Source organism: Hippocampus bargibanti, unplaced genomic scaffold (assembly GCF_051943395.1).
Source record: "Hippocampus bargibanti isolate YZ-2025 unplaced genomic scaffold, ASM5194339v1 Contig00087_ERROPOS6900000+, whole genome shotgun sequence".
Taxonomy (NCBI): Eukaryota; Metazoa; Chordata; class Actinopteri; order Syngnathiformes; family Syngnathidae; genus Hippocampus; species Hippocampus bargibanti.
This window is the reverse complement of record NW_028296999.1, coordinates 105,416-176,214: the sequence shown is the minus strand read 5'-3', so window position 1 is coordinate 176,214 and position 70,799 is coordinate 105,416. Positions and strand designations below refer to the sequence as shown.

The 70,799-nt window shown below is 44.5% G+C and overlaps 4 non-coding genes and 3 pseudogenes across 4 annotated transcripts; all 7 read left to right on the top strand.

Moving 5' to 3' along the window:
- The first annotated feature begins 44,625 nt into the window (after positions 1-44,625).
- LOC148881272 (5S ribosomal RNA) lies at positions 44,626-44,744 on the top strand. Its single transcript, XR_016114042.1, has one exon. It is a non-coding gene; the product is annotated as a 5S ribosomal RNA (ribosomal RNA).
- A 1,145-nt stretch (positions 44,745-45,889) lies between these two features.
- LOC148881271 (5S ribosomal RNA) lies at positions 45,890-46,008 on the top strand (annotated as a pseudogene).
- A 1,219-nt stretch (positions 46,009-47,227) lies between these two features.
- On the top strand, positions 47,228-47,336 carry LOC148881270 (5S ribosomal RNA; annotated as a pseudogene).
- A 1,221-nt stretch (positions 47,337-48,557) lies between these two features.
- On the top strand, positions 48,558-48,676 carry LOC148881269 (5S ribosomal RNA; annotated as a pseudogene).
- Positions 48,677-49,901: 1,225 nt separating this feature from the next.
- Positions 49,902-50,020, top strand: LOC148881268 (5S ribosomal RNA). The gene has a single exon (XR_016114038.1). It is a non-coding gene; the product is annotated as a 5S ribosomal RNA (ribosomal RNA).
- A 1,149-nt stretch (positions 50,021-51,169) lies between these two features.
- On the top strand, positions 51,170-51,288 carry LOC148881267 (5S ribosomal RNA). Its single transcript, XR_016114041.1, has one exon. It is a non-coding gene; the product is annotated as a 5S ribosomal RNA (ribosomal RNA).
- Positions 51,289-52,440: 1,152 nt separating this feature from the next.
- On the top strand, positions 52,441-52,559 carry LOC148881266 (5S ribosomal RNA). The gene has a single exon (XR_016114040.1). It is a non-coding gene; the product is annotated as a 5S ribosomal RNA (ribosomal RNA).
- Positions 52,560-70,799: the final 18,240 nt, after the last annotated feature.

Below are 70,799 nucleotides of genomic sequence, written 5' to 3'. Positions count from 1 at the left end.
TTACTTTCTGGGTTTACTTGTTAGGGATACTTGTCAGGGTTAAGGTTACTTTCTGAGTTTACTTGTTAGGGTTAGGGTTACTTGTCAGGGTTAAGGTTATTGCTGGGGTTACTTGTTAGGGTTACTTGTTATGGCTAGGGTTACGTTCTGGGTTTACTTGTTAGGGTTACTTGTTAGGGCTATGGTTACTTTCTGGGTTTACTTGTTAGGGTTACTTGTTAGGGCTAGCTTTACTTTCTGGGTTTACTTGTTAGGGATACTTGTCAGGGTTAAGGTTACTTTCTGAGTTTACTTGTTAGGGTTAGGGTTACTTGTCAGGGTTAATGTTACTTTCTGTGTTTACTTGTTAGGGTTACTTGTTAGGGCTAGGGTTACTTTCTGGGTTTACTTGTTAGGGTTACTTGCTGGGGTTACTTGTTAGGGATACTTGTTAGCGTTAGGGATACTTGCTGGGGTTACTTGTTAGGGACACTTGTTAGGTTTACTTGTTAGGGTTAGTGTTACTTACTCGGTTACTTGTCGGGTTAAGGTTACTTTCTGGGGTTACTTGTTAGGGTTAGTTGTTAGGGTTAGGGTTACTTGTCACGGTTAGTGTTATTTCCTGGGGTCAATTGTTACGGTTACTTGTTAGGGTTCGGGTTACTTTTTGGGGTTACTTGTTAGGGTTACTTGTTAGGACTAGGGTTACTTTCTGGGTTTACTTCTTAGGGTTACTTGTTAGGGCCAGGGTTACTTTCTGGGTTTACTTGTTAGGGTTACTTGTTAGGGCTAGGGTTACTTTCTGGGTTTACTTGTTAGGGTTACTTTCTGGGGTTACTTTTTAGGGTTTACTTGTTAGGTTATTAGGGTTACTTGTTTAGGGTTAGGGTTACTTTCTAGGGTTACCTTTTTAGGGTTACTTGTTAGGGTTATGGTTACTTTCTGGGGTTACTTGTTAGGTTTACTTGTTATGGATTGTCAGGGTTACTTGTTAGTTACTTCTTAGGGTTAAGGTTTACTTGTTAGGGTTACTTGTTAGGGCTAGCTTTACTTTGGATTGGACTTGGGGTTACTTGTTATTGGATTTGCCTTTATTAGTTACTTGCAGGGAGAAATTTACTTTTCACTTGCAGCAAAGTTATGAAAGAAATGAAAGTAGTTAAGCAAACTTTCAGGAGGTTACTTGAAAGGCAGTTACTCTGTCGGGGTTAAGTCTTACTTTCTGGGTTTACTTGTTAGGGTTACTTGTCAGGGTTAAGGTTACTTTACTGGGGTTACTTGTTAGAATTAGGGTTACTTGTCTGGGTTAGGGTTACTTGTCTGGGGGTTACTTTTTAGGGTTACTTGTCAGGGTTAGGGTTACTTTCTGGGGTTACCTTTTAGGGTTACTTGTTAGGGCTAGGGTTACTTTCTAGGTTTACTTGTTAGGGTTACTTGTTTGGGTTACTTGTTAGGATGGCTTTCTTTCTGGTTTACTTGTTAGGGTTACTTGTTAGGGCTAGGGTTACTTCTGGGTTTACTTGTTAGGGTTACTTGTTAGGGCTTGGGTTACTTTCTGGGTTTACTTGTTAGGGTTACTTGTTATGGCTAGGGTTACTTTCTGGGTTTACTTCTTAGGGTTACTTGTTAGGGCTAGGGTTACTTTCTGGGGTTACTTTTTAGGGTTCCTTGTTAGGGTTAGTGTTACTTGTTAGGATTAGGGTTACTTGTCAGGGTTAGGGTTACTTTCTGGGGTTACCTTTTAGGGTTACTTGTTATGGCTAGGGTTACTTTTTGGGTTTACTTGTTAGGGTTACTTGTTAGGGCTATAGTTACTTTCTGGGTTTACTTGTTAGGGTTACTTGTTAGGGCTAGGGTTACTTCTGGGTTTACTTGTTAGGGTTACTTGTTAGGGCTAGGGTTACTTTCTGGGGTTACTTTTTAGGGTTCCTTGTTAGGGTTAGGGTTGTTTGTTAGGATTAGGGTTATTGGCCGGGTTAGGGTTACTTTCTGGGGTTACCTTTTAGCAGAAGCGCACCAAAAGCTAGGAGCTTTTCTCTCTTGTCGACAACCATTATAGCTGCAGCTATTTAAAACAATAAACCTCCGGAGTGAAATTAAAAAATCTCTCAATTTCCCATTTAACTTCCGGCCCTCGCGCCCAGTGAATTCCAAAAATCCACCCCTTGTGAATATTATAATTAGAATTATTCTGGTCTTACAGTATGATACCCAGGGCGCGGCAAACCATACATATCTCGACCAGTATTAGCATCGATCAGTCGCCTGTAGACTATCTACACTCGGGCCCAGGATTGGAGACCCGCTTGGACGAACCACCCGATCTAATACCAGAATCAAGATGGAATCAGAACCAGGTGATATCCAGATCCCGCGTCACAAGCCCTTCACAATACGTGGATTACACCCATAGAAATCCTTCGGGCCACAAAGGATTCGACATTCATTCACCCAACATAGCATGTATGGTAAATTACCCTAACAGTTACTTTCTGGGGTTACCTGTTAGGGTTAAGGTTACTTTCTCGGGTTACTTGTCAGGGTGATGGTTCTTTGTTAGGGTTAGGGTTACTTGCTGGGGTTACTTGTTAGGGATACTTGTTAGCGTTAGGGATAATTGCTGGGGTTACTTGTTAGGGACATTTGTTAGGTTTACTTGTTAGAGTTAGTGTTACTCGGTTACTTGTCGGGTTAAGGTTACTTTCTGGGGTTACTTGTTAGGGTTAGGGTTACTTGTCACGGTTAGGGTTACTTCCTGGGGTCACTCCTTAGGGTTACTTGTCAGGGTTAGGGTTACTTTCTAGGGTTACTTGTTAGGGTTACTTGTCAGGGTAGGGTTACTTTCTAGGGTTACTTGTTAGGGTTAGGGTTAGGGTTACTTGTCACGGTTAGGGTTATTTCCTGGAGTCAATTGTTAGGGTTACTTGTTAGGGTTAGGGTTACTTTTTGGGTTACTTATTAGGATTACTTGTCAGGGTTAGTGTTACTTGTTAGGGTTAGGGTTATTTGTTAGGGTTAGGGTTACTTTCTGGGGTTACTTGTTAGGGTTACTTCTCATAGTTAGGGTTAGTTGTTAGGATTAAGGTTACTTGCTGGGTTTACTTGTTAGGGTTACTTGTTAGGTTTAGGGTTACTTTCTGGGGTTACTTGTTATGGTTACTTTTTGGGGTACTTGTTAGGGTTACTTGTCGGGGTTAAGGTTACTTTCTGGGGTTAGTTGTTAGGGTTACTTATTAGGGTTAGGGTTACTTGTTAGGGTTAGGGTTACTTGCTGGGGTTACTTGTTATGTTTACTTTTTGGGGTACTTGTTAGGGTTACTTGTCAGGGTTAAGGTTACTTTCTGGGGTTAGTTGTTAGGGTTACTTGTTAGGGTTAGGGTTACTTGTTAGGGTTACTTGTAAGGGTTAGGGTTACTTGTCAGGGTTAGGGTTACTTTCTGTGGTTACTTTTTAGGGTTAATTTTTAGGGTTACATGTTAGGGTTAGGCTTACTTGTCAGGTTTAAGGTTACTTGCTGGGGTTACTTGTTAGGGTTAGGGTCACTTGTTAGGGTTTGGGTTACTTGTCAGGGTTAAGGTTACTTGCTGGGGTTACTTGTTAGGGTTACTTATCAGGGTGAGGCTTACTTGTTAGGGTTAGGGTTACTTGCTATGGTTATGGTTACTTTATGGGGTTATTTGTTATGGTTACTTATCAGGGTTATTGTTACTTGTTATGGTTAGGGTTAGGGTTACTTTCTTTATTTACTTGTTAGGGTTACTTGTTAGGTTTAAGGTCACTTTCTGGGTTTACTTGTTAGGGTTACTTTCTTGGGTTACTTTTTAGGGTTACTTGTTAGGGTTACTTGTCAGGGTTAAGGTTACTTGCTGGGGTTACTTGTTAGGGTTACTCGTTAGTGTTATGGTTACTTTCTGGGGTCACTCGTTAGGGTTATTTGTTCGGGTTACTTGTTAGGGGTAGCGTTACTTTCTGGGGTTACTTGTTAGGGTTAAGTTTACTTGTTAGGGCTAGGGTTACTTTCTGGGGTTACTTGTTAGTGTTAAGTTTACTTGTTAGGGTTACTTGTCAGGGTGAAGGTTACTTGTTAGGCTTACTTGTCAGGGTTAATGTTATTTTCTGGGGTTACTTGTTAGGTACAATTGTTAGGGTTAGAGTTACTTGTTAGGGTTATGTTGTTAGGGTTAATGTTACTTTCTGGGGTTACTTGTTATGGTTATTTGTCAGGGTTATGGTTACTTGTTATGGTTAGGATTACTTGTTAGGGTTAGGGTTACTTGTTAGGGTTAGGGTTACTTTCTGGGGTGACTTGTCAGGGTTAAGGTTACTTTCTGGGGTTACTTGTGAGGGTTACTTGTCAGGGTTAAGGTTACTTTCTGGGTTTACTTTTTAGGGTTACTTGTCAGGGTTAGGGTTACTTGTTAGTGTTAGGGTTACTTGGCAGGGCTAAGGTTACTTTCTGGGTTTACTTGTTAGGGTTAATTGTTAGGGTTAGGGTTACTTTCTGGGGTTACTTGTCAGGGTTAAGGTTACTTTCTGGGGTTACTTGTGAGGGTTACTTTTTAGGGTTAAGTTTGCTTTCTGGGGTTACTTGTGAGGGTTACCTGTTGTCACGTTCCGGCGGCGACAGTGGCAGCTGGCGAGCAGGAACGTGTGGTATTGGCGGTGGATCGTTAAGCAGGACAGAGGCGTGGGTACCGGCAATGGATTTATTAACATAAAGCGCGGGTCCGAAAATACGCGGACCCGGTAAAAACTCGTGAAACAAACTCAAAATGACAACTGACAATGTTAGTGGTTGAGTGGCGGCAATCCACCCAACCACACTAACCAAGAAAATAAAATGGCACACGGGGGTGCAAAATAACCTACGACGCGGTGCAAACAACAAACGCGATCGTGGCTAAAATCATTCCTCGGGCGAAGCAAATAATGTACTGGTAACAAGTTCCACGTACTGGCTTGGCACAAGGCGAAGTATCTTCCGACGCTGGGTGAATGCCAGCGTCGGGTTTAAATGTCCACAGTTAATGAGGAGGAAATTGACAGCAGCTGGCGAGCGGCGGGAACGGAGGCCCCGCCCCGCTGTCAACTGGCTCATGACAGTACCCCCCCCTCAACGGACGCCTCCTGGCGGCCCACCTGGTTTCGACGGGTGAGCCTCGTGGAAGTCCCTCAGGAGCGACGGATCCAGAATCCAGGTTCGCGGAACCCATTGGCGGTCCTCCGGTCCGTAACCCTCCCAGTCGACCAGGTACTGGATGCCCTTTCCCCTGCGGCGTGAATCCAGGATCTCCCGCACTGCGTATGCCGGTCCTCCGTCCACAATCCGCGGGGGGGGGGGGGGGGGGGGGGGGGGGTTGGGCAAGAGGGGGGGCCAAGGGGCTGGACTCCACCGGTTTGATGAGGGATACATGGAAAACCGGGTGGATCTTCATGGAGGCGGGCAGCCGAAGTCGGACCGCGACCGGGTTAATGATGGCCTCCAAAGTGAAGGGGCCCGCGAAACGCGGACCCAATTTGGGGGTTGTCCCGGCCAGCCGTAGGTCCCTTGTGGACAACCAGACCTTCTGGCCCACCTGGTAGGCTGGCGCGGAATGGCGACGGCGATCCGCGACCCTCTGGTTCCGGACTGCCGTGCGTGCTAGGGCTGCCCTGGTCTCCCTCCATACCCGATGGGCCCGCCGAAGATGGTGTTGTATCGACGGGACCTCCACCTCCCCTTCCTGTGTGGGAAAGAGCGGCGGCTGGTAGCCATAAGCCGACATAAACGGTGACCGACCTGTGGCTGAGGAGACCAGGGTGTTGTGGGCATATTCCACCCACGGAAGATGGATGGACCAGGCCGAGGGACGATGAAGGCATACGCAGCGCAGGGCCGCCTCCAGGTCCTGGTTCTTCCGCTCGGTCTGGCCGTTGGACTGTGGATGGTAACCGGAGGACAGGCTGGCCGACGCCCCCATGGACCTGCAGAAACGCTTCCAGACCCGGGATACGAACTGGGGCCCTCGGTCCGACACGATGTCAGTGGGGATCCCGTGGAGACGGACGACGTGTTTGACCAATAGTGTCGCCGTCTCAATGGCGGACGGCAACTTGGTCAACGGCACGAAGTGTGCCGACTTGGAAAACCGGTCCACTATCGTGAGAATGACCGTCTTACCACGGGATGGGGGGAGGCCGGTGATGAAATCCACTGATATGTGGGACCAAGGGCGTGGGGGAACAGGTAGGGGGCGGAGCAGTCCTGCCGGAGGCTGATGGGAGACCTTGCCACAGGCACACTCCGGGCAGGCCTTAACAAAGTCCGCCACATCGTCGCGGAGCCGCGGCCACCAGAATCGCTGGGAGACGAGGTGCTCGGTGCGGCTCACCCCTGGGTGACACGCCACCTTGGATGCGTGCCCCCACTGGAGCACCTCCGAGCGCAGCGACTGGGGAACGAACAGTCTGCCTGTGGGACACTTACGGGAGTCGGGGTACCTTTTAATGATTCCATGACCCTCCGTTCGACCTCCCACTGGAGCGCCCCCATGATCTGGCGGCCGGGCAGGATGGGTTCCGCAAGGTCTTCCTTGTCTGCTGGCTCGTGGATCCGCGAGAGGGCGTCGGGCTTGGTGTTTTTAGTTCCTGGACAGTAGGTTAGGGTGAAGGAAAAGCGTGTTAAGAAGAGCGCCCACCGTGCCTGGCGTGCGTTCAGCCTCTTGGCGGCCCGGATGACCGCCAAGTTTTTATGGTCCGTAAGCACGGTGAACGGCTCCTTCGCCCCTTCGAGCCAGTGCCTCCACTCCTGAAGAGCCAATACGACGGCGAGCAGCTCCCTGTTGCCCACGTCGTAGTTGGCTTCGGCGGAGCTGAGGCGGCGGGAGAAGAAGGCGCAGGGGTGGAGCTGCTGGTCGACTGAGGAGCGTTGGGAGAGTACTGCCCCAACACCTGAGTCCGAGGCGTCTACCTCCACAATGAACGCGGCGTTGGGGTCTGGATGGCGGAGAACTGGGGGGTGAGAGAAAGCCTCTCTCAGCAGCCGGAACGCGGCGTCCGCTTCTCTCGTCCACCTGAACGGGGTCTTAGTGGAGGTGAGTTGGGTGAGAGGGAGGGCTTTCCGGCTGTAGTCCCGGATGAAGCGGCGGTAGAAGTTGGCGAACCCCAGGAAGCGTTGTAACTGCTTGCGAGAGGTGGGTGTGGGCCATTCTACTACCGCTTTGGTCTTGGCTGGGTCAGCCCGGATCTGCCCCCGCTCCACGATGAAGCCCAGGAAGGATAAGGAGGAGGTGTGGAATTCACATTTCTCGGCTTTGACGTATAGTCGATTCTGCAGCAGCCGCTGCAGAACTAGCCGGACGTGCTGGCGATGTGCCTCAAGGGACTCTGAAAAAATTAAAATGTCGTCCAAATACACAAAACAGAAAATATTCAGAAAATCCCTCAAGACATCATTAATAAGGTTCTGGAACACAGCGGGTGCATTGGTGAGACCAAACGGCATCACCAAGTACTCGAAAAGTCCCAGAGGTGTCTTAAATGCGGTCTTCCATTCATCCCCCTCTTTGACCCGAACAAGATGATAAGCGCTCCGGAGGTCCAGTCTAGTGAAGATGGTCGCGGCCTGGAGGGACGCGAAGGCGGAGTCAATCAGTGGGAGCGGGTATTTGTTCTTTATAGTTATTTCGTTGAGTCCCCGATAGTCCACGCACGGACGCAACGATTTATCCTTTTTAGTGATAAAAAAGAACCCCGCTCCCAAAGGTGACCGTGATGGCCGAATGAGCCCGGCCGCGAGCGAAGAGTCAATGTAGTCCCGGAGAGCCTGTTGTTCGGGTTGGGAGACGTTGTACAGACGAGAACTGGGAAACGGAGCGTTGGGCTGAATGTCAATGGCGCAATCATAGGGACGGTGCGGTGGTAACGACAGGGCGCGGTCCTTGCTGAACGCCTGTCGTAGGTCGTGGTAACAAGGCGGCACCCCCTCTAGGCTAATCTCCTCCCTAGGGTAGCTGTGAGATGGTGCCGACCCACCCGCGGCCGACCGAAGGCAGTGAGCGTAACAGAGGGGGCTCCACCCCTGAATAGTAGGTCCGTCCCACGAAATGGCCGGATTGTGGGTCCCCAGCCAAGGTAACCCGAGCACGATGGGAACAGAGCGTGAACGCATCACGAAAAACCGCCGGTTTTCCACGTGATTGCCCGAGAGTACGAGTCGAAGCGGCACGGTTTCTTGCGTAACCTCGGCGAGTAACCGACCGTCGAGATCGAGTATGCTCCGACTCGCCCCCAGCTGAACAACCCGACACCCCAACGCCGACACGACGCGCGGGTCTATAAAACAGCCGTCGGCCCCCGAGTCCACTAAGGCCCGAACGGACATTGTCCTGGTGGGACCGTGTATAACGGCATCCAGCTCCAGTCTCCGCGACGTGAACCCCCCCGCGGACCTTAAGGGAACCCGTTGCTTGTGTGGACGGGGTAACTTACAGTCACTGGGGGTCTTTCCGGGAAGCCCCCAACTGGGACAGTCCGGGGCTCGATGACCCAACTTGCCGCAGAGCTGGCATGCCGGGCCGGTGTTGCGTCGCTCCGGCGCCCGCGCAACGGCCCTTTCGCCCCCCATCTCCATCGGCTCCACGGCCGCGTGCCCCCCACGCGGAAAGGTCCGGGCACCCCCTCGGGTCCCTGCAGGCGGCTCGAGATTAGCCTGGGCAGCCCGCTCCCGGGCCCTGTCTCGCATCCGGTTGTCCAGCTGCAGCGTGAGGGAGATCAGCTCGCGAAGGCTGGAGCACTCGTCGCGGGTAGCCAGCTCGTCCTTCAACGCCGCGCTGAGCCCGCGCCGAAACATCCCTCGCAGCGCACGGTCGTCGTACCCGCTGGCGGCAGCCAGGACGCGGAAGGCGACGGAATATTCCGCCGCCGATCGGCTACCCTGCTGGCAGATCCACAGCTGGGACTCCGCTGCCTGCCCACTCACCGGGTGATGGAAAACCTGCCGTAACTCGGCGACGAAGTCCGTGAAGGAGGCTCGGAGCTCCGGTCGAGATTCCCAGACGGCCAACGCCCAAGCGGCTGCGGGTCCGGCGAGCAGGCTGGTGACGTAAGCCACTTTGGCCGCGTCCGTGGTGTATACGGAGGGTTGCTGGTCGAAAACTATGGAGCACTGCAGCAGGAATTGCGCACAGCGCCCGGGCTCTCCTCCGTAACGGGCGGGATGTGGGATGTTGGGTTCGCGGCTCAAAGTTTGGGAAGGGACGGCCCCCGCGGCGAACGCGCCGCTGGTCTCAAGTCTATCTACCCGTTGGGCTAACCGGGTGATGTCGCGGCGGATCTCCGCGATGGCGGGCACCACTTGACCGAGCTGCTCCGCCTGCTGAGCGAGGACGGAGAAGATTCGGTTACTGTCCGCAGGATCCATGTTGGTCGGAAGATTCTGTCACGTTCCGGCGGCGACAGTGGCAGCTGGCGAGCAGGAACGTGTGGTATTGGCGGTGGATCGTTAAGCAGGACAGAGGCGTGGGTACCGGCAATGGATTTATTAACATAAAGCGCGGGTCCGAAAATACGCGGACCCGGTAAAAACTCGTGAAACAAACTCAAAATGACAACTGACAATGTTAGTGGGTGAGTGGCGGCAATCCACCCAACCACACTAACCAAGAAAATAAAATGGCACACGGGGGTGCAAAATAACCTACGACGCGGTGCAAACAACAAACGCGATCGTGGCTAAAATCATTCCTCGGGCGAAGCAAATAATGTACTGGTAACAAGTTCCACGTACTGGCTTGGCACAAGGCGAAGTATCTTCCGACGCTGGGTGAATGCCAGCGTCGGGTTTAAATGTCCACAGTTAATGAGGAGGAAATTGACAGCAGCTGGCGAGCGGCGGGAACGGAGGCCCCGCCCCGCTGTCAACTGGCTCATGACACCTGTCAGGGTTAAGGTTACTTTCTGGGTTTACTTGTTAGGGTTACTTGTCAGGGTTACTTGTTAGGGTTACTTGTTTACTTGGTTACTTGTTAGGTACAATTGTTAGGGTTAGGGTTACTTGTCAGGGTTAAGGTTACTTGCTGGGGTTACTTGTTAGGGTTACTTATCAGGGTGAGGCTTACTTGTTAGGGTTAGGGTTACTTGCTATGGTCATGGTTACTTTATGGGGTTATTTGTTATGGTTACTTATCAGGGTTATTGTTACTTGTTATGGTTAGGGTTAGGGTTACTTTCTTTATTTACTTGTTAGGGTTACTTGTTAGGTTTAAGGTCACTTTCTGGGGTTACTTGTTAGGGTTTCTTGTCATGGTTTGGGTCACTTGTTAGGGTTAGGGTTACTTGTTAGGGTTAGGGTTACTTGTCAGGGTTAAGGTTACTTTCTGGGTTTACTTGTTAGGGTTACTTGTTAGGGTTACTTTCTGGGGTTACTTTTTAGGGTTACTTGTTAGGGTTACTTGTCAGGGTTAAGGTTACTTTCTGATGTTACTTGTTAGTGTTAGGGTTACTTGCTGGGGTTACTTGTTAGGGTTACTTGTTAGTGTTAGGGTTACTTTCTGGGGTCACTCGTTAGGGTTATTTGTTCGGGTTACTTGTTAGGGGTAGCGTTACTTTCTGGGGTTACTTGTTAGGGTTAAGTTTACTTGTTAGGGCTAGGGTTACTTTCTGGGGTTACTTGTTAGTGTTAAGTTTACTTGTTAGGGTTACTTGTCAGGGTGAAGGTTACTTGTTAGGCTTACTTGTCAGGGTTAATGTTATTTTCTGGGGTTACTTGTTAGGTACAATTGTTAGGGTTAGAGTTACTTGTTAGGGTTAGGTTGTTAGGGTTAAGGTTACTTTCTGGGGTTACATGTTAGGGTTATGGTTACTTGTTAGGGTTGTGGTTACTTAATGGGGTTACTTGTTATGGTTACTTGTCAGGGTTATGATTACTTGTTATGGTTAGGGTTACTTGTTAGGGTTAGTTGTTAGGGTTAGGGTTACTTTTTAGGGTTAGGTTTACTTGCTGGGGTTACTTGTTAGGGTTAGGGTTACTTTCTGGGCTGACTTGTGAGGGTTACTTGTTAGGGTTAAGTTTACTTTCTGGGGTTACTTGTGAGGGTTACTTGTCAGGGTTAAGGTTTCTTTCTGGGTTTACTTGTTAGGGTTACTTGTCAGGGTTAGGGTTACTTGTTAGTGTTAGGGTTACTTGGCAGGGCAAAGGTTACTTTCTGGGTTTACTTGTTAGCGTTAATTGTTAGGTTTAGGGTTACTTTCTGGGGTTACTTGTCAGGGTTAAGTTTACTTTCTGGGGTTACTTGTGAGAGTTACCTGTCAGGGTTAAGGTTACTTTCTGGGTTTACTTGTTTGGGTTACTTGTTCGGGTTACTTGTCAGGGCTACAGTTACTTGCTGGGGTTACTTGTTAGGGTTACTTGATTGGGTTAAGGTTACTTTCTGGGATTAATTTTAGGGTTATTTGTTCGGGTTAGGGTTACTTTCTGGGGTTACTTGTAAGGGCTAGGGTTACTTTCTTGGGTGACTTTTTAGGGTTCCTTGTTAGGGTGAGGGTTACTTGTTAGGATTAGGGTTACTTCTCAGGGTTAAGGTTACTTGCTGGGGTTACTTGTTAGGGTTACTTGTTTGGCTTAGGGTTACTTGTCAGGGTTAAGGTTACTTTCTGTGTTTACTTGTTAGGGTTACTTGTTATGGCTAGGGTTACGTTCTGGGTGACTTGTCAGGGTTAAGGTTACTTTCTGGGGTTACTTGTGAGGGTTACTTGTCAGGGTTAAGGTTACTTTCTGGGGTTACTTGTTAGTGTTAGGGATACTTGCTGGGGTTACTTGTTAGGGTTGGTTGTTACGATGAGGGTTACTTGTTAGGGTTAGGGTTACTTGTCAGGGTTACGGTTACTTTCTGGGTTTACTTGTTAGGGTTACTTGTTAGGGTTACTTTCTGGGGTTACTTTTTAGGGTTACTTGTTAGGGTTACTTGTCAGGGTTAAGGTTACTTTCTGGGTTTACTTGTTAGGGTTACTTGTTAGGGTTACTTTCTGGGGTTACTTTTTAGGGTTACTTGTTAGGGTTACTTGTCAGGGTTAAGGTTACTTTCTGAGGTTACTTGTTAGTGTTAGGGTTACTTTCTGGGGTCACTCGTTAGGGTTATTTGTTCGGGTTACTTGTTAGGGGTAGCGTTACTTTCTGGGGTTACTTGTTAGGGTTAAGTTTACTTGTTAGGGCTAGGGTAACTTTCTGGGGTTACTTGTTAGTGTTAAGTTTACTTGTTAGGGTTACTTGTCAGGGTGAAGGTTACTTGTTAGGCTTACTTGTCAGGGTTAAGGTTACTTTCTGGGGTTACTTGTGAGGGTTACTTTTAAGGGTTAAGTTTACTTTCTGGGGTTACTTGTGAGAGTTACCTGTCAGGGTTAAGGTTACTTTCTGGGTTTACTTGTTAGGGTTACTTGTCAGGGTTAGGGTTACTTGTTAGGGTTACTTGTTTGGGTTACTTGTTAGGGTTACTTGTCAGGGCTACAGTTACTTGCTGGGGTTACTTGTTAGGGTTACTTGTTACGGTTAAGGTTACTTTCTGGGATTAATTTTAGGGTTACTTGTTCGGGTTAGGGTTACTTTCTGGGGTTACTTGTAAGGGCTAGGGTTACTTTCTGGGGTGACTTTTTAGGGTTCCTTGTTAGGGTGAGGGTTACTTGTTAGGATCAGGGTTACTTCTCAGGGTTAAGGTTACTTGCTGGGGTTACTTGTTAGGGTTACTTGTTTGGCTTAGGGTTACTTGTCAGGGTTAAGGTTACTTTATGTGTTTACTTGTTAGGGTTACTTGTTATGGATAGGGTTACGTTCTGGGTTACTTGTCAGGGTTAAGGTTACTTTCTGTGTTTACTTGTTAGGGTTACTTGTTATGGCTAGGGTTACGTTCTGGGTTTACTTGTTAGGGTTAAGGTTACTTTCTGGGGTTACTTGTTAGTGTTAGGGATACTTGCTGGCGTTACTTGTTAGGGTTGGTTGTTACGATTAGGGTTACTTGTTAGCGTTAGGGTTACTTGTCAGGGTTACGGTTACTTGCTGGGGTTACTTGTTAGGGTTAGGGTTACTTTCTGGGTTTACTTGTTAGGGTTAAGGTTACTTACTGGGGTTACTTGTTAGGGTTACTTGTTAGGGCTAGGGTTACTTTCTGGGTTTACTTGTTAGGGTTACTTGTTACGGTTACTTGTCAGGGTTAGGGTTACTTGCTGGGGTTACATGCTGGGGTTACTTGTTATGGTGACTTATAAGGGTTAGGGTTACTTGTTAGGGTTAGGGTCACTTGTTAGGGTGAGGGTTACTTGCTAGGGTTAGGGTTACATTCTTGGGTTACTTTTTAGGGTTACTTGTTAGGGTTAGGGTTACTTGTTAGGATTAGGGGTACTTGTCAGGGTTAGGGTTACTTTCTGGGGTTAACCTTTAGGGTTACTTGTTAGGGTTACTTGTCAGGGTTAAGGTTACTTTCTGGGGTTACTTGTTAGGGTTACTTGTTAGGGCTAGGGTTACTTTCTGGGTTTACTTGTTAGGGTTACTTGTTAGGACTAGGGTTACTTTCTGGGGTTCCTTGTTAGGGTTACTTGTTAGGGTTAGGGTTACTTTCTGGGGTTACCTTTTAGGGTTACTTGTTATGGCTAGGGTTACTTTCTGGATTTACTTGTTAGGGTTACTTGTCAGGGTGAAGGTTACTTGTTAGGCTTACTTGTCAGGGTTAATGTTATTTTCTGGGGTTACTTTTAGGTACAATTGTTAGGGTTAGAGTTACTTGTTAGGGTTACGTTGTTAGGGTTAAGGTTACTTTCTGGGGTTACATGTTAGGGTTATGGTTACTTGTTAGGGTTGTGGTTACTTTCTGGGGTTACTTGTTATGGTTACTTGTCAGGGTTATGATTACTTGTTATGGTTAGGATTACTTGTTAGGGTTAGATGTTAGGGTTAGGGTTACTTTTTAGGGTTAGGTTTACTTGCTGGGGTTACTTGTTAGGGTTAGGGTTACTTTCTGGGGTGACTTGTGAGGGTTACTTGTTAGGGTTAAGTTTACTTTCTGGGGTTACTTGTTAGGGTTACTTGTTAGGGCTAGGGTTACTTTCTGGGTTTACTTGTTAGGGTTACTTGTTAGGGTTAGTGTTACTTTATGGGGTTACTTGTTATGGTTAGGTATACTTATTAGGATAACTTTCTGGGATTACTTGTTAAGGTTACTTGTTAGGGTTAAGGTTACTTTCTGGGATTACTTTTAGGGTTACTTGTTCGGGTTACGGTTACTTTCTGGGGTTACTTGTTAGGGCTAGGGTTACTTTCTGGGGTTACTTGTTAGGGTTGGTTGTTAGGATTAGGGTTACTTGTCAGGGTTAGGGTTACTTTCTGGGGTTACCGTTTAGGGTTACTTGTTAGGGTTAGGGTTACTTGTCAGGGTTACGGTTACTTGCTGGGGTTACTTGTTAGGGTTAGGGCTACTTTCTGGGTTTACTTGTTAGGGTTAAGGTTACTTACTGTGGTTACTTGTTAGGGTTACTTGTTAAGGCTAGGGTTACTTTCTGGGTTTACTTGTTAGGGTTACTTGTTAGGGTTAAGGTTACTTTCTGGGGTTACTTGTTAGGGTTAATTGTTACGGTTACTTGTCAGGGTTAGGGTTACTTGTTGGGGTTAGGGTCACTTGTTAGGGTGAGGGTTAATTGTTAGGGTTAGGGTTACATTCTGGGGTTACTTATTAGTGTTACTTGTTAGGGTTAGGGTTACTTGTTAGGATTAGGGTTACTTGTCAGGGTTATGGTTACTTTCTGGGGTTACCTTTCAGGGTTACTTGTTAGGGTTAGGGTTACATTCTGGGGTTACTTTTAGGGTTACTTGTTAGGGTTAGGGTTACTTTCTGGGGTTTCCTTTTAGGGTTACTTGTTAGGGTTAGGGTTACTTGTTAGGATTAGGGTTACTTGTCAGGGTTAGGGTTACTTTCTGGGGTTATCTTTTAGGGTTACTTGTTAGGGTTAGGGTTACTTGTCATGGTTAAGGTTACTTTCTGGGTTTACTTGTTAGGGTTACTTGTTAGGGTTATGGTTACTTTCAGGGTTTACTTGTTAGGGTTACTTGTTAGGGTTAAGGTTACTTTCTGGGGTTACTTGTTAGGGCTAGGGTTACTTTCTGGGTTTACTTGTTAGGGTTACTTGTTAGGGCTAGGGTTACTTTCTGGGGTTACTTGTTAGGGTTACTTGTTAGGGTAAAGGTTACTTTCTGGGATTACTTTTAGGGTTACTTGTTAGGGTTAGGGTTACTTGACAGGGTTAAGGTTACTTTCTGTCTTTACTTGTTATGGTTGCTTGTTAGGGCTAGGGTTACTTTCTGGGTTTACTTGTTCGGGTTACTTGTTAGGGTTAAGGTAAATTTCTGGGGTTACTTTTTAGGGTTACTTGTTAGGGTTCGGGTTACTTGTTAGGGTTACTTGCTGGGGTTACTTGTTAGGGTTACTTGTTAGGGTTAGGGTTACTTGTTAGGATTAGGGTTACTTGTCAGGGTTAGGGTTACTTTCTGGGGTTACCTTTTAGGGTTACTTGTTAGGGTTAGGGTTACTTTCTGGGGTTACCTTTTAGGGTTACTTGTTAGGGTTAGGGTTACATTCTGGGGTTACTTTTTAGGGTCACTTGTTAGGGTTAGGGTTACTTGTTAGGATTAGGGTTACTTGTCAGGGTTAGGGTTACTTTCTGGGGTTACCTTTTAGGGTTACATGTTAGGGTTAGGGTTACTTTCTGGGGTTACTTGACAGGGTTAAGGTTACTTTCTGTCTTTACTTGTTATGGTTGCTTGTTAGGGCTAGGGTTACTTTCTGGGTTTACTTGTTCGGGTTACTTGTTAGAGTTAAGGTAAATTTCTGGGGTTACTTTTTAGGGTTACTTGTTAGGGTTCGGGTTACTTGTTAGGGTTACTTGACAGGGTTAAGGTTATTTTCTGTGGTTACTTGTTAGGGTTAGGGATAATTGTTAGGATTACACTCTGGGATTACTTGTTAAGGTTACTCGTTAGGGTTACTTGTCAGAGTTAGGGTTACTTGCTGGGGTTACTTGCTGGGATTACATGCAGGGGTTACTTGTTAGGGTGACATGTCATGGTTAGGGTTACTTGTTAGGGTTAGAGTTACTTGTTAGGGTTACTTGCTGGGGTTACTTGTTAGGGCTAGGGTTACTTGTTAGGGTTAGGGTTGCTTGTTAGGGTAAGGGTTGCTTGTTAGGGTGAGGGTTACTTTCTGGGTTTAAATATTAGGGTTACTTGTTAGGGCTAGGGTTACTTTCTGGGGTTACTTTTTAGGGTTCCTTGTTAGGGTGAGGGTTACTTGTTAGGATTAGGGTTACTTCTCAGGGTTAGGGTTACTTTCTGGGGTTACATTTTAGGGTTACTTGTTAGGGTTAGTGTTACTTGTCAGGGTTAAGGTTACTTGCTGGGGTTACTTGTTAGGGTTACTTGTTATGGCTCGGGTTACGTTCTGGGTTACTTGTCAGGGTTTAGGTTACTTTCTGTGTTTACTTGTTAGGGTTACTTGTTATGGCTAGGGTTACGTTCTGGGTTTACTTGTCAGGGTTACTTGTTAGGGTTAAGGTTACTTTCTGGGGTTACTTGTTAGTGTTAGGGATACTTGCTGGGGTTACTTCTTAGGGTTGGTTGTTAGGATTAGGGTTACTTGTCAGGGTTAGGGTTACTTTCTGGGGTTACCTTTTAGGGTTACTTGTTAGGGTTAGGGTTACTTGTCAGGGTTACGGTTACTTGCTGGGGTTACTTGTTAGGGTTAGGGTTACTTTCTAGGTTTACTTGTTAGGGTTAAGGTTACTTACTGGGGTTACTTGTTAGGGTTACTTGTTAGGGTTAAGGTTACTTTCTGGGGTTACTTGTTAGGGTTACTTGTTAGGGTTACTTGTTAGGGTTACTTGTCAGGGTGAGGGTTACTTGCTGGGGTTACATGCTGGGGTTACTTGTTATGGTGACTAGTAAGGGTTAGGGTTACTTGTTAGGGATAGGGTCAATTGTTAGGGTGAGGGTTACTTGTTAGGGTTATGGTTACATTCTGGGGATACTTGTTAGGGTTACTTGTTAGGGCTAGGGTTACTTTCTGGGTTTAAATGTTGGGGTTACTTGTTAGGGCTAGGGTTACTTTCTGGGGTTACTTTTTAGGGTTCCTTGTTAGGGTGAGGGTTACTTGTTAGGATTAGGGTTACTTCTCAGGGTTAGGGTTACTTTCTGGGGTTACATTTTAGGGTTACTTGTTAGGGTTAGGGTTACTTGTCAGGGTTAAGGTTACTTGCTGGGGTTACTTGTTAGGGTTACTTGTTATGGCTAGGGTTACGTTCTGGGTTACTTGTCAGGGTTCAGGTTACTTTCTGTGTTTACTTGTTAGGGTTACTTGTTATGGCTAGGGTTACGTTCTGGGTTTACTTGTTAGGGTTACTTGTTAGGGTTAAGGTTACTTTCTGGGGTTACTTGTTAGTGTTAGGGATACTTGCTGGGGTTACTTGTTAGGGTTGGTTGTTAGGATTAGGGTTACTTGTCAGGGTTAGGGTTACTTTCTGGGGTTACCGTTTAGGGTTACTTGTTAGGGTTAGGGTTACTTGTCAGGGTTACGGTTACTTGCTGGGGTTACTTGTTAGGGTTAGGGCTACTTTCTGGGTTTACTTGTTAGGGTTAAGGTTACTTACTGTGGTTACTTGTTAGGGTTACTTGTTAGGGCTTGGGTTACTTTCTGGGTTTACTTGTTAGGGTTACTTGTTAGGGTTAAGGTTACTTTCTGGGGTTACTTGTTAGGGTTACTTGTTACGGTTACTTGTCAGGGTTTGGGTTACTTGTTGGGGTTAGGGTCACTTGTTAGGGTGAGGGTTAATTGTTAGGGTTACATTCTGGGGTTACTTTTTAGTGTTACTTGTTAGGGTTAGGGTTACTTGTTAGGATTAGGGTTACTTGTCAGGGTTAGGATTACTTTCTGGGGTTACCTTTCAGGGTTACTTGTTAGGGTTAGGGTTACATTATGGGGTTACTTTTAGGGTTACTTGTTAGGGTTAGGGTTACTTGTTAGGATTAGGGTTACTTGTCAGGGTTAGGGTTACTTTCTGGGGTTACCTTTTAGGGTTACTTGTTAGGGTTAGGGTTACTTTCTGGGGTTACCTTTTAGGGTTACTTGTTAGGGTTAGGGTTACATTTTGGGGTTACTTTTTAGGGTTACTTGTTAGGGTTAGGGTTACTTGTTAGGATTAGGGTTACTTGTCATGGTTAAGGTTACTTTCTGGGTTTACTTGTTAGGGTTACTTGTTAGGGTTATGGTTACTTTCAGGGTTTACTTGTTAGGGTTACTTGTTAGGGTTACTTGTTAGGGTTAGGGTTACTTGTCAGGGTTAAGGTTACTTGCTGGGGTTATTGTTAGGGTTACTTGTTAAGGCTAGGGTTACGTTCTGGGTTACTTGTCAGGGTTCAGGTTACATTCTGTGTTTACTTGTTAGGGTTACTTGTTATGGCTAGGGTTACGGTCTGGGTTTATTTGTAAGGGTTACTTGTTAGGGTTAAGGTTACTTTCTGGGGTTACTTGTTAGTGTTAGGGATATTTGCTGGGGTTACTTGTTAGGGTTGGTTGTTAGGATTAGGGTTACTTGTCAGGGTTAGGGTTACTTTCTGGGGTTACCTTTTAGGGTTACTTGTTAGGGTTAGGGTTACTTGTCAGGGTTCCGGTTACTTGCTGGGGTTACTTGTTAGGGTTAGGGTTACTTTCTGGGTTTACTTGTTAAGGTTAAGGTTACTTACTGGGGTTACTTGTTAGGGTTACTTGTTAGGGTTAAGGTTACTTTCTGGGGTTACTTGTTACGGTTACTTGTCAGGGTTAGGGTTACTTGTTGGGGTTAGGGTCACTTTCTGGGTTTACTTGTTAGGGTTACTTGTTAGGGTTATGGTAACTTGTTAGGGTTAGGGTTACTTTCAGGGTTTACTTGTTAGGGTTACTTGTTAGGGTTACTTGTTAGGGTTAGGGTTACTTGTCAGGGTTAAGGTTACTTGCTGGGGTTATTGTTAGGGTTACTTGTTATGGCTAGGGTTACGTTCTGGGTTACTTGTCAGGGTTCAGGTTACTTTCTGTGTTTAGTTGTTAGGGTTACTTGTTATGGCTAGGGTTACGTTCTGGGTTTATTTGTAAGGGTTACTTGTTAGGGTTAAGGTTACTTTCTGGGGTTACTTGTTAGTGTTAGGGATATTTGCTGGGGTTACTTGTTAGGGTTGGTTGTTAGGATTAGGGTTACTTGTCAGGGTTAGGGTTACTTTCTGGGGTTACCTTTTAGGGTTACTTGTTAGGGTTAGGGTTACTTGTCAGGGTTCCGGTTACTTGCAGGGGTTACTTGTTAGGGTTAGTGTTACTTTCTGGGTTTACTTGTTAGGGTTAAGGTTACTTACTGGGGTTACTTGTTAGGGTTACTTGTTAGGGTTAAGGTTAATTTCTGGGGTTACTTGTTAGGGTTACTTGTTACGGTTACTTGTCAGGGTTAGGGTTACTTGTTGGGGTTAGGGTCACTTCCTGGGTTTACTTGTTAGGGTTACTTGTTAGGGTTATGGTAACTTGTTAGGGTTAGGGTTACTTTCAGGGTTTACTTGTTAGGGTTACTTGTTAAGGTTAAGGTTACTTTCTGGGGTTACTTGTTAGGGTTGCTTGTTAGGGCTAGGGTTACTTTCTGGGTTTACGTGTTAGGGTTAAGGTAACTGTTGGGTTATTTTTTATCGTTCGCCCTTGGTTCATTGCTTCGACGGGTGTTGATGGAGATCGATAGTTAAATCATCAGGGAGCCAGGACTTGAACAGAAAGTTGATTTAATTTGGAGAGCACGGGCATTGTGGTGCGGACGGAGGAGGGAGCGCATGGAGAGAGAGGGAGACGAACGGGCTGCAGGAGTATTTATGCGGCGCATAGTAATGACGCGACAGGATGTGACGTAATAAAATGCGACATCGTATAAAGGAAGGCAGGATATGACATACGAGGAAGTTCAAAATGTATACAAAGATTACAGAGCGATGTTTAGAGATGTTTGTATGGCGAATTACCCTAACATCTCCCCCCTGACGAACATTTTTAACATCGGTCGAGGTGAACAGAAAAGAAAATCATAATGGAAACATTCTCAAATCAAAGTCATGTCATTCTCTAGCTACAATAGTCAAATCTTCATGGGATCCTGGATGGTGATCACCAGGATGACGAGTAGGAACAAAATTGTTTGTAGCATTTGTCGCAAGCAGGCCCCAGGGTGTGGTACGGCTGAGCTGGTGAATGGGAGACTGTGTGTCTCTGTCGGCTCCAGTGATGTGCATCGGGAATCTTCTTGACGAACGGTGTGGTGTCCTCGCCAGTCCAGACGAAGCTTGTAGCTGCTGAGACGGCTAGCAGCTCCGCAACCGGTCCATCCCACTTTGGCGTGGCCCACGTCATCTTCTTCAAACCGCAGCTCCGTCCTGTGGAGACTAAAAGAAGTCTTGTGCCAGGTCACATGTCGAACGGATGGTTTCATTCTGCACATCACTTTCTTGGTGTTTCTTTCCCTATCAAAATCTGTCTCATCGTTTAGGCTCTGCAATGTATTCTCTCACAGAAATGGCAGACATTGTTATTGTTAGATTTTAGTTTGTTAGTGTATGTTAGTTGTTAGTGAGTCTGCATTTCTGGAGGGCACCACTTTCTTGTGGCAATGATATTGCAGCTAACATCACTCAACACCAAAAGTGAAAATTTTGGCAATGATGATCTAGGCTATTGCCATTCCCCCCTGTTGAGACATGAAAAGTCTCAATTTGCCAATTGGGAACGTGTTTGCGCGGAACACGATCCCTCTTGGACGTTGCACAGATCATCAATACTTTTGGATAGGAGGCGAAACGTCCGAAACCTTCAAATTTGTACAGATGACGGCTGAAGAAACCTTCTCATCGATGGACCACTCCTGTACGACTGAGAGCTTACACAGACATCAATTTGCATAGAACTGCTTTTCAATCATTGGTCAAAAATTTGGAGTCCGAATTTTGGCATGTCTCTCAACACCTGCATGAGAACTAATTCATGTAGCGTGTACCACGGAATTTTTGTACATTGAGCACAGCTTCTTCTGCTGTTACTCCTTTTCTGGCACCCAAGCAAATCATCTCTGCAAAAAATGTGTTTTTGGTGGACATTTGCATGTCACCAAATTGTATGGGTGGAGGACAGCCTTCTACAATTTGCACAAGTTGACATGGTCGTCAACATTATGGCGATCTGTGTAAATGGTCATCTCGTACTCGCCTTTTGTCATTCAGTTGGAGGGCACCAGTTGACAGTCAGTTTCGCCTCTGCGTAGGACATCCATTCGCGCAACCCAGCTTCATCTGCGGCCACCCTGGCACGGATTCCGCAGGAGTCCTCCCCTTCTGAAGGATCTCTTTCTCTCAATTCTGAAAGAAGCTGGTTAGCGTGGAAGCCCTACACAATATATCTGATTTCGCCTGAATCTCTGACTGACATCGGTGCCCACTCAACTCATTTGCCAATTTCATTCTTACCGGCGAGAAATTCCTTTAATGTGCACTGCAGTCAATTACTCCAATGTGCACTGCATCCAATTCATAATAATAATGATAATAATTCACAATCAAATCAATCTTGAGGTTATCCTGCACTTTTAGTCGTAACTATAAACTACTTTTGAACTGACAAATGTCATCACTGTACGCAAAGGCAGCAAGAAGATAAATTAGCATCTGCATGCTGTCTTAATAAACGTTGGATTTCCTCCATTGCATCTCCAACATTGAATACTTTCAATTCAATCAAGCCTAATTGTAACAATTCGTTGCTCGCTAGATGGTTGGATGAGAAATATGTGCAATAAAAATTGTCATGCATTACAATAAATGCCACACATTATGCTTTTGGAAAACAAAACTATTCTCAATATGGACTTTGTCATCGATCCCAAATCATCAGGTGGGTGTGCCAACTCTAGTTGTGCAGGTGCATCCCACCAGCCATTGCGGCCTCTCCTTTGTTGGGTCTCCTATGACAACTGAAGCAGAGATTAAACTTTGTTTCCAAAAACACCAAGAATGCAAATTCGGTTCGGATGATACTCCGGATGAAAATCACAGGATGGGTGGATGCAAATTGTGCACCCTACAGTTCATCAATTCATCCTGCAAATGGAACAATTTCTCAACCATCATCCCAGCTCTGTTTGCGAATTGTTGCTTTACACATCATCTGCACAAAAAGCATAATGAAAAAGGTTCAGTCATCAAATTTTGCAACTCCATCTTTTCCTTTTGAAATTAATTTATCTGCTCAGAAACTAATAAAGGTGCATCCGATCAAATTTAATGTATCGTTTTTATGAATCAAATCATCTGCTCTTTGATTTCAGGGGATGACAACTGTCAGGTCAAAACCAGTGTAATGATCAGGTCACAATCATTATCTTAATAAATCTATAACTTTCCTTCTATGAAATGTCCAACAATATCAACTGGTGAATCTCTGTAAGGACTTAATCACCAGCAAATTTAGTTACATTTACCTTGCCAATTCCATCCAATTCAAGATAAATGTTCCTGTTATTCAGCCCAATTTACTGACCATTTTATTTACTTTTTCCAATTGAACCGTCGTTTACGAGCCAGCAGGGCCTCCGAATTTTCTCTGGGTCTTTTAAACCCCTCTTTGAATCTCTGTGCTGACAAAAACCCTTGATAAGAGGCATCGTAAATAACTCTGGCTTGTTTCAAATGGCTTGAACAAGCTGTACAGAACATGGTTCAGCTCTGTTTGACAAACTGAACTCATAATTTTATAAAGTCACTCTTTGATTCTGTCATTTTTTACAATTTCCATTTCATTTCGCATTTGCCCAAATCAGGATTTCAAAATGATTTGTCTTACATGGAAAAGGGCATGTAGCTTCAAAAGAGTGAATTAATCATAATCATTTATCATTGAATCTAGCAACATCTATCTTGCTGATTGCAGTTCAATTTGAGATAAACATCCTTATTTCCTCAATTGAACCGTGATAGAGGAAAAACTTGAGCAAAAACATACATGATTGTTATCCTAAGGAATGCAATGGTCTCACTGCTTAAACACCATCCCCCAGTTTTTGAGACACAGCAGGCCAGATCCCAGCAGTCATAAATAACTCCAAAACGCAAATGGCCAATGTTCAAATCGCTCTTGAGAACAATGTGGCACAATTTCAACGCTGATAATTTTACAAATTCACTGTAGTTCGGCTTATGTCTATTCATTTGTCCGCTGTCTTCATTTATTTGTTCACTCAGTCTAATTAATTATTTAATTCAGTTTTTTGTTTCAAGTAGACGGCATTCGTCCATAAGCTATGGAAAAAGAAACAGTGTTATGTCATTCATGAGGACGTCGAGCGGAGACGAAAGTCTCCTCGCTGCATGGTTGGACAGGTCTCCCGATGAGACAGGACAGCCCACTCCATGGCACCCGGTCGAGTTCTCTTGTGATGACAAGGTTCTGTGGAGAAGAGAGGCCTCGCGGCAGAATCAAATTTGGCAGGAAGAATGTCTTTTATACACATGTTTGTGAATGTTAACGCAGCCCTATATTAATTTTATTTTCCTTTATTAACTTATTCGCGAATGAATCAATTTGCCGATCTCAGAATGTGGTTGTGAATTCACCCCCCATCCCTCTCTTACGGGTACAGAAAGAAGAATGGGGAGGTGGTCTATCCGCATTCTTTGGTTTTCTTAGAAGTTTACACAACGCGCGTACATACACAACAATACATAAAAACACACAATGCATGCACAAAAAGACGAAAGACAAAACACGAAAAGGGAAGACAAGAACACACACACAAGGACTGCTCCCCCTAACGCCCCCCTCCTCCAGCCGACCACCCTCTGCCCCCTGGACAATGAAACTCCCTGGGAAACCCCGTAGCAATGGCTAGCATTGTTGACCATGTGCTAGTGTTGGTGAATTAATTGAATGAAATGAAATTACGGTAATCCACAATATCGCGTCAACAAGCAGGCCTCGCCGAGGGAACGGTCCCTCGTCGCTCTTGTGGATACAAGCAGACGACCACCAAAAGCTAAGAGCTTCTGTCTCTTGCCGACAACCATTATAGCTGCAGCTATTTAAAACAAAGAACGTCCGGAGTGAAATCTCTGAATTCCCCAATTTCACTCACGGCCCTCGCGCACAGTGAATTCCAAAAATTCACCCCTTGTGAATATTATAATTAGAATTATTCTGGTCTTACAGTACGGCAGCCAGGGCGCGGTAAACCAGACATCTCGATAAATATTAGGATCGATTTGTCGCGTATATATTTAATACACCTCCAGGCACGACTCAAATGGGGACCCGCCTTGGCCCGATCATCAGAAATAGAACCCATAGTTTGAACATGGGCTATAATCGGACGATATCTTCCAATAAAGTCGCGTTAGTAGCCTCGATACGTGGATTACGGGCAAAGAAATCCTTCTGGCCACAAAGGATTCCACATTCGTTCACCCAACATAGCAGCATGCTAGCGGCACTCACCCGTGAAACTCAACCGTGTGGTCAGGTCAGAATGAAGAGGCGCTTCCATCACGCACCCCTCAAGCGCTTCGGACCAAACCGGCGCGGGTTTCTTGGCACCAGAATGTTGGGTTATTTTTTATCGTTCGCCCTTGGTTCATTGCTTCGACGGGTGTTGATGGAGATCGATGGTTAAATCATCAGGGAGCCAGGACTTGAACAGAAAGTTGATTTAATTTGGAGAGCACGGGCATTGTGGTGCGGACGGAGGAGGGAGCGCATGGAGAGAGAGGGAGACGAACGGGCTGCAGGAGTATTTATGCGGCGCATAGTAATGACGCGACAGAATGTGACGTAATAAAATGCGACATCGTATAAAGGAAGGCAGGATATGACATACGAGGAAGTTCTAAATGTAAACAAAGATTACAGAGCGATGTTTAGAGATGTTTGTATGGCGAATTACCCTAACAGTAACTTTCTGGGGTTACTTCTTAGAGTTACTTTTTAGGGTTCGGGTTACTTGTTAGGGTTACTTGTCAGGGATAAGGTTACTTTCTGGGGTTACTTGCTGGGGTTACTTGTTAGGGTTACATGTTAGGGCTAGGGTTACTTTCTGGGGTTACTTGTTAGGGTTACTTGTTAGGGTTGATGTTACTTTCTGGGATTACTTTTAGGGTTACTTGTTAGGGTTAGGGTTACTTGTCAGGGTTAAGGTTACTTTCTGTGTTTACTTGTTAGGGTTACTTGTTAGGGTTAAGGTTACTTTCTGGGATTACTTTTAGAGTTACTTGTTAGGCCTAGGGTTACTTTCTGGCTTTACTTGTTAGGGTTACTTGTTAGGGCTAGGGTTACTTTCTGGGGTTACTTGTTAGAGTTACTTGTTAGGGTTAAGGTTACTTTCTGGGATTACTTTTAGGGTTACTTGTTAGGGTTAGGGTTACTTGTCAGGGTTATGGTTACTTTCTGTGTTTACTTGTTAGGGTTACTTGTTAGGGCTAGGGTTACTTTCTGGGTTTACTTGTTCTGGTTACTTGTTAGGGTTAAGGTAACTTTCTGGGGTTACTTTTTAGGGTTACTTGTTAGGGTTCAGGTTATTTGTTAGGGTTACTTGTCAGGGTTAAGGTTACTTTCCGGGGTTACTTGCTGGGGTTACTTGTTAGGGTTACTTGTTAGGGTTAGGGTTACTTGCTGGGGTTACTTGTTAGGGTTAGTGTTACTTTCTGGGGTTACTTGCTGGGGTTACTTGTTAGGGTTACTTGTTAGGGTTAGGGTTACTTGCTGGGGTTACTTGTTACGGTTAGTGTTACTTTCTGGGGTTACTTGTTAGGGTTAGGGATACTTGTTAGGATTACTTTCTGGGATTACTTGTTAAGGTTACTCGTTAGGGTTATTTGTCAGAGTTAGGGTTACTTGCTGGGGTTACTTGCTGGGGTTACATGCTGGGGTTACTCTTTAGGGTGACTTGTCATGGTTAGGGTTACTTGTTAGGGTTAGAGTTACTTGTTAGGGTTAGGGTTGCTTGTTAAGGTGAGGGTTATTTGTTAAGATGAGCGTTACTTGTTAGGGTTAGGGTTACTTGTCAGGGTTAAGGTTACTTGCTGGGGTTACTTGTTTGGGTTACTTGTTAGGCTTAGGGTTACTTGACAGGGTTAAGGTTACTTTCTGGGTTTACTTGTTAGGGTTACTTGTTCGAGTTAAGGTTACTTTCTGGGGTTACTTGTTAGGGTTACTTGTTAGGGCTAGGGTTACATTCTGGGTTTACTTGTTCGGGTTACTTGTTAGGGTTAGGGTTACTTGCTGGGGTTACTTGTTAGGGTTAGGGTTACTTTATGGGGTTACTTGTTAGGGTTAGGTATACTTGTTAGGATAACTTTCTGGGATTACTTGTTAAGGTTATTTGTTAGGGTTAAGGTTACTTTCTGGCATTACTTTTAAAGTTACTTGTTCGGGTTAGGGTTACTTTCTGGGGTTACTTGTTAGGGTTAAGGTTACTTGCTGGGGTTACTTGTTAGGGTTACTTGTTATGGCTAGGGTTACGTTCTGGGTTTACTTGTTAGAGTTACTTGTTAGGGCTATGGTTACTTTCTGGGTTTACTTGTTAGGGTTACCTCTTAGGGATAAGGTTACTTGCTGGGGTTACTTGTTAGGGTTACTTGTTAGGCCTATGGTTAGGTTCTGGGTTTACTTGTTAGGGTTACTTGTTATGGCTAGGGTTACTTTCTGGGTTTACTTCTTAGGGTTACTTGTTAGGGCTATGGTTACTTTCTGGGTTTACTTTTTAAAGTTACTTGTTAGGGCTATGGTTAGTTTCTGGGTTTACTTGTTAAGGTTACTTGTTAGGGCTAGGGTTACTTTCTGGGGTTACTTTTTAGGGTTCCTTGTTAGGGTGAGGGTTACTTGTTAGGATTAGGGTTACTTCTCACGGTTAGGGTTACTTTCTGGGGTTACATTTTAGGGTTACTTGTTAGGGTTAGGGTTACTTGTCAGGGTTAAGGTTACTTGCTGGGGTTACTTGTTAGGGTTACTTGTTAGGGTTACTTGTTATGGCTAGGGTTACGTTCTGGGTTACTTGTCAGGGTTCAGGTTACTTTCTGTGTTTACTTGTTAGGGTTACTTGTTATGGCTAGGGTTACGTTCTGGGTTTACTTGTTAGCGTTAATTGTTAGGGTTAAGGTTACTTTCTGGGGTTACTTGTTAGTGTTAGGGATACTTGCTGGGGTTACTTGTTAGGGTTGGTTGTTAGGATTAGGGATACTTGTCAGGGTTAGGGTTACTTGTCAGGGTTAGGGTTACTTTCTGGGGTTACCTTTTAGGGTTACTTGTTAGGGTTAGGGTTACTTGTCAGGGATTACCTGTTAAGGTTAAGGTTACTTACTGGGGTTACTTGTTAGGGTTCCTTGTTAGGGCTATGGTTACTTTCTGGGTTTACTTGTTAGGGTTACTTGTTAGGGTTAAGGTTACTTTCTGGGGTAACTTGTTAGGGTTACTTGTTACGGTTACTTGTCAGGGTTAGGGTTACTTGTTGGGGTTAGGGTCACTTGTTAGGGTGAGGGTTACTTGTTAGGGTTAGGGTTACATTCTGTGGTTACTTTTTAGGGTTACTTGTTAGGGTTAGGGTTACTTGTTTGGATTAGGGTTACTTGTCAGGGTTAGGGTTACTTTCTGAGGTTACCTTTTAGGGTTACTTGTTAGGGTTAGGGTTACTTTCTGGGGTTACCTTTTAGGGTTACTTGTTAGGGTTAGGGTTACATTCTGGGGTTACTTTTTAGGGTTATATGTTAGGGTTAGGGTTACTTGTTTGGAGGGTTATTAGGGTTTTCTGAGGTTACCTTTTAGGGTTACTTGTCAGGGTTAGGGTTACTTTCTGGGGTTACCTTTTAGGGTTACTTGTTAGGGTTAGGGTTACTTGTCATGGTTAAGGTTACTTTCAGGGTTTACTTGTTAGGCTTACTTGTTAGGGTTAAGGTTACTTTCTGGGGTTACTTGTTAGGGCTAGGGTTACTTTCTGGGTTTACTTGTTTGGGTTACTTGTTAGGGTTAGGGTTACTTGTCAGGGTTACGGTTACTTGCTGGGGTTACTTGTTAGGGCTAGGGTTGCTTTCTGGGTTTACTTGTTAGGGTTACTTGTTAGGGTTAGGGTTACTTGTCAAGGTTAAGGTTACTTTCTGTCTTTACTTGTTATGGTTGCTTGTTAGGGCTAGGTTTACCTTCTGGGTTTACTTGTTCGGGTTACTTGTTAGGGTTAAGGTACATTTCTGGGGTTACTTTTTAGGGTTACTTGTTAGGGTTCGGGTTACTTGTTAGGGTTACTTGACAGGGTTAAGGTTACTTTCTGGGGTTACTTGCTGGGGTTACTTGTTAGGGTCACTTGTTAGGGTTAGGGTTACTTGCTGGGGTTACTTGTTAGGGTTAGTGTTACTCTCTGGGGTACTTGTTAGGGTTAGGGTTACTTGTTAGGCTTAGGGTTACTTGTCAGGGTTAGGGTTACTTTCTGGGGTTACCTTTTAGGGTTACTTGTTAGGGTTAGGGTTACTTTCTGGGGTTACCTTTTAGGGTTACTTGTTAGGGTTAGGGTTACATTCTGGGGTTACTTTTTAGGGTTATTTGTTAGGGTTAGGGTTACTTGTTAGGATTAGGGTTCCTTGTCAGGGTTAGGGTTACTTTCTGGGGTTACCTTTTATGGTTACTTGTTAGGGTTAGGGTTACTTGTCATGGTTAAGGTTACTTTCAGGGTTTACTTGTTAGGGTTACTTGTTAGGGTTAAGGTTACTTTCTGGGGTTACTTGTTAGGGCTAGGTTTACTTTCTGGGTTTACTTGTTTGGGTTACTTGTTGGGGTTAGGGTTACTTGTCAGGGTTACGGTTACTTGCTGGGGTTACTTGTTAGGGCTAGGGTTACTTTCTGGGTTTACTTGTTAGGGTTACTTGTTAGGGTTAGGGTTACTTGTCAGGGTTAAGGTTACTTTCTGTCTTTACTTGTTATGGTTGCTTGTTAGGGCTAGGTTTACTTTCTGGGTTTACTTGTTCGGATTACTTGTTAGGGTTAAGGTAAATTTCTGGGGTTACTTTTTAGGGTTACTTGTTAGGGTTCGGGTTACTTTTTAGGGTTACTTGTCAGGGTTAAGGTTACTTTCTGGGGTTACTTGCTGGGGTTACTTGTTAGGGTCACTTGTTAGGGTTAGGGTTACTTGCTGGGGTTACTTGTTAGGGTTAGTGTTACTTTCTGGGGTTACTTGTTAGGGTTAGGGATACTTGTTAGGATTACTTTCTGGGATTACTTGTTAAGGTTACTCGTTAGGGTTACTTGTCAGAGTTAGGGTTACTTGCTGGGGTTACTTGCTGGGGTTACATGCTGGGGTTACTTGTTAGGGTGACATGTCATGGTTAGGGTTACTTGTTAGGGTTAGGGTTACTTGTTAGGGTTAGGGTTACTTGTTAGGGTAAGGGTTGCTTGTTAGGGTGAGGGTTACTTTCTTGGTTTACTGGTTAGGATTATTTCTTAGGGTTAGGGTCACTTGTTAGGGTGAGGGTTACTTGTTAGGGTTAGGGTTACTTGTCAGTGTTAAGGTTACTTGCTGGGGTTACTTGTTCGGGTTACTTGTTAGGCTTAGGATTACTTGTCAGGGTTAAGGTTACTTTCTAGGTTTACTTGTTAGGGTTAGGGTTACTTGTTAGGGTTACGGTTACTTTCTGGGTTTACTTGTTAGGGTTACTTGTTAGGGTTAAGGTTACTTTCCGGGGTTACTTGTTAGGGCTAGGGTTACATTCTGGGTTTACTTGTTCAGGTTACTTGTTAGGGTTAAGGTAACTTTCTTGGGTTACTTTTTAGGGTTAATTGTTAGGTTTACGGTTACTTGTTAGGGTTACTTGTCACGGTTAAGGTTACTTTCTGGGGTTACTTGATAGGGTTACTTGTTAGGGTTAGGGTTACTTGCTGGGGTTACTTGTTAGGGTTAGTGTTATTTTATGGGGTTACTTGTTAGGGTTACTTGTTAGGCTTAGGGTTACATGTCAGGGTTAAGGTTACTTTCTGTGTTTACTTGTTAGGGTTACTTGTTATGGCTAGGGTTACGTTCTGCGTTACTTGTCAGGGTTTATGTTACGTTCTGGGTTTACTTGTCAGGGTTACTTGTTAGGGTTAAGGTTACTTTCTGGGGTTACTTGTTAGTGTTAGGGATACGTGCTGGGGTTACTTGTTAGGGTTGGTTGTTAGGATTAGGGTTACTTGTCAGGGTTAGGGTTACTTTCTGGGGTTACCTTTTAGGGTTGCTTGTTAGGGTTAGGGTTACTTGTCAGGGTTACGATTACTTGCTGGGGTTACTTGTTAGGGTTAGGGTTAGTTCTAGGTTTACTTGTTAGGGTTAAGGTTACTTACTGGGGTTACTTGTTAGGGTTACTTGTTAGGGCTAGGGTTACCTTCTGGGTTTACTTGTTAGGGTTACTTGTTAGGGTTAAGGTTACGTTCTGGAGTTACTTGTTAGGGTTACTTGTTAGGGTTACTTGTCAGGGTGAGGGTTACTTGCTGGGGTTACATGCTGGGGTTACTTGTTATGGTGACTTGTAAGGGTTAGGGTTACTTGTTAGGGTTAGGGTTACATTCTGGGGTTACTTGTTAGGGTTACTTGTTAGGGCTAGGGTTACTTTCTGGGTTTAAATGTTGGGGTTAATTGTTAGGGCTAGTTTTACTTTCTGGGGTTACTTTTTAGGGTTCCTTGTTAGGGTGAGGTTTACTTGTTAGGATTAGGGTTACTTCTCAGGGTTAGGGTTACTTTCTGGGGTTACCTTTTAGGGTTACTTGTTCGGGTTAGGGTTACTTGTCAGGGTTACGGTTACTTGCTGGGGTTACTTGTTAGGGTTAGGGTTACTTTCTGGGTTTACTTGTTAGGGTTAAGGTTACTTACTGGGGTTACTTGTTAGGGTTACTTGTTAGGGCTAGGGTTACTTTCTGGGTTTACTTGTTAGGGTTAAGGTTACTTTCTGGGGTTACTTATTAGGGTTACTTGTTAGGGTTACTTGCCAGGGTTAGGGTTACTTGTTGGGGTTAGGGTCACTTGTTAGGGTGAGGGTTACTTGTTATGGTTAGGGTTACATTCTGGGGTTACTTTTTAGTGTTGCTTGTTAGGGTTAGTGTTACTTGTTAGGATTAGGGTTACTTGTCAGGGTTAGGGTTACTTTCTGGGGTTACCTTTCAGGGTTACTTGTTAGGGTTAGGGTTACATTCTGGGGTTACTTTTAGGGTTACTTGTTAGGGTTAGGGTTACATTCTGGGGTTACTTTTTAGGGTTACTTGTTAGGGTTAGGGTTACTTGTTAGGATTATGGTTACTTGTCAGGGTTAGGGTTACTTTCTGGGGTTACCTTTTAGGGTTACTTGTTAGGGTTAGGGTTACTTTCTGGGGTTACCTTTTAGGGTTACTTGTTAGGGTTAGGGTTACATTCTGGGGTTACTTTTTAGGGTTACTTGTTAGGGTTAAGGTTACTTGTTAGGATTATGGTTACTTGTCAGGGTTAGGGTTACTTTCTGGGGTTACCTTTTAGGGTTACTTCTTAGGGTTAGGGTTACTTGTCATGGTTAAGGTTACTTTCTGGGTTTACTTGTTAGGGTTACTTGTTAGGGTTATGGTTACTTTCAGGGTTTACTTGTTAGGGTTACTTGTTAGGGTTAAGGTTACTTTCTGGGATTATTTTTAGGGTTACTTGTTAGGGTTAGGGTTACTTGTCAGGGTTAAGGTTGCTTTCTGTCTTTACTTGTTATGGTTGCTTGTTAGGGCTGGGGTTACTTTCTGGGTTTACTTGTTCGGGTTACTTGTTAGGGTTAAGGTAAATTTCTGGGGTTACTTTTTAGGGTTACTTGTTAGGGTTCCGGTTACTTGTTAGGGTTACTTGACAGGGTTAAGGTTACTTTCCGGGTTTACTTGCTTGGGTTACTTGTTAGGGTTACTTGTTAGGGTTAGGGTTACTTGTTGGGGTTACTTGTTAGGGTTAGTGTTACTTTCTAGGGTTACTTGTTAGGGTTAGGGATACTTGTTAGTATTACTTTCTGGGATTACTTGTTAAGGTTACTCGTTAGGGTTACTTGTCAGAGTTAGGGTTACTTGCTGGGGTTACTTGCTGGGATTACATGCTGGGGTTACTTGTTAGGGTGACATGTCATGGTTAGGGTTACTTGTTAGGGTTAGAGTTACTTGTTAGGGTTAGGGTTACTTGCTGGGGTTACTTGTTAGGGCTAGGGTTACTTGTTAGGGTTAGGGTTGCTTGTTAGGGTAAGGGTTGCTTGTTAGGGTGAGGGTTACTTTCTGGGTTTACTTGTTAGGATTATTTCTTAGGGTTAGGGTCACTTGTTAGGGTGAGGGTTACTTGTTAGGGTTAGGGTTACTTGTCAGGGTTAAGGTTACTTTCTAGGTTTACTTGTTAGGGTTAGGGTTACTTGTTAGAGTTAGGGTTACATTCTGGGTTTACTTGTTCAGGTTACTTGTTAGGGTTAAGGTAACTTTCTTGGATTACTTTTTAGGGTTAATTGTTAGGTTTACAGTTACTTGTTAGGGTTACTTGTCAGGGTTAAGGTTACTTTCTGTGTTTACTTGTTCAGGTTACTTGTTATGGCAAGAGTTACGTTCTGGGTTACTTGTCATGGTTTAGGTTACTTTCTGTGTTTACTTGTTAGGGTTACTTGTTATGGCTAGGGTTACATTCTGGGTTTACTTGTCAGGGTTACTTGTTAGGGTTAGTGTTACTTTCTGGGGTTACTTGTTAGGATTAGGGATACTTGTTAGGATTACTTTCTGGGATTACTTGTTAAGGTTACTCGTTAGGGTTACTTGTCAGAGTTAGGGTTACTTGCTGGGGTTACTTGCTGGGATTACATGCTGGGGTTACTTGTTAGGGTGACGTGTCATGGTTAGGGTTACTTGTTAGGGTTAGAGTTACTTGTTAGGGTTAGGGTTACTTGCTGGGGTTACTTGTTAGGGCTAGGGTTACTTGTTAGGGTTAGGGTTGCTTGTTAGGGTAAGGGTTGCTTGTTAGGGTGAGGGTTACTTTCTGGGTTTACTTGTTAGGATTATTTCTTAGGGTTAGGGTTCCTTGTTAGGGTGAGGGTTACTTGTTAGGATTAGGGTTACTTCTCAGGGTTAGGGTTACTTTCTGGGGTTACATTTTAGGGTTACTTGTTAGGGTTAGTGTTATTGTCAGGGTTAAGGTTACTTGTTAGGGTTACTTGTTAGGCTTAGGGTTACCTGTCAGGGTTAAGGTTACTTTCTAGGTTTACTTGTTCGGGTTACTTGTTATGGCTAGGGTTACGTTCTGGGTTACTTGTCAGGGTTAGGGTTACTTTCTGTGTTTACTTGTTAGGGTTACTTGTTATGGCTAGGGTTACGTTCTGGGTTTACTTGTCAGGGTTACTTGTTAGGGTTAAGGTTACTTTCTGGGGTTACTTGTTAGTGTTAGGGATACTTGCTGGGCTTGCTTGTTAGGGTTGGTTGTTAGGATTAGGGTTACTTGTCAGGGTTAGGGTTACTTTCTGGGGTTACCTTTTAGGGTTACTTGTTAGGGTTAGGGTTACTTGTCAGGGTTACGGTTACTTGCTGGGGTTACTTGTTAGGGTTAGGGTTACTTTCTAGGTTTACTTGTTAGGGTTAGGGTTACTTACTGGGGTTACTTGTTAGGGTTACTTGTTAGGGATAGGGTTACTTTCTGGGTTTACTTGTTAGGGTTACTTGTTAGGGTTAAGGTTACTTTCTGGGGTTACTTGTTAGGGTTACTTGTTAGGGTAAAGGTTACTTTCTGGGATTACTTTTAGGGTTACTTGTTAGGGTTAGGGTTACTTGACAGGGTGAGGGTTACTTGCTGGGGTTACATGCTGGGGTTACTTGTTATGGTGACTTGTAAGGGTTAGGGTTACTTGTTAGGGATAGGGTCAATTGTTAGGGTGAGGGTTACTTGTTAGGGTTAGGGTTACTTGTTAGGATTAGGGTTACTTGTCAGGGTTAGGGTTACTTTCTGGGGTTAAATTTTAGGGTTACTTGTTAGGGTTAGGGTTACTTGTCAGGGTTAATGTTACTTTCTGGGTTTACTTGTTATGGTTACTTGTTAAGGTTATGGTTACTTGTTAGTGTTAGGGTTACTTTCAGGGTTTACTTGTTAGGGTTACTTGTTAGGGTTAAGGTTACTTTCTGGGGTTACTTGTTAGGCTTACTTGTTAGGGCTAGGGTTACTTTCTGTGATTACTTTTAGGGTTACTTGTTAGGGTTAGGGCTACTTGTAAGGGTTAAGGTTACTTTCTGTGTTTACTTGTTAGGGTTGCTTGTTAGGGCTAGGGTTACATTCTGGGTTTACTTGTTAGGGTTACTTGTTAGGGTTAGGGCTACTTGTAAGGGTTAAGGTAACTTTCTGGGCTTACTTCTTAGGGTTACTTGTTAGGGTTCGGGTTACTTGTTAGGGTTAGGGTTACTTTCAGGGTTTACTTGTTAGGGTTACTTGTTAGGGTTAAGATTACTTTCTGGGGTTACTTGTTCAGGTTACTTGTTAGGGTTAAGGTTAACTTTCTTGGGTTACTTTTTAGGGTTAATTGCTAGGTTTACGGTTACTTGTTAGGGTTACTTGTCACGGTTAAGGTTACTTTCTGGGGTTACTTGTTAGGGTTACTTGTTAGGGCTAGGGTTACATTCTGGGTTTACTTGTTCAGGTTACTTGTTAGGGTTAAGGTAACTTTCGTGGGTTACTTTTTAGGGTTAATTGTTAGGTTTACGGTTACTTTCTGGGTTTACTTGTTAGGGTTACTCGTTAGGGTTAGGGTTACATTCTGGGTTTACTTGTTCAGGTTACTTGTTAGGGTTGAGGTAACTTTCTTGGGTTACTTTTTAGGGTTAATTGTTAGGTTTACGGTTACTTGTTAGGGTTACTTGTCACGGTTAAGGTTACTTTCTGGGGTTACTTGACTGGGTTACTTGTTAGGGTTAGGGTTACTTGCTGGGGTTACTTGTTTGGGTTAGTGTTACTTTATGGGGTTACTTGTTAGGGTTAGGTATACTTGTTAGGATAACTTTCTGGGATTACTTGTTAAGGTTACTTGTTAGGGTTAAGGTTACTTTCTGGAATTAATTTTAGGGTTACTTGTCAGGGTTAAGGTTACTTTCTGTCTTTACTTGTTATGGTTACTTGTTCGGGTTAGGGTTACTTTCTGGGGTTACTTGTTAGGGCTAGGGTTACTTTCTGGGGTTACTTGTTAGGGTTGGTTGTTAGGATTACGGTTACTTGTCAGGGTTAGGGTAACTTTCTGGGGTTACCGTTTAGGGTTACTTGTTAGGGTTAGGGTTACTTGTCAGGGTTACGGTTACTTGCTGGGGTTACTTGTTAGGGTTAGGGCTACTTTCTGGGTTTACTTGTTAGGGTTAAGGTTACTTACTGTGGTTACTTGTTAGGGTTACTTGTTAAGGCTAGGGTTACTTTCTGGGTTTACTTGTTAGGGTTAGTTGTTAGGGTTAAGGTTACTTTCTGGGGTTACTTGTTAGGGTTACTTGTTACGGTTACTTGTCAGGGTTAGGGTTACTTGTTGGGGTTAGGGTCACTTGTTAGGGTGAGGGTTAATTTTTAGGGTTAGGGTTACATTCTGGGGTTACTTTTTAGTGTTACTTGTTAGGGTTAGGTTTACTTGTTAGGATTAGGGTTACTTGTCAGGGTTAGGGTTACTTTCTGGGGTTACATTTCAGGGTTACTTGTTAGGGTTAGGGTTACATTCTGGGGTTACTTTTTAGTGTTACTTGTTAGGGTTAGGGTTACTTGTTAGGATTAGGGTTACTTGTCAGGGTTAGGGTTACTTTCTGGGGTTACATTTCAGGGTTACTTGTTAGGGTTAGGGTTACATTCTGGGGTTACTTTTAGGGTTACTTGTTAGGGTTAGGGTTACTTTCTGGGGTTTCCTTTTAGGGTTACTTGTTAGGGTTAGGGTTACATTCTGGGGTTACTTTTTAGGGTTACTTGTTAGGGTTAGGGTTACTTGTTAGGATTAGGGTTACTTGTCAGGGTTAGGGTTACTTTCTGGGGCTATCTTTTAGGGTTACTTGTTAGCGTTAGGGTTACTTGTCATGGTTAAGGTTACTTTCTGGGTTTACTTGTTAGGGTTACTTGTTAGGGTTAAGGTTACTTTCTGGGGTTACTTGTTAGGGCTAGGGTTACTTTCTGGGTTTACTTGTTAGTGTTACTTGTTAGGGCTAGGGTTACTTTCTGGGGTTACTTGTTAGGGTTACTTGTTAGGGTAAAGGTTACTTTCTGGGATTACTTTTAGGGTTACTTGTTATGGTTAGGGTTACTTGACAGGGTTAAGGTTACTTTCTGTCTTTACTTGTTATGGTTGCTTGTTAGGGCTAGGGTTACTTTCTGGGTTTACTTGTTCGGGTTACTTGTTAGGGTTAAGGTAAATTTCTGGGGTTACTTTTTAGGGTTACTTGTTAGGGTTAGGGTTACTTGTTAGGATTAGGGTTACTTGTCAGGTTCAGGGTTACTCTCTGGGGTTACCTTTTAGGGTTACTTGTTAGGGTTAGAGTTACTTTCTGGGGTTACCTTTTAGGGTTACTTGTTAGGGTTAGGGTTACATTCTGAGGTTACGTTTTAGGGTCACTTGTTAGGGTTAGAGTTACTTGTTAGGATTAGGGTTACTTGTCAGGGTTAGGGTTACTTTCTGGGGTTACCTTTTAGGGTTACTTGTTAGGGTTAGGGTTACTTGTCATGGTTAAGGTTACTTTCTGGGTTTACTTGTTAGGGTTACTTGTTAGGGTTATGGTTACTTTCAGGGTTTACTTGTTAGGGTTACTTGTTAGGGTTAAGGTTACTTTCTGGGGTTAATTGTTAGGGCTAGGGTTAATCTCTGGGTTTACTTGTTAGGGTTACTTGTTAGGGCTAGGGTTACTTTCTGGGGTTACTTGTTAGGGTTACTTGTTAGGGTAAAGGTTACTTTCTGGGATTACTTTTAGGGTTACTTGTTAGGGTTAGGGTTACTTGACAGGGTTAAGGTTACTTTCTGTCTTTACTTGTTATGGTTGCTTGTTAGGGCTGGGGTTACTTTCTGGGTTTACATGTTCGGGTTACTTGTTAGGGTTAAGGTAAATTTCTGGGGTTACTTTTTAGGGTTACTTGTTAGGGTTCGGGTTACTTGTTAGGGTTACTTGACAGGGTTAAGGTTACTTTCTGGGGTTACTTGCTGGGGTTACTTGTTAGGGTTACTTGTTAGGGTTAGGGTTACTTGCTGGGGTTACTTGTTAGGGTTAGTGTTACTTTCTGGGGTTACTTGTTAGGGTTAGGGATACTTGTTAGGATTACTTTCTGGGATTACTTGTTAAGGTTACTCGTTAGGGTTACTTGTCAGAGTTAGGGTTACTTGCTGGGGTTACTTGCTGGGATTACATGCTGGGGTTACTTGTTAGGGTGACATGTCATGGTTAGGGTTACTTGTTAGGGTTAGAGTTACTTGTTAGGGTTACTTGCTGGGGTTACTTGTTAGGGCTAGGGTTACTTGTTAGGGTTAGGGTTGCTTGTTAGGGTAAGGGTTGCTTGTTAGGGTGAGGGTTACTTTCTGGATTTAAATGTTAGGGTTACTTGTTAGGGCTAGGGTTACTTTCTGGGGTTACTTTTTAGGGTTCCTTGTTAGGGTGAGGGTTACTTGTTAGGATTAGGGTTACTTCTCAGGGTTAGGGTTACTTTCTGGGGTTACATTTTAGGGTTACTTGTTAGGGTTAGTGTTACTTGTCAGGGTTAAGGTTACTTGCTGGGGTTACTTGTTAGGGTTACTTGTTAGGCTTAGGGTTACATGTCAGGGTTAAGATTACTTTCTTTGTTTACTTGTTAGGGTTACTTGTTATTGGTAGGGTTACGTTCTGGGTTACTTGTCAGGGTTTAGGTTACTTCTGTGTTTACTTGTTAGGGTTACTTGTTATGGCTAGGGTTACGTTCTGGGTTTACTTGTCAGGGTTACTTGTTAGGGTTAAGGTTACTTTCTGGGGTTACTTGTTAGTGTTAGGGATACTTGCTGGGGTTACTTGTTAGGGTTGGTTGTTAGGATTAGGGTTACTTGTCAGGGTTAGGGTTACTTTCTGGGGTTACCTTTTAGGGTTACTTGTCAGGGTTACGTTTACTTGCTGGGGTTACTTGTTAGGGTTAGGGTTACTTTCTAGGTTTACTTCTTAGGGTTAAGGTTACTTACTGGGGTTACTTGTTAGGGTTACTTGTTAGGGTTAAGGTTACTTTCTGGGGTTACTTGTTAGGGTTACTTGTTAGGGATACTTGTTAGGGTTACTTGTCAGGGTGAGGGTTACTTGCTGGGGTTACATGCTGGGGTTACTTGTTATGGTGACTTGTAAGGGTTAGGGTTACTTGTTAGGGATAGGGTCAATTGTTAGGGTGAGGGTTACTTGTTAGGGTTAGGGTTACATTCTGGGGTTACTTTTTAGGGTTCCTTGTTAGGGTGAGGGTTACTTGTTAGGATTAGGGTTACTTCTCAGGGTTAGGGTTACTTTCTGGGGTTACATTTTAGGGTTACTTGTTAGGGTTAAGGTTACTTGTCAGGGTTAAGGTTACTTGCTGGGGTTACTTGTTAGGGTTACTTGTTATGGCTAGGGTTACGTTCTGGGTTACTTGTCAGGGTTCAGGTTACTTTCTGTGTTTACTTGTTAGGGTTACTTGTTAGGGCTAGGGTTACGTTCTGGGTTTACTTGTTAGGGTTACTTGTTAGGGTTAAGGTTACTTTCTGGGGTTACTTGTTAGTGTTAGGGATACTTGCTGGGATTACTTGTTAGGGTTGGTTGTTAGAATTAGGGTTACTTGTCAGGGTTAGGGTTACTTTCTGGGGTTACCGTTTAGGGTTACTTGTTAGGGTTAGGGTTACTTGTCAGGGTTACGGTTACTTGCTGGGGTTACTTGTTAGGGTTAGGGCTACTTTCTGGGTTTACTTGTTAGGGTTAAGGTTACTTACTGTGGTTACTTGTTAGGGTTACTTGTTAGGGCTAGGGTTACTTTCTGGGTTTACTTGTTAGGGTTACTTGTTAGGGTTAAGGTTACTTTCTGGGGTTACTTGTTAGGGTTACTTGTTACGGTTACTTGTCAGGGTTTGGGTTACTTGTTGGGGTTAGGGTCACTTGTTAGGGTGAGGGTTAATCGTTAGGGTTAGGTTTACATTCTGGGGTTACTTTTTAGTGTTACTTGTTAGGGTTAGGGTTACTTGTTAGGATTAGGGTTACTTGTCAGGGTTAGGGTTATTTTCTGGGGTTACCTTTCAGGGTTACTTGTTAGGGTTAGGGTTACATTCTGGGGTTACTTTTAGGGTTACTTGTTAGGGTTAGGGTTACTTGTTAGGATTAGGGTTACTTGTCAGGGTTAGGGTTACTTTCTGGGGTTACCTTTTAGGGTTACTTGTTAGGGTTAGGGTTACTTTCTGGGGTTACCTTTTAGGGTTACTTGTTAGGGTTAGGGTTACATTCTGGGGTTACTTTTTAGGGTTACTTGTTAGGGTTAGGGTTACTTGTTAGGATTAGGGTTACTTGTCAGGTTTAGCGTTACTCTCTGGGGTTACCTTTTAGGGTTACTTGTTAGGGTTAGGGTTAGTTGTCATGGTTAAGCTTACTTTCTGGGTTTACTTGTTAGGGTTACTTGTTAGGGTTATGTTTACTTTCAGGGTTTACTTGTTAGGGTTACTTGTTAGGGTTAAGGGTACTTTCTGGGATTACTTTTAGGGTTACTTGTTAGGGTTAGGGTTACTTTGCAAAGAATGCGAGATCTCGCAATCTTTTTTAAAAAAATATGTGTACATGTACTTCCGGTTCATCGTCAGTGTAACCGAAAACAACAAACATGGAGCCTTTTCACCCGTTCGTTCCTTTAATCCAGTTTTACTTTAAAATTGGCTTGAAATACAAAGATATAAAATCCGTTCTTGAGATTAAACACGGCTTACTAATAAGTGAAAGGCATTTGAAGCGAGTGGTGAACAAAAGTGGACTATTTCGCCGAAAAACGTTCTATGACTTGGGCGTCTTGGTTGACTTCACAACCATTTGCAGAATTCTGGACAACTACACGGTTACAGGTGGATGTACAGTAAGTGCAGAGAACATGGGCTTCTTGTCAGGAAAGAGGATGTTCGTCTGGTCCTAAAAGAGTTGGATCCGAGAGGAATGTCTTTAAGGCAAGCAAGACGTCTGAGTCGACGAAACTACTTCTCGAAAGGGCCAAATTTTATTTGGCATATGGATTCATATGACAAACTGAAACCGTTTGGAATTTGCATCAATGGGGCTATTGATTGCTTTTCAAGGAAAATGATGTGGCTCAATGCCTACACAACAAGTAGTGACCCGAAGTTAATTGGAGGTTACTACATTGAAGTTGTGCACTGTTTGGGAGGTTGTCCTCGAATCGTTCGAGCTGATTTGGGGACTGAAAATGATCATGTTAAAGGCTTCCAGCGTTTCCTGGTGCCCATACCACCAGGCAGCACCCTTGACAGTTACTTGGATGGAGCCAGCACCGCCAATCAAATAATTGAATATTGGTGGGAGTTTCTTCGCAGCCAATGCATGGAATTCTGGATGTCACTCTTCAAAGACCTCAGAGACAATGGCTTCTTTGATGGTGGATTTCTGGACAAAAGCATCCTGCAATTTTGTTGCATGGGTCTTATTCAGGTGAGTTCATATATTCTGTAGCTCCATTTATGAAATATGTATTTTTGTATTTGAGAGGGTGCTGATGGGACAAAAAGAAGGTAAATAATCGGATAGTGGAAAGAAGATAGTGGTCTGTGTGTGTGGGGACATAGGGTGAAGGTGAAATGATCAAGGAAAAGATGAAGGAAAAGTGGGGATGGGCAGAGTAGTAAACATGAGTGACAAGTGTAAGGTAGAAAGGAGGGACCAGGGAAAGAAAAGCAGTCTAATTCTATAATTTCTTGGTCATAAGAGCTGCTATGACTGTGCAACTCTTCCTAAATCTGTCTGTATATGCGCACCAAATCCAGCAGGCACTTAAACAGCTTCTTCCCTCATGCAATTAACTCTCTAAAAAGTAACCCAAATAGAACTGTATAGTGCCTCCATTTTTTGATGAGACTAGTGCAGCGTGTTCTACAGGAGACAATTTCCTTGTGTGTACTACATACTTGGCAAAAAAAAGATGATTCTGATTCTGATATTATTCTCAACAGGATGAGTTGGATGATACTGCCCATGTTTGGAACAGCCATCTCATCAGGCCCTCAAAGAACATAAATGTCCCCAGTGGTCGGCCCAATGTGATGTATTCTTTACCTGAACTTTATGGCACAAGGGACTTCCTCTCCACAGTTGACAATGAACAAGTTCAACTTTGCAAAAGCCAGTGTGTCTTCCGTTTAACTATGCCTTGTGATCCGGATGTATTTGTATTGTGTGCTTCCTTAATGGCCCAGTCTGGTCTGATGCCACCAAAAGAGCCGTATCAGGCTGTAAACTTGTACTTGCAGCTCAGAGAGGCCCTTACTGCAAATCTAAATTAGAAGCATGATGTTTTCAGGGGTCAGAGACATTAACCTTTGGTGAAAGCATTTTTGTTTCCGTATACCAGTCATACTGGAATTATATTACATTAAAATTTAAACATGAATTACTCAAAGCAATAACCATATATTTTTTGGTGTGTGTTTGGGTGAAACCATTTTATGGGTCCTCAACTGGTTCAAAGTAACATTTAATGAAGGCTGAATCCGACGACCATTGCCATTTCTTCAACCCTTTGTTCATCATTTCTTTTATCACTTCACTTTAAATGGATTATTGGGATACATTTGAGGACGAATAATATATAGCAATCACAATTTAAATCATTTTTTGTCTGCTGTTTTTGTTACTGTATAAGGAAAGCATTTTTGATCAATATGAAATGTTCATTTGTCAAATCATTCTGGTGTCAATAAATATACTGTATTGGTTGCTGATTTTAACCACAAATACTTAACCAATGTGGATCTGAATAGTATTCCTGCACCCCAGTACACAATCACTTGCCTGTAAATGATAACATAATTGTCACTCTTCAATTTCGTCAGCAGGTGGTGTCTTGTGTTTAAAAAAAACATGAATTATTTGGAACAAATTGTATTAACATTGACAAATTCGTATGAACAGCAATCACAAACATATAAATGGAATACAATATCAAGTACAAAAATAATTGCTTTTGTTTGAACAGTGCAAATATTTGCAACATTACATGACATATCAACTTCAAACCTTTAGGTCAAACTGAAAGCGGCACCATATCCGAAACCATTAGGAGAATAAGTGATATGGAAAATGGAATGAATGAATAATAACCATGAAATCAATTGTAGACACAAATGGAAAATACAACTGTAGACTGCCCTACGCAAGGTTGACCATGACAGATGTTTTACATCTCAAAGTACAAATAATGAAATGCTCCTAAACTGATGTGTGTGCATGTGTGTGTAGACATAAGAGGGTCAATCAATCAATTGCGCACTTTCTCCCACCATGTTGGTGACAGATGAATGAGCTTCACTGCATTCATCCAAATGAGATGTTGGAGTATTTTCTTTTGTGCCAATGTAAAATCTTAACAGTTTCAATTTGTTTTTTTCATAGAGTCTGCCAATTGTTTCATCTAAAGCAATGTGGTTTCTTTTGAAATCACAGACCTCAAAAGTAAAGTCTTCAACAGGTCCTTTGGTTGAGCTTCCATCTGGGAAAAATAGCCCTTTTCCCAGCTCCAAAATTTGAGCGACAGTTTTTTCCAGGATGGCATACCTTGTTCCTCCACCTTTGCTTGTCCTCACTTGATGGTAATCGTTGCCATACAAATGGAGCCACCCAATTTCTATCTTCCTTTGAGTATTTTCTGCAGAAACATTGTTATGTCTTGCCATCCCATCAACATGGTTTTGGAGTACTCCCGAAGTCTCACCCAGTACACCTTTTTTCCTTGATCTTATTTTGCCTCTTAATTTTTGGAGGAGCAGTTCATTATCACCACTGGACATTTTCTGATGACAAAAGCAAAGGACAGCTATTCGATCACCATAAGAAGTGATATATTTGCCCATTTGCTCATCGGTCATCATAGCAATTACTGCCATGTCAACCTGCAAAGATAAATTGTGAGAATAAATACTTGACATGTTTATTTAATTATCAATAACTTTTAATAAATTTAACATATTCACATGAGTGATGGGAAACTACAGTCATCATTATTTGTATTCAGTATTACACGAGAATAGTACATTAGGTAGCGGCAGCCCAATTACTAACTGTAATATCGATTTTAAATTGTGTTAATAACCTCATTATTAAAATAGAATTAACAGTACAGGTAGAGTAGATAGAAATGTTAGCTTCACTTTCACTTCACCTCATTATTAAAATACAACTAACACTACAGGTAGAGTCGATAGAAATGTTAGCTTCACTTTCACTTTATTGACCTACTACCAATACTACTTCGAAAAAAAATGTCCATGTTTCTCTTGTTTTGCTAATTACATCAGACTGTGTAGCTGTATGCCCACCGTGTCGCTTTTCATACGTGCAATGTCCACGTGAGGGACGTTTCTTGACTGCAAGAAGTGTTCCAAGTCTTCCTCCATGATGCGAGTTGTTGCCTTCTCTCAATAAGCAGCGCGCACGAGCGTCTACCTGAGCCAAGCTGACCCGGAAGTACAGGAACGCACATTTTTTAAAAAAAGATTGCGAGATCTCGCATTCTTTGCGAGAGAATGCAAAGTATTGCGAGAGAATGCAAAGTATTGCGAGGGAATGCAAATTTTTGCGAGGGAATGCAAAGTTTTGTGAGAGAATGCAAAGTATTGCGAGGGAATGCAAAGTTTTGCAAGATCTCGCAAAGTTTTTTTTGTTCTTTTTTTCTTCGATGTCCCCTTAGGGGCTCCATATTTTTCCAATGTATTGAATAAACTACATTACTTTGTTTTTCATTTGACAGCCTATCTTTTGGATGCACTCATTTTTGCCTTCAAGTGTTTATCGGTTTGAAATAAGCAGGAATTTTGTGTTGCCAAAGGACTCTGTAGTTTTTCAGAAAGTCCTGCAATGTAAGGTAATGCTACTCCTCTCCTTTTAGTATCTTCAGAATTTTGGGTTTAATTCGCTATCCTTTTCTTTTGACATTTATTATGATTACTCTCCGTCTGGTCCTTGACGCCCTCTGCTGATGTAATCACACAGTGACACTGATCTCGTGATCAACCATTTCACCACATAATATTCATAGGTATACATAACATTTTAAACGGCTTTCACAGCTCTAAAGGCCACTTGACAGTCACGGGATAAGAACGTTTTTTTGTGCGAGTGAACAGAGGCAACCATTCGCGCCAGCGTTCACTCTACCCGGAATGAATGGACGAAACGGATTGCATTGGAAGTCAAAGAAAAGTTACCCACGTTAACACATCAGCTGGACCCACATGCGCCTTATTTGACAACACGACACAAATAACACCTTCATCGATTCAAGCCTGTATTTGGAAAACCAAATAACCATCATCCGACAAGAACGAACACCATGAGCAAAGAAAGACGCTCTCCCTGCAACACTATAAAGAGGGATTTTCTGGCACATTCTGTTGCTTACGGCCATACTACCCTGAGAACGCCCGATCTCGTCCGATCTCGGAAGCTAAGCAGGGCAGGGCCTGGTTAGTACTTGGATGGGAGACTGCCTGGGAATACCAGGTGCTGTAAGCTTTTTTTTTTTTTTTGCAGCCACCCCAAACACTGTGGGCCGAGAAATGGTCTCTGCCGTCCGCGATCCGATTTCACTTTACATTTCACGTTCACCCCCGACGCGATTTTAAACGGCTTCCCACACGTTGATTTTACTCTTGAGTCGCTGCGTGTAACAATATAGCTTTCCGGCAGAGGGAGCTGTCCGCATGGGGGACCATCATGACAGTACTCGTACGCGAAGCAGAACTGGGCTTCTGCGTGCCGGACAGGTTCTTTTACTCCCCTTTCAAACCATCTATTTTCCTTTCGCTACAATTTTAACCTCATTGTCGTCAAATGAGCGGTGGCTAGCTTTGAGGTGCATATGTACTGCAGATTGAGGCCCAGTAGTATTATCCCAGCGGTGTTGATAAAGTTTTTTTTTTGAGAATTTGTTTATTCTCCCCAATGTTTTGCTCTTTATAATTTTCATTTTTCCAATGTATTGAATAAACTACATTACTTTGTTTTTCATTTGACAGCCTATCTTTTGGATGTACTCATTTTTGCCTTCAAGTGTTTATCGGTTTGAAATAAGTAGAATTTTTTTGTTGCCAAAGGACTCTGTAGTTTTTCAGAAAGCCCTGCAATGTAAGGTAATGCTACTCCTCTCCTTTTAGTATCTTCAGAATTTTGGGTTTAATTCCCTATCCTTTTCTTTTGACATTTATTATGATTACTCTCCGTCTGGTCCTTGACGCCCTCCGCTGACGTAATCACACAGCGACACTGATCTCGTGATCAACCATTTCACCACATAATATTCATAGTTATACATAACATTTTAAGCGCCTTTCAAAGCTCTAAAGGCCACTTTACAGTCACGGGATAAGAACGTTTTTTTTTTGTGCGAGTGAACAGAGGCAACCATTCGCGCCAGCGTTCACTTTACTGAATGGACGAAACGGATTGCATTGGAAGTCAAAGAAAAGTTACCCACGTTAACGCATCAGCTGGACTCACATGCGCCTTATTTGACAACACGACACAAATAACACCTTCATCGATTCAAGCCTGTATTTGGAAAACCAAATAACCATCATCCGACAAGAACGAACACCATGAGCAAAGAAGGACGCTCTCCCTGCAACACTATAAAGAGGGATTTTCTGGCACATTCTCTCGCTTACGGCCATACTACCCTGAGAACGCCCGATCTTGTCTGATCTCGAAAGCTAAGCTGGTTTGGGTCTGGTTAGTACTTGGCTCGGAGACGCCCTGGGAATACCAGGTGCTGTAAGCTTTTTTGTTGCAGCCACCCCAAACTCTGTGGGCCGAGAAATGGTATATCCCGTTCGCGATCCGATTTCACTTTTCATTTCACGATCACCCCCGACGCGATTTTAAATGGCTTCCCACACGTTGATTTTACTCTTGAGTCGCTGCGTGTAACGATATGGCTTTCCGGCAGAGTGAGCTGTCCGCATGGGGGACTGTCATGACAGTACTCGGACGCGAAGCAGAACTGGGCTTCTGCGTGCTGGACAGCTTCTTTTACTCCCCTTTCAAACCATCTATTTTTCTTTCGCTACAATTTTAACCTCATTGTCGTCAAATGAGCGGTAGCTAGCTTTGAGGTGCATATGTACTGCAGACTGATGCCCAGTAGTATTATCCCAGCGGTGTTGATAAAGTATTTTTTTTCTTGAGAATTGGTTTAGTCTCCCCAATGTTTTGCTCTTTATAATTTTCATTTTTCCAATGTATTGAATAAACTACATTACTTTGTTTTTCATTTGACAGCCTATCTTTTGGATGTACTCATTTTTGCCTTCAAGTGTTTCTCGGTTTGAAATAAGTAGGAATTTTGTGTTGCCAAAGAACTCTGTAGTTTTTCAGAAAGCCCTGCAATGTAAGGTAATGCTACACCTCTCCTTTTAGTGTCTTCAGAATTTTGGGTTTAATTCCCTATTCTTTTCTTTTGACATTTATTATGATTACTCTCCGTCTGGTCCTTGACGCCCTCGGCTGACGTAATCACACAGCGACACTGATCTCGTGATCAACCATTTCACCACATAATATTCATAGTTATACATAACATTTTAAGCGCCTTTCAAAGCTCTAAGGCAACTTTACAGTCACGGGATAAGAACGTTTTTTTGTGCGAGTGAACAGAGGCAACCATTCGCGCCAGCGTTCACTCTACCCGGAATGAATGGACGAAACGGATTGCATTGGAAGTCAAAGAAAAGTTACCCACGTTAACGCATCAGCTGGACTCAAATGCGCCTTATTTGACAACACGACACAAATAACACCTTCATCGATTCAAGCCTGTATTTAGAAACCTGGACTCACATGCGCCTTATTTGACAACACGACACAAATAACACCTTCATCGATTCAAGCCTGTATTTGGAAAACCAAATAACCATCATCCGACAAGAACGAACACCGTGAGCAAAGAAAGACGCTCTCCCTGCAACACTATAAAGAGGGATTTTCTGGCACATCCCCTCGCTTAAGGCCATACTACCCTGAGAACGCCTGATCTCGGAAGCTCAGCAGGGTTGGGCCTGGTTAGTACTTGGATGGGAGACCGCCTGGGAATACCAGGTGCTGTAAGCTTTTTTTTTTTGCAGCCACCCCAAACTCTGTGGGCCGAGAAATGGTCTCTCCCGTTCGCGATCCGATTTCACTTTTCATTTCACGATCACCCCCGACGCGATTTTAAACGGCTTCCCACACGTTGATTTTACTCTTGAGTCGCTGCGTGTAACGATATGGCTTTCCGACAGAGGGAGCTGTCCGCATGGGGGACCATCATGACAGTACTCGTACGCGAAGCAGAACTGGGCTTCTGCGTGCTGGACAGCTTCTTTTACTCCCCTTTCAAACCATCTATTTTCCTTTCGCTACAATTTTAACCTCATTGCCGTCAAATGAGCGGTAGAAAGCTTTGAGGTGCATATGTACTGCAGATTGAGGCCCAGTGGTATTATCCCAGCGGTGTTGATAAAGTATTTTGTTTTTGAGAATGTGTTTCGTCTCCCCAATGTTTTGCTCTTTATAATTTTCATTTTTCCAATGTATTGAATAAACTACATTACTTTGTTTTTCATTTGACAGCCTATCTTTTGGATGTACTCATTTTTGCCTTCAAGTGTTTATCGGTTTGAAATAAGTAGGAATTTTGTGTTGCCAAAGGACTCTGTAGTTTTTCAGAAAGCCCTGCAATGTAAGGTAATGCTACTCCTCTCCTTTTAGTATCTTCAGAATTTTAGGTTTAATTCCCTATCCTTTTCTTTTGACATTTATTATGATTACTCTCCGTCTGGTCCTTGACAACCTCTGCTGACGTAATCACACAGCGACACTGATCTCGTGATCAACCATTTCTCCACATAATATTCATAGTTATACATAACATTTTAAGCGCCTTTCAAAGCTCTAAAGGCCACTTTACAGTCACGGGATGAGAATGTTTTTTAGTGCGAGTGAACAGAGGCAACCATTCGCGCCAGCGTTCACTCTACCCGGAATGAATGGACGAAACGGATTGCATTGGAAGTCAAAGAAAAGTTACCCATGTTAACGCATCAGCTGGACTCACATGCGCCTTATTTGACAACACGACACAAATAACACCTTCATCGATTCAAGCCTGTATTTGGAAAGCTGGACTCACATGCGCCTTATTTTACAACACGACACAAATAACACCTTCATCGATTCAAGCCTGTATTTGGAAAACCAAATAACCATCATCCGACAAGAACGAACACCATGAGCAAAGAAAGACGCTCTCCCTGCAACACTATAAAGAGGGATTTTCTGGCACATTCCCTCGCTTAAGGCCATACTACCCTGAGAACGCCTGATCTCGTCCGATCTCGGAAGCCAAGCAGGGTTGGGCCTGGTTAGTACTTGGATGGGAGACCGCCTGGGAATATCAGGTGCTGTAAGCGTTTTTTTTTTTTTTGCAGCCACCCCAAACTCTGTGGGCCGAGAAATGGTCTCTCCCGTTCGCGATCCGATTTCACTTTTCATTTCACGATCACCCCCGACGCGATTTTAAACGGCTTCCCACACGTTGATTTTACTCTTGAGTCGCTGCGTGTAACGATATGGCTTTCCGGCAGAGGGAGCTGTCCGCATGGGGGACCATCATGACAGTACTCGTACGCGAAGCAGAACTGGGCTTCTGCGTGCTGGACAGCTTCTTTGACTCCCCTTTCAAACCATCTATTTTCCTTTCGCTACAATTTTAACCTCATTGTCGTCAAATGAGCGGTAGAAAGCTTTGAGGTGCATATGTACTGCAGATTGAGGCCCAGTGGTATTATCCCAGCGGTGTTGATAAAGTTTTTTTTTTTTGAGAATTTGTTTAGTATCCCCAATGTTTTGCTCTTTATAATTTTCATTTTTCCAATGTATTGAATAAACTACATTACTTTGTTTTTCATTTGACAGCCTATCTTTTGGATGCACTCATTTTTGACTTCAAGTGTTTATCGGTTCGAAATAAGTAGGAATTTTGTGTTGCCGAAGGACTCTGTAGTTTTTCAGAAAGCCCTGCAATGTAAGGTAATGCTACTCCTCTCCTTTTAGTATCTTCAGAATTTTGGGTTTAGTTCCCTATCCTTTTCTTTTGACATTTATTATGATTACTCTCCGTCTGGTCCTTGACGCCCTCTGCTGACGTAATCACACAGCGACATTGATCTCGTGATCAACCATTTCACCACATAATATTCATAGTTATACATAACATTTTAAGCGCCTTTCAAAGCTCTAAAGGCCACTTTACAGTCACGGGATAAGAACGTTTTTTTGTGCGAGTGAACAGAGGCAACCATTCGCGGCAGCGTTCCCTCTAACCGGAATGAATGGACGAAACGGATTGCATTGGAAGTCACAGAAAAGTTACCCACGTTAACGCATCAGCTGGAGTCACATGTGCCTTATTTGACAACACGACACAAATAACACCTTCATCGATTCAAGCCTGTATTTGGAAAGCTGGCCTCACATGCGCCTTATTTGACAACACGACACAAATAACACCTTCATCGATTCAAGCCTGTATTTGGAAAACCAAATAACCATCATCCGACAAGAACGAACACCATGAGCAAAGAAAGACGCTCTCCCTGCAACACTATAAAGAGGTATTTTCTGGCACATTCCCTCGCTTACGGCCATACTACCCTGAGAACACCCGATCTCGTCCGATCTCGGAAGTTAAGCAGGATTGGGCCTGGTTAGTACTTGGATGGGAGACTGCCTGGGAATACCAGGTGCTGTAAGCTTTTTTTTTTTTTTTTGCAGCCACCCCAAACACTGTGAGCCGAGAAATGGTCTCTCCCGTTCGTGATCCGATTTCACTTTTCATTTCACGATCACCCCCGACGCGATTTTAAACGGCTTCCCACACGTTGATTTTCCTCTTGAGTCGCTGCGTGTAACGATATGGCTTTCCGGCAGAGGGAGCTGTCCGCATGGGGGACCATCATGACGGTACTCGTACGCGAAGCAGAACTGGGCTTCTGCGTGCCGGACAGCTTCTTTTACTCCCCTTTCAAACCATCTATTTTCCTTTCGCTACAATTTTAACCTCATTGTCGTCAAATGAGCGGTAGATAGCTTTGAGGTGCATATGTACTGCAGATTGAGGCCCAGTAGTATTATCCCAGCGGTGTTGATAAAGTATTTTGTTTTTGAGAATTTGTTTAGTCTCCCCAATGTTTTGCTCTTTATAATTTTCATTTTTCCAATGTATTGAATAAACTACATTACTTTGTTTTTCATTTGCCAGCCTAACTTTTGGATGCACTCATTTTTGCCTTCAAGTGTTTATCGGTTTGAAATAAGTAGGAATTTTGTGTTGCCAAAGGACTCTAGTTTTTCAGAAAGCCCTGCAATGTAAGGTAATGCTACTCCTCTCCTTTTAGTATCTTCAGAATTTTGGGTTTAATTCCCTATCCTTTTCTTTTGACATTTATTATGATTACTCTCCGCCTGGTCCTTGGCGCCCTCTGCGGACGTAATCACACAGCGACACTGATCTTGTGATCAACCATTTCACCACATAATATTCATAGTTATACATAACATATTAAGCGCCTTTCAAAGCTCTAAAGGCCACCTTACACTCACGGGATAAGAACGTTTTTTGGTGCGAGTGAACAGAGGCAACCATTCGCGCCAGCGTTCACTCTACCCGGAATGCATGGACGAAACGGATTGCATTATAAGTCAAAGAAAAGTTACCCACGTTAACGCATCGGCTGGACTCAAATGCGCCTTATTTGACAACACGACACAAATAACACCTTCATCGTTTCAAGCCTGTATTTGGAAAACCAAATAACCATCATCCGATAAGAACGAACACCATGAGCAAAGAAAGACGCTCTCCCTGCAACACTATAAACAGGGATTTTCTGGCACATTCCGTCACTTACGGCCATACTACCCTGAGAATGCCCGATCTCATCTGATCTTGGAAGCTAAGCAGGGTCGGGCCTGGTTAGTACTTGGATGGGTGACCCCCTGGGAATACCCGGTGCTGTCAGCTATTTTTTTTTTTTTTTTTGCAGCCACCCCACACACGGTGGGCCGAGAAATGGTCTATCCCGTTCGCGATCCGATTTCACTTTTCATTTCACGATCACCCCCGACGCGATTTTAAACGGCTTCCCACACGTTGATTTTACTGTTGAGTCGCTGCGTGTAACGATATGGCTTTCCGGCAGAGGAAGCTGTCCGCATGGGGGACCGTCAAGACAGTACTCATACGCGAAGAAGAACTGGGATTCTGCGTGCTGGACAGCTTCTTTTACTCCCCTTTCAAACCATCTATTTTCCTTTCGCTACAATTTTAACCTCATTGTCGTCAAATGAGCGGTAGATAGCTTTGAGGTGCATATGCACTGCAGATTGAGGCCCAGTAGTATTATCCCAGCAGTGTTGATAAAGTATTTTTTTTTTGAGAATTTGTTTATTCTCCCCAATGTTTTGCTCTTTATAATTTTCATTTTTCCAATGTATTGAATAAACTACATTACTTTGTTTTTCATTTGACAGCCTACCTTTTGGATGCACTCATTTTTGCCTTCAAGTGTTTATCGGTTTGAAATAAGTAGGAATTTTGTGTTGCCAAAGGACTCTGTAGTTTTTCAGAAAGCCCTGCAATTTAAGGTAATGCTACTCCTCTCATTTTAGTATCTTCAGAATTTTGGGTTTAGTTCCCTATCCTTTTCTTTTGACATTTATTATGATTACTCTCCGTCTGGTCCTTGACGCCCTCTGCGGACGTAATCACACAGCGACACTGATCTCGTGATCAACCGTTTCACCACATAATATTCATAGTTATACATAACATTTTAAGCACCTTTTAAAACTCTAAAGGCCACTTTACAGTCGGGATAAGAACGTTTTTTTGTGCGAGCGAACAGAGGCAACCATTCGCGCCAGCGTTCACTCTACCCGGAATGAATGGACGAAACGGATTGCATTGGAAGTCAAAGAAAAGTTACCCACGTTAACGCATCAGCTGGACTCACATGCGCCTTATTTGACAACACGACACAAATAACACCTTCATCGATTCAAGCCTGTATTTGGAAAACCAAATAACCATCATCCGACAAGAACGAACACCATGAGCAAAGAAAAATGCTCTCCTTGCAACACTATAAAAAGGGATTTTCTGGCACATTCCCGCGCTTACGGCCATACTACGCTGAGAACGCCTGATCTCGTCCGATCTTGGAAGCTAAACTGGGTTGGGCCTGGTTAGTACTTGGATGGGAGACCGCCTGGGAATACCAGGTGCTGTAAGCTTTCTTTTTGCAGCCACCCCAAACTCTGTGGGCCGAGAAATGGTCTCTCCCGTTCGCGATCCGATTCCACTTTTCATTTCATGATCACCCCCGACGCGATTTTAAACGGCTTCCCACACGTTGATTTTACTCTTGAGTCGCGGCGTGTAACTATATGGCTTTCTGGCAGAGGGAGCTGTCCGCATGGGGTACCGTCATGACAGTACTCGTACGCGAAGCAGAACTGGGCTTCTGCGTTCCGGACAGCTTCTTTTACTCCCCTTTCAAACCATCTATTTTCCTTTCGCTACAATTTTAACCTCATTGTCGTCAAATGAGCGCTAGATAGCTTTAAGGTGCATATGTACTGCAGATTGAGGCCCAGTAGTATTATCCCAGCGGTGTTGATAAAGTATTTTTTTTTTTTTAGAATTTGTTTAGTCTCCCCAATGTTTTGCTCTTTATAATTTTCATTTTTCCAATGTATTGAATAAACTACATTACTTTGTTTTTCATTTGACAGCCTATCTTTTGGATGCACTCATTTTTGCCTTCAAGTGTTTATCGGTTTGAAATAAGTAGGAATTTTGTGTTGCCAAAGGACTCTGTAGTTTTTCAGAAAGCCCTGCAATGTAAGGTAATGCTATTCCTCTCCTTTTAGTATCTTTAGAATTTTGGGTTTAATTCCCTATCCTTTTCTTTTGACATTTGTTAAATGACCACTGAGGGCAACCACAGTTTGTGAGTGCTCTCCTGACATGTTTTGACTCCTTTTCTCTACTTTCAACGCTGGTTGGTATTAGCCCTATGCTGGATGGTTCTGATTGATAGAGTGTTTATGCACATTAGTAAACATATTACGTTATTTCATGTTTAGATTAAGTAAACATATGTTTTTTCATGTTTAGCTTAGTATATATCATGAATTGTGCACGTTTAATTTCAGTCTAATTTAGTTAAATAAAACTATCAGTCTTATTAGTTCAATAGCCGTTGGAAGGAAAAGGCAGCGGCTCCAACTTCAATCTGAGACCCGCCCAACACTGAGTTGTTCGTAACCGATTGGACGGGAAAGGTCGACTTGTTCGCAACTGATTGGACAACAGATCGCCACTCTGTATGTTTAAAAACTTGTCAGAGCGGGAGCTCGGTCGCTTTTGCTTTTTTGCTCTTTTTTGCTCTTTTGCTCTTTCTCTTTGTTCTCTGTGCTCATGTCTTCGTCCCACCGAGACGAGAAGTGCTTTCTCTCTCTCGTTAGAATAAAGTAGTTTTTTGTTCACCATCTATTGTACTTGCTGATATTTTTATCAAGTGAACTCCAGACAATGCGCGAACCAGGAAAGACAAACGTAGTTTTAACCGGACACTGATAACTCATTGTTTGTGTTGTCAAGGGTGGTTGGATTAAAAAAGTAAGTATTGGTCAGTGTGTGTGGCCTTCCTAAAGAATTCTGCTTTTAGCGCTCTGTCCGCTTTTATAATTACTTTACACTCCAAAAAGGCTTGTTGGGTCTCTTTAATATCTTCGCGAGTATATTTAATATTGATGTCTACCGAGTGCAGGTGATTTGTGAAGGATTGAATTTCTTCTTTTTTAATTATGACGAAAGTGTCCTCCACATATCTAAACCAGTACCTCGGTTTTGTACCCGGGAAGGATATGAGAGCCTGTTTCTCCACTTTTTTCATGGCCAGATTGTCCACTATGGGTTAAACTGGTGAGCCCAAAGCACAACTGTGAATTTGTTTGTAATTGTTTTTCCCGGAATTTAAAATACGTAAAGTTCAGGCAAGTAATCACGTAATAAAGTAATCAGTGTAGCCCGAGGATATAGTCCTCTGCTCTCCCCAACCTGAGAGCAGTGAACTATCATAGCAGAGGTCTGGCACCGCCACCTCTGGACGTTAGGGATATACATATGGGGCCGAAACTACTAGCAAATTTTAGTTCGCTGACGAAGACTCTTCGATGAGAAACGAGACGTCCGACACCTTCAAAGAAGTACAGGTGATGGCTGAAGAAACATTTTCATTGATGGACCACTCCTGTATGGGTTGAGGTTACTTTCTGGGTTTACTTGTTAGGGTTACTTGTTAGGGTTAGGGTTACTTTCTGGGTTTACTTGTTAGGATTACTTGTTAGGGTAATGGTTACTTGTTAGGGTTACTTGTCAGGGTTAAGGTTACTTTCTGAGGTTATTTGTTAGGGTTAGGGTTACTTGCTGGGGTTACTTGTTAGGGTTACTTTTTAGGGTTAGGGTTACTGTTGGATTATTTTTATCGTTCGCCCTTGGTTCATTGCTTCGACGGGTGTTGATGGAGATCGATGGTTAAATCATCAAGGAGCCAGGTCTTGAACAGAAAGTTGATTTAATTTGGGAGAGCGCGGAGGGAGCATGGAGAGAGAGAGAGAGAGAGAGACGAACGGGCTGCAGGAGAATTTATGCGGCGCATAGTAATGACGCGACAGGATTTGACATAATGAAAATGTGACATAATGTAAAGGAAGGCAGGATATGACGTATGAGGAAGTTGAAAATGTAAACAAAGATTACGGAGCGATGTTTAGAGATGTTTGTATGGCGAATTACCCCAACATCTCCCCCCTGACGAACATTTTTAACATCGGCCGAGGTGAACAGAAAGAAGAGAAAAAAACATCACAATGGAAACATTCTCAAATCAAAGTCATGTCATTCGCTAGCTACAATAGTCAAATCTTCATGGCATCCTGGATGGTGATCACCAGGATGACGAGTAGGAACAAAATTGTTTGTAGCATTTATCGCAAACAGGCCCCAGGGTGTGGTACGGATGAGCTGGTGAATGGGAAAAGGTGTGTGATCTGTCGGCTCCAGTGATGTGCATCGGGAATCTTCTTGATGAACGGTGTGGTGTCCTCGCGAGTCCTGGCGAAGCGTGTAGCTGCTAAGACGGCTAGCAGCTCCGCAACCGGTCCATCCCACTTTGGTGTGGCCCACGTCGTCTTCTTCAAACCGCAGCTCCGTCTTGTGGAGAACAAGAAGACTTGTGCCAGGTCACATGTCGAAAGGATGGTTTCATTCTGGACATCACACTTTCTTGCCGTTTCTTTCCCTATCAAAATCTGTCTCATCGTTTAGGCTCTGCAATGCATTTCTCACAGAAATGGCAGACATTGTTATTGTTAGATGTTAGTTGGTTAGTATATGTTATTGGTCAGTGAGTCTGCATTTCTGGAGGGCACCACTTTCTTGGGGAATGACGTAGCAGCCAACATCACTCACCACCAAAAGTGAAAATTTTGGCAATGATGATCTATTGTCACTCCCCCCTGTTGAGACATGAAAAGTCTCAATTTGCCAATTGGGAACGTGTTTGCGCGGAACACGATCCGTCTTTGACATTGCACAGATCATCAATTTGCATAAAACTGTTAATCATTGCTCAAAAATTTTGGAGGCCAAATTTTGCATGCGAACCAATTCATGTAGGGTGTACCACGAAAATTTTGTACATTGAGCACAGCTTCTCGTGCTGTTACTCCTCTGCTGGCACCCAGCAAATCATCTCTCCAAAAATGTGTTTTTGGTGGACATTTGCATGTCGCCAAATTGTATGGGTGGAGGACAGCCTTCTACAATTTGCACAAGTTGACATGGTCTTCAACATTATGGCGATCTGTGTAAATGGTCATCTCGTACTCGCCTTTTGTCATTCAGTTGGAGGGCACCAGTTGTCAGTCATTTTCGCTTCTGCGTAGGACAGTCATTTGCGCAACCCAGCTTCATCTGCGGCCACCCTGGCACGGATTCCGCAGGAGTCCTCCCCTTCTGAAGGATCTCCTTCTCTCAATTCTGGTTAGCGTGGAAGCCCTACACAATATATCTGATTTTGCCTGAATCTCTGGCTGACATCGGTGCCCACTCAACTCATTTGCCAATTTCATTCTTACCGGTGAGAAATTCCTTTAATGTGCACTGCAGTCAATTACTTCAATGTGCACTGCAGTCAATTACTTCAATGTGCACTGCAACCAATTCATAATAATAATGATAATAATTCGCAATCTTGACAGGTTATCCTGCACTTTTTGTCGTAACTATAAACTACTTTTGAACTGACAAATGTCATCGCTGTACGCAAAAGCAACCAGAAGATAAATTAGCATCTGCATGCTGTCTTAATAAACGTTGGATTTCCTCCATTGCATCTCCAACATTGAATACTTTCCATTCAATCAAGCCTAATTGTAACAATTTGTTGCTCGCTAGATACTTGTTAGAGTTACTTTTCAGGGTTAATGTTACTTCTGGGGTTACTTGTTAGGGTTAGGGTTACTGCTGTGGTTACTTGTTAGGGTTAGGTATACTTGTTAGGATTACTTTCTGGGATTACTTGTTAAGGTTACTTGTTAGGGTTAAGGTTACTTCCTGGGATTACTTTTAGGGTTACTTTCTGGGGTTACTTGTTAGGGTTACTTGTTAGGGCTAGGGTTACTTTCTGGGTTTAAATGTTAGGGTTACTTGTTAGGGCTAGGGTTAGTTTCTGGGGTTACTTGTTAGGGTTACTTGTTAGGGCTAGCCTGGAGCGGAGGAGGTGACAGGAGGGGCGAGGCGCGCCCAGGACGGCGACGAGATGTGACAAATTCGTTGCTCGCTATATGGTTGGATGAGAAATATGTGCAATAAAAATTGTCATGCATTACAATAAATGCCACACATTATGCTTTTGGAAAACAAAACTATTCTCAATATGGGCTTTGTCATCGATCCAAATCATCAGGTGGGTGTGCCAACTCTAGTTGTGCAGGTGCATCCCACCAGCCATTGTGGCCTCTCCTTTGTTGGATATCCTATGATAATTGAAGCGGAGATTAAACTTTGTTTCCAAAAACACCAAGAATGCAAATTCGGTTCCGATGATACTCCGGATGAAAATATCAGGATGGGTGGATGCAAATGGCTTGTGCACCCCACAGTTCATCAATTCATCCTGCAAATGGAACAATTTCTCAACCATCATCCCATCTCTGTTTGCGAATTGTTGCTTTACACATCATCTGCACAAAAAGCATAATGAAAAAAGGTCAGTCATCAAATTTTGCAACTCCATCTTTTCCTTTTGAAATTAATTTCTCTGCTCAGAAACTAATAAAGGTGCATCCGATCAAATTCAATTCATCGTTTTTATGAATCAAATCATCTGCTCTTTGATTTCAGGGGATGACAATTGTCAGGTCAAAACCAGTGTAATGATCACGTCACAATAATTATCTTAATAAATCTATAAACTTTCCTTCTATGAAATGTCCAAAAATATCAACTGGTGAATCTCTGTAAGGACTTAATCACCAGCAAATTTAGTTACATTTACCTTGCCAATTCCATCCAATTCAAGATAAATGTTCCTGTTATTCAGCCCAATTTACTTACCGTTTTATTTACTTCTTCCGATTGAACCGTCGTTTACGAGCCAGCACAGTGGGGCCCCAGAATTGTCTTTGGGTGTTTTAAACCCGTCTTTGAAGCTCTGTGCTGACAAAAACCCTTGATAAGAGGCATCGTAAATAACTCTGGCTTGTTTCAAATGGCTTGAACAAGCTGTGGACAGAACAAGGTTCAGCTCAGTTTGACAAAACTAAACTTATAATTTTATAAAGTCACTCTTTGATTCTGTCATTTTATACAATTTCCATTTCATTTCGCATTTGCCCAAATCAGGATTTCAAAATGATTTGTCTTTCATGGAAAAGGGCATGAGCTTCAAAAGTGTGAATTAATCATAATCATTTATCATTGAATCTAGCAACATCTATCTTGCTGATTTCAGTTCAATTTGAGATAAACATCCTTATTTCCTTAATTGAACCGTGATAGAGGAAAAATTGAGCAAAAACTTACATGATTGTTATCCTAAGGAATGCAATGGTCTCACTGCTTAAACACCATCCCCCAGTTTTTGAGACACAGCGGGCAAAATCCCAGCAGTCATAAATAACTCCAAAACGCAAATCGCTCTTGAGAGCAATGTGGCACAATTTCAACGCTGATAATTTTACAAATTCATTGTAGTTCGACTTCGGTCTATTCATTTGTCCGCTGTCTTTATTATTATTTATTTGCTCACTCAGTCTAATTAATTATTTAATTTCAAGTAAACGGTATTCGTCAAAAAGCTATGGAAAGAAGAAACAGTGTTATGTCATTCATGAGGACGTCGAGCAGAGACGAAAGTCTCCTCACTGCATGGTTGGACAGGTCTCCCGATGAGACAGGACACCCCACTCCATGGCACCCGGTCGAGAGCAATGTGGCACAATTTCAACGCTGATAATTTTACAAATTCACTGTAGTTCGGCTTCTGTCTATTCATTTGTCCGCTGTCTTTATTATTATTTATTTGCTCACTCAGTCTAATTAATTATTTAATTTCAAGTAAACGGTATTCGTCAAAAAGCTATGGAAAGAAGAAACAGTGTTATGTCATTCATGAGGACGTCGAGCAGAGACGAAAGTCTCCTCACTGCATGGTTGGACAGGTCTCCCGATGAGACAGGACAGCCCACTCCATGGCACCCGGTCGAGTTCTCTTGTGATGACAAGGCAGTCTCGGTTCTGTGGAGAAGAGAGGCCTCGCGGCAGAATCAAATTCGGCAGGATAACGCAGCCCTTTATTAATTTTATTTTCGTTTATTAACTTATTCGCGAATGAATCAATTTGCCGATCTCAGAATGTGGCTGTGAATTCACCCCCTACCCCTCTCTTACGGGTAGAGAAAGAAGGACGATGGGAGGAGGTGGTCTGTCTGGCAGACCACCCAAGACCACCCACCCCCTCTTTTTTTTCTTAGCGAAGTTTAGACAACGCGCGTACATACACAACAATACATGAAAACACACAATGCATGCACAAAAAGACGAAAGACAAAACACGAAAAGGGAAGACAAGAACACACACAAAGACTGCTCCTCTTAACGCCCCCCTCCTCCAGCCGACCACCCTCTGCCCCCTGGACAATGAAACTCCTTGGGAAACCCCATAGCAATGGCTAGCATTGTTGACCCTGTGCTAGTGTTGGTGAATGAGTTGAAATTATGGTAATCCACAATATCATCAGTCAACAAGCAGGCCTCGCCGAGGGAACGACCCCTCGTCTCTTGTGGGTACAATCAGAAGCGCACCAAAAGCTAGGAGCTTTTGTCTCTTGTCGACAACCATTATAGCTGCAGCTACTTAAAACAATAAACCTCCGGAGTGAAATTAAAAAATCTCTCAATTTCCCATTTCACTTCCGGCCCTCGCGCCCAGTGAATTCCAAAAATAATTAGAATTATTCTGGTTTTACAGTATGATACCCAGGGCGCGGCAAACCAGACATATCTCGACCAGTATTAGCATCGATCAGTCGCGTGTAGACTATCTACACTCGGGCCCAGGATTGGAAACCCGCTTGGTCGAACCACCCGATCTAAAACAAGAATCAAGCTGGAATCAGAACCAGGTGATATCCAGATGCCGCGTCACAAGCACTTCACAATACGTGGATTACGCGCATAGAAATCCTTCTGGCCACAAAGGATTCCACATTCATTCACCCAACATAGCAGCATGCTAGCGGCACTCACCCGTGAACACTCAACCGTGTGGTCAGGTCAGAATGAAGAGGCGCTTCCACCACGCACCCCCCAACCGCTTCGCACCAGACTGGCGCGGGTTTTGGTACCAGAATGTTGGATTATTTTTTATCGTTCGCCCTTGGTTCATTGCTTCGACGGGTGTAAATGGAGATCGATGGTTAAATCATCAGGGAGCCAGGTCTTGAACAGAAAGTTGATTTAATTGGGAGAGCACGGGACATCGTGGTATCGGCCGCGGAGGGAGCAGGAGAGAGAGCGAGCCGAACGGGCTGCAGGAGTATTTATGCGGCGCACAGTAATGACGCGACAGGATGTTACATAATGGAAATGAGACATCGTGTAAAGGAAGGCAAGATATGACGTATGAGGAAGTTCAAAATGTAAACAAAGACTACAGAGCGATGTTTAGAGATGTTTGTATGGCGAATTACCCTAACAGTTAATTTCTGGGGTTACCTGTTAGGGTTAAGGTTACTTTCTCGGGTTACTTGTCAGGGTGAGGGTTCTTTGTTAGGGTTAGGGTTACTTGCTGGGGTTACTTGTTAGGGATACTTGTTAGCGTTAGGGATAATTGCTGGGGTTACTTGTTAGGGACATTTGTTAGGTTTACTTGTTAGAGTTAGTGTTACGCGGTTACTTGTCGGGTTAAGGTTACTTTCTGGGGTTACTTGTTAGGGTTAGTTGTTAGGGTTAGGGTTACTTGTCACGGTTAGGGTTACTTCCTGGGGTCACTCGTTAGGGTTACTTGTCAGGGTTAGGGTTACTTTCTAGGGTTACTTGTTAGGGTTACTTGTCAGGGTTAGGGTTACTTTCTAGGGTTAGTTGTTATGGTTAGGGTTAGGGTTACTTGTCACGGTTAGGGTTATTTCCTGGAGTCAATTGTTAGGGTTACTTGTTAGGGTTAGGGTTACTTTTTGGGTTACTTGTTAGGATTACTTGTCAGGGTTAGTGTTACTTGTTAGGGTTAGGATTATTTGTTAGAGTTACTTTCTGGGGTTACTTGTTAGGGTTACTTATCATGGTTAGGGTTAGTTGTTAGGATTAAGGTTACTTGTCAGGGTTAAGGTTACTTTCTGGGTTTACTTGTTAGGGTTACTTGTTAGGTTTAGGGTTACTTTCTGGGATTACTTGTTAGGGTTACTTGTCAGGGTTAGGGTTACTTGTTAGGGTTAGGGTTACTTGCTGGGGTTACTTGTTAAGGTTACTTGTTGGGGTACTTGTTAGGGTTACTTGTCAGGGTTAAGGTTACTTTCTGGGGTACTTGTTAGGGTTACTTGTCAGGGTTAAGGTTACTTTCTGGGGTTAGTTGTTAGGGTTACTTGTTAGGGTTAGGGTTACTTGTCAGGGTTACTTGTCAGGGTTAAGGTTACTTTCTGGGGTTACTTGTTCGGGTCACGTGTTAGAGATACTTGTTAGGGTTACTTGTTCGGGTCACTTGTCAGGGACACTTGACAGGGTACTGTCATAATCTATGATATATATGATGATATATTCTCCTCGCTGTCCCTCAGCAACTTTTCCACAAGCGTCAACTGGTCCAGAATTCTTCAGCCGGGGTCCCCCAGATCATCACAGGCACCCCATCCTCTGGCCAGGTCACCCCGTCCTCCAAGAGCTCCCACCCGCTCCCGGTCAAAGGTTAGAATCAACTTTTTAAATTTTTCATTTAAATGACAACCGACGCCACCCGACAAGTTGTGTCCATCATTTGTAAAATCGCTTCAAATGACTTCTACTTGTTAGGGTTACTTGTTAGGGTTACTTTCCGGGGTTACTTGTTAGGGTTATTTCTTAGGGTTCGGGTCACTTGTTAGGGTGAGGGTTACTTGTTAGGGGTAGGGTTACTTTCTGGGGTTACTTTTAGGGTTACTTGTTAGGGTTAGGGTTACTTGTTAAGATTAGAGTAATTTGTCAGGGTTAGGGTTACTTTCTGTGGTTACTTTTTAGGGTTAATTTTTAGGGTTACATGTTAGGGTTAGGCTTACTTGTCAGGGTTAAGGTTACTTGCTGGGATTACTTGTTAGGGTTACTTGTTAGGGTTAGGCTTACTTCTTAGGGTTAGGCTTACTTGCTGGGGTTACTTGTTAGGGTTACTTGTTAGGGTTAGAGTTACTTGTCAGGGTTAAGGTTACTTTCTGGGTTTACTTGTTAGGGTTACTTGTTAGGGTTAGTGTTACTTTCTGGGTTTACTTGTTAGGGTTACTTGTTAGAATTAAGGTTACTTTCTGGCGTTACTTGTTACGGTTGCTTGTCAGGGTCATGGTCACTTGTGAGGGTTAGGGTTCCTTGTTAGGGTTAGGGTTACTTGTCAGGATTAAGGTTACTTTCTGGGTTTACTTGTTAGGGTTACTTGTTAGGGCTAGGGTTACTTTCTGGGGTTACTTGTTAGGGTTAAGGTTACTTTCTGGGATTACTTTTAGGGTTACTTGTTAGGGTTAGGGTTACTTGTCAGGGTTAAGGTTACTTTCTGGGTTACTTGTTAGGGTTAGGGTTACTTTCTGGGGTTACTTGTTAGGGTTATTTCTTAGGGTTAGGGTCACTTGTTAGGGTTACTTGTTAGGGTTACTTGTTAGGGTTAGGGTTACTTTCTGGGGTTACTTTCTGGGGTTACTTGTTAGGGTTATTTCTTAGGGTTAGGGTCACTTGTTAGGGTGAGGGTTACTTGTTAGGGGTAGAGTTACTTTCTGGGGTTACTTGTTAGGGTTAAGGTTACTCTCTGGGATTACTTTTAGGGTTACTTGTTAGGGTTAGGGTTACTTGTTAGGGTTAGGGTTACTTGTTAGGGTTAACTTTCTGGGGTTACTTGTTACTTTTACTTTTAGGGTTACTTGTTAGGGTTAGGGTTACTGGGGTTATTACTTTTTAGGGTTACTTGTTAGGGTTAGGGTTACTTGTTAGAGTTACTTTTCAGGGTTAATGTTACTTCTGGGGTTACTTGTTAGGGTTAGGGTTACTGCTGAGGTTACTTGTTAGGGTTAGTGTTACTTTCTGGGGTTACTTGTTAGGGTTAGAGTTACTTGTTAGGAATACTTTCTGGGATTACTTGTTAAGGTTACTTGTTAGGGTTACTTCTCAGGGGTAGGGTTACTTGCTGGGGTTACTTGCTGGGGTTACATGCTGGGGTTACTTGTTAGGGTGACTTGTCATGGTTAGGGTTACTTGTTAGGGTTAGGGTTACTTGTTAGGGTTAGGGTTACTTGTTAGGGTTAGGGTTACTTGCTGGGGTTACTTGTTTGGGCTAGGGTTACTTGTTAGTGTTAGGGTTGCTTGTTAGGGTGAGGGTTACTTGTTAGGGTGAGGGTTACTTTCTGGGTTTACTTGTTAGGATTATTTCTTAGGGTTAGGGTCACTTGCTAGGGTGAGGGTTACTTGTTAGGGTTAGGGTTACTTGTCAGGGTTAAGGTTACTTTCTAGGTTTACTTGTTAGGGTTAGGGTTACTTGTTAGGGTTAGGGTTACTTTCTGGGTTTACTTGTTAGGGTTACTCGTTAGGGTTAAGGTTACTTTCTGGGGTTACTTGTTAGGGTTACTTGTTAGGGCTACGGTTACATTCTGGGGTTACTTGTTAGGGTTACTTGTTAGGGTTAAGGTTACTTTCTGGGATTACTTGTTAGGGTTAGGGTTACTTGTCAGGGTCAAGGTTACTTTCTGTGTTTACTTGTTAGGGTTGCTTGTTAGGGCTAGGGTTACTTTCTGGGTTTACTTGTTCGGGTTACTTGTTAGGGTTAAGGTAAATTTCTTGGGTTACTTTTTAGGGTTAATTGTTAGGTTTACGGTGACTTGTTAGGGTTACTTGTCATGGTTAAGGTTACTTTCTGGAGTTACTTGCTGGGGTTACTTGTTAGGGTTACTTGTTAGGATTAGGGTTACTTGTCAGGGTTAAGGTTACTTTCTGGGGTTACTTGTTAGGGTTAGGGTTACTTTCAGGGTTTACTTGTCAGGGTTTCTTGTTAGGGTTAAGGTTACTTTCTGGGGTTACTTGTTAGGGCTAGGGTTACTTTCTGGGTTTACTTGTTAGGGTTACTTGTTAGGGCTTGGGTTACTTTCTGGGGTTACTTGTTAGGGTTACTTGTTAGGGTTAAGGTTACTTTTTAAGATTACTTTTAGGGTTACTTGTTAGGGTTAGGGTTACTTGTCAGGGTTAAGGTTACTTTCTGTGTTTACTTGTTAGGGTTGCTTGTTAGGGCTAGGGTTACTTTCTGGGTCTACTTGTTCGGGTTACTTGTTAGGGTTAAGGTAACTTTCTGGGGTTACTTTTTAGGGTTACTTGTTAGGGTTCGGGTTACTTGTTAGGGTTACTTGACAGGGTTAAGGTTACGTTCTGGGGTTACTTGCTGGGGTTACCTGTTAGGGTTACTTGTTAGGGTTAGGGTTACTTGATGGGGTTACTTGTTAGGGTTAGTGTTACTTTCTGGGGTTACTTGTTAGGGTTAGGGATACTTGTTAGGATTACTTTCTGGCATTACTTGTTAAGATTACTTGTTAGGGTTAAGGTTACTTTCTGGGATTACTTGTTAAGGTTACTTCTTAGGGTTAAGGTTACTTTATGGGATTACTTTTAGGGTTACTTGTTCAGGTTAGGGTTACTTTCTGGGGTTACTTGTTAGGGTTACTTGTTAGGGTTACTTGTTAGGGCTAGGGTTAATTCCTGGGTTTAAATGTTAGGGTTACTTGTTAGGGCTAGGGTTAGTTTCTGGGTTTACTTGTTCGGGTTACTTGTCAGGGTTAAGTTTACTTTCTGTGTTTACTTGTTAGGGTGACTTGTTATGGCTAGGGTTACGTTCTGGGTTACTTGTCAGGGTTAAGGTTACTTTCTGTGTTTACTTGTTAGGGTTACTTGTTTGGGTTAAGGTTACTTTCTCGGGTTACTTGTTAGTGTTAGGGATACTTGCTGGGGTTACTTGTTAGGGTTGGTTGTTAGGATTAGGGTTACTTATCAGGGTTAGGGTTACTTTCTGGGGTTACTTGTTAGGGTTACTTGTTAGGGTTAAGGTTACTTTCTGGGGTTACTTGTTAGGGTTACTTGTTAGGGCTAGGGTTACTTTCTGGGTTTACTTGTTAGGGTTACTTGTTAGGGCTAGGGTTACTTTCTGGGTTTACTTGTTCGGGTTACTTGTTAGGGTTAAGGTAACTTTCTGGGGTTACTTTTTAGGGTTACTTGTTAGGGTTCGGGTTACTTGTTAGGGTTACTTGACAGGGTTAATGTTACTTTCTGGGGTTACTTGCTGGGGTTACTTGTTAGGGTTACTTGTTAGGGTTAGGGTTACTTGATGGGGTTACTTGTTAGGGTTAAGGTTACTTTCTGGGATTACTTTTAGGGTTACTTGTTCTGGTTAGGGTTACTTTCTGTCATGAGCCAGTTGACAGCGGGGCGGGGCCTCCGTTCCCGCCGCTCGCCAGCTGCTGTCAATTCCCTCCTCATTAACTGTGGACATTTAAACCCGACGCTGGCATCCACCCAGCGTCGGAAGATACTTCGCCTTATGCCAAGCTAGTACGTGGAACTTGTTACCAGTACATTATTTGCTTCGCCCGAGGAATCATTTTAGCCACGAACGCGTTTGTTGTTTGCACCGCGTCGTAGGTTGTTTTGCACCCCCGTGTGCCACTTTATTTTCTTGGTTAGTGTGGTTGGGTGGATTGCCGCCACTCACCCACTAACATTGTCAGTTGTCATTTTGAGTTTGTTTCACGAGTTTTTACCGGGTCCGCGTATTTTCGGACCCGCGCTTTATGTTAATAAATCCTTTGCCGGTACCCACGCCTCTGTCCTGCTCTACGATCCACCGCCTATACCACACGTTCCTGCTCGCCAGCTGCCACTGTCGCCGCCGGAACGTGACAGAATCTTCCGACCAACATGGATCCTGCGGACAGTAACCGAATCTTCTCCGTCCTCGCTCAGCAGGCGGAGCAGCTCGGCCAAGTGGTGCCCGCCATCGCGGAGATCCGCCGCGACATCACCCGGTTAGCCCAACGGGTAGATAGACTTGAGGCCAGCGGCGCCTTCGTCGCGGGGGCCGTCCCTCCCCAAACTTTGAGCCGCGAACCCAACATTCCACATCCCACCCGTTACGGAGGGGAGCCCGGGCGCTGCGCGCAATTCCTGCTGCAGTGCTCCATAGTTTTCGACCAGCAACCCTCCGTATACACCACGGACGCGGCCAAAGTGGCTTACGTCACCAGCCTGCTTGCCGGACCCGCAGCCGCTTGGGCGTTGGCCGTCTGGGAATCTCGGCCGGAGCTCCGAGCCTCCTTCCCGGACTTCGTCGCCGAGTTACGGCAGGTTTTCCATCTCCCGGTGAGTGGGCAGGCAGCGGAGTCCCAGCTGTGGATCTGCCAGCAGGGTAGCCGATCGGCGGCGGAGTATTCCGTCGCCTTCCGCGTCCTGGCTGCCGCCAGCGGGTACGACGACCGTGCGCTGCGAGGGATGTTTCGGCGCGGGCTCAGCGCGGCGTTGAAAGACGAGCTGGCTACCCGCGACGAGTGCTCCAGCCTTCGCGAGCTGATCTCCCTCACGCTGCAGCTGGACAACCGGATGCGAGACAGGGCCCGGGAGCGGGCTGCCCAGGCTAATCTTGAGCCGCCAGCAGGGACCCGAGGGGGTGCCCGGACCTTTCCGCGTGGGGGGCACGCGGCCGTGGAGCCGATGGAGATGGGGGTCGAAAGGGCCGTTGAGCGGGCGCCGGAGCGACGCAACACCGGCCCGGCATGCCAGCTCTGCGGCAAGTTGGGTCATCGAGCCCCGGACTGTCCCAGTTGGGGGCTTCCCGGAAAGACCCCCAGTGACTGTAAGTTGCCCCGTCCACACAAGCAACGGGTTCCCTTAAGGTCCGCGGGGGGGTTCACGTCGCGGAGACTGGAGCTGGATGCCGTTATACACGGTCCCACCAGGACAATGTCCGTTCGGGCCTTAGTGGACTCGGGGGCCGACGGCTGTTTTATAGACCCGCGCGTCGTGTCGGCGTTGGGGTGTCGGGTTGTTCAGCTGGGGGCGAGTCGGAGCATACTCGATCTCGACGGTCGGTTACTCGCCGAGGTTACGCAAGAAACCGTGCCGCTTCGACTCGTACTCTCGGGCAATCACGTGGAAAACCGGCGGTTTTTCGTGATGCGTTCACGCTCGGTTCCCATCGTGCTCGGGTTACCTTGGCTGGGGACCCACAATCCGGCCATTTCGTGGGACGGACCTACCATTCAGGGGTGGAGCCCCCTCTGCTACGCTCACTGCCTCCGGTCGGCCGCGGGTGGGCCGGCACCATCTCACAGCTACCCTAGGGAGGAGATTAGCCTAGAGGGGGTGCCGCCCTGTTACCACGACTTACGACAGGCGTTCAGCAAGGACCGCGCCCTGTCGTTACCACCGCACCGTCCCTATGATTGCGCCATTGACATTCAGCCCAACGCTCCGTTTCCCAGTTCTCGTCTGTACAACGTTTCCCAACCCGAACAACAGGCTCTCCGGGACTACATTGACTCTTCGCTCGCGGCCGGGCTCATTCGGCCATCACGGTCACCTCTGGGAGCGGGGTTCTTTTTTATCACTAAAAAGGATAAATCGTTGCGTCCGTGCGTGGACTATCGGGGACTCAACGAAATAACTATAAAGAACAAATACCCGCTCCCACTGATTGACTCCGCCTTCGCGTCCCTCCAGGCCGCGACCATCTTCACTAGACTGGACCTCCGGAGCGCTTATCATCTTGTTCGGGTCAAAGAGGGGGATGAATGGAAGACCGCATTTAAGACACCTCTGGGACACTTCGAGTACTTGGTGATGCCGTTTGGTCTCACCAATGCACCCGCTGTGTTCCAGAACCTTATTAATGATGTCTTGAGGGATTTTCTGAATATTTTCTGTTTTGTGTATTTGGACGACATTTTAATTTTTTCAGAGTCCCTTGAGGCACATCGCCAGCACGTCCGGCTAGTTCTGCAGCGGCTGCTGCAGAATCGACTATATGTCAAAGCCGAGAAGTGTGAATTCCACACCTCCTCCTTATCCTTCCTGGGCTTCATCGTGGAGCGGGGGCAGATCCGGGCTGACCCAGCCAAGACCGAAGCGGTAGTAGAATGGCCCACACCCACCTCTCGCAAGCAGTTACAACGCTTCCTGGGGTTCGCCAACTTCTACCGCCGCTTCATCCGGGACTACAGCCGGAAAGCCCTCCCCCTCACCCAACTCACCTCCACTAAGACCCCGTTCAGGTGGACGAGAAAAGCGGACGCCGCGTTCCGGCTGCTGAGAGAGGCTTTCTCTCACCCCCCAGTTCTCCGCCATCCAGACCCCAACGGCGCGTTCATTGTGGAGGTAGACGCCTCGGACTCAGGCGTTGGGGCAGTACTCTCCCAACGCTCCTCAGTCGACCAGCAGCTCCACCCCTGCGCCTTCTTCTCCCGCCGCCTCAGCTCCGCCGAAGCCAACTACGACGTGGGCAACAGGGAGCTGCTCGCCGTCGTATTGGCTCTTCAGGAGTGGAGGCACTGGCTCGAAGGGGCGAAGGAGCCGTTCACCGTGCTTACGGACCATAAGAACTTGGCGGTCATCCGGGCCGCCAAGAGGCTGAACGCACGCCAGGCACGGTGGGCGCTCTTCTTAACACGCTTCTCCTTCACCCTAACCTACTGTCCAGGAACAAAGAACACCAAGCCCGACGCCCTCTCGCGGATCCACGAGCCAGCAGACAAGGAAGACCTTGCGGAACCCATCCTGCCCGGCCGCCAGATCATGGGGGCGCTCCAGTGGGAGGTCGAACGGAGGGTCATGGAATCATTAAAAGGTACCCCGACTCCCGATAAGTGTCCCACAGGCAGACTGTTCGTTCCCCAGTCGCTGCGCTCGGAGGTGCTCCAGTGGGGGCACGCATCCAAGGTGGCGTGTCACCCAGGGGTGAGCCGCACCGAGCACCTCGTCTCCCAGCGATTCTGTTGGCCGCGGCTCCGCGACGACGTGGCGGACTTTGTTAAGGCCTGCCCGGAGTGCGCCTGTGGCAAGGTCTCCCATCAGCCTCCGGCAGGACTGCTCCGCCCCCTACCTGTTCCCCCGCGCCCTTGGTCCCACATATCAGTGGATTTTATCACCGGCTTCCCCCCATCCCGTGGTAAGACGGTCATTCTCACAATAGTGGACCGGTTTTCTAAGTCGGCACACTTCGTGCCGTTGACCAAGTTACCGTCCGCCATTGAGACGGCGACACTATTGGTCAAACACGTCGTCCGTCTCCACGGGATCCCCACTGACATCGTGTCGGACCGAGGGCCCCAGTTCGTATCCCGGGTCTGGAAGCGTTTCTGCAGGTCCATGGGGGCGTCGGCCAGCCTGTCCTCCGGTTACCATCCACAGTCCAACGGCCAGACCGAGCGGAAGAACCAGGACCTGGAGGCGGCCCTGCGCTGCGTATGCCTTCATCGTCCCTCGGCCTGGTCCATCCATCTCCCGTGGGTGGAATATGCCCACAACACCCTGGTCTCCTCAGCCACAGGTCGGTCACCGTTTATGTCGGCTTATGGCTACCAGCCGCCGCTCTTTCCCACACAGGAAGGGGAGGTGGAGGTCCCGTCGATACAACACCATCTTCGGCGGGCCCATCGGGTATGGAGGGAGACCAGGGCAGCCCTATCACGCACGGCAGTCCGGAACCAAAGGGTCGCGGATCGCCGTCGCCGTTCCGCGCCAGCCTACCAGGTGGGCCAGAAGGTCTGGTTGTCCACAAGGGACCTACGGCTGGCCGGGACAACCCCCAAATTGGGTCCGCGTTTCACGGGCCCCTTCACTGTGGAGGCCATCATTAACCCGGTCGCGGTCCGACTTCGGCTGCCCGCCTCCATGAAGATCCACCCGGTTTTCCATGTATCTCTCATCAAACCGGTGGAGTCCAGCCCCTTGGCCCCTCCTCTTGCCCAACCCCCCCCCCCCGCGGATGGTGGATGGAGGACCGGCATACGCAGTGCGGGAGATCCTGGATTCACGCCGCAGGGGAAAGGGCATCCAGTACCTGGTCGACTGGGAGGGTTACGGACCGGAGGACCGTCAATGGGTTCCGCGAACCTGGATTCTGGACCCGTCGCTCCTGAGAGACTTCCACGAGGCTCACCCGTCGAAACCAGGTGGGCCGCCAGGAGGCGTCCGTTGAGGGGGGGGTACTGTCATGAGCCAGTTGACAGCGGGGCGGGGCCTCCGTTCCCGCCGCTCGCCAGCTGCTGTCAATTCCCTCCTCATTAACTGTGGACATTTAAACCCGACGCTGGCATCCACCCAGCGTCGGAAGATACTTCGCCTTATGCCAAGCTAGTACGTGGAACTTGTTACCAGTACATTATTTGCTTCGCCCGAGGAATCATTTTAGCCACGAACGCGTTTGTTGTTTGCACCGCGTCGTAGGTTGTTTTGCACCCCCGTGTGCCACTTTATTTTCTTGGTTAGTGTGGTTGGGTGGATTGCCGCCACTCACCCACTAACATTGTCAGTTGTCATTTTGAGTTTGTTTCACGAGTTTTTACCGGGTCCGCGTATTTTCGGACCCGCGCTTTATGTTAATAAATCCTTTGCCGGTACCCACGCCTCTGTCCTGCTCTACGATCCACCGCCTATACCACACGTTCCTGCTCGCCAGCTGCCACTGTCGCCGCCGGAACGTGACACTT